The sequence below is a fragment of the Lycorma delicatula genome, chromosome 1 (assembly GCF_047948215.1).
Source record: "Lycorma delicatula isolate Av1 chromosome 1, ASM4794821v1, whole genome shotgun sequence".
Lineage (NCBI taxonomy): Eukaryota > Metazoa > Arthropoda > Insecta > Hemiptera > Fulgoridae > Lycorma > Lycorma delicatula.
Window position 1 is genome coordinate 240439093 of NC_134455.1, and position 72089 is coordinate 240511181.

The window sequence follows — 72089 nt, forward strand, 5'->3', positions numbered from 1 at the left end:
AGAGTTTTCATTACCAAGTAAGTATGTTAAAAGCTTATGCTAAAAATGATCTGGATATAAATTTAAATTATGTTTTTATTTAACCAAGGAAGAAAATTTTGGTTTATTAAATAGTTTAATGTCTTGTTCTCATAAAACGAGTTACAAACTATTTACTGTTGTGAATTTCTACTCATTTTCATAGTGATTTATTAAGTGCTTTGTAAAGGTAATGCAGAATAATCCTCTTTATCTTAGATTTATAGTCTTATTTGTTCAGAAGTTACAATCTATTTAGCATTATTTATATCCTATCATTTTTATTTAATGCTTTTGTTTAATAAAAACAGAAAATTTTGGTTCCTGATTATACAGTGCAGAATAATCCCAAATATAATAATTTAAAGCCTTATTTTTATAAAAAAGAATTAAGACTTTCTTGATCAACTCCATTGCCTATAGCTTACTTTACAAATCTGCCAATGCTTTTACTAAAGCAAGACAATTTCAGTTAAACCCTTTTGCTTCAAATTCTAAGAGAAGTTAGTGTTCATAGTATTCATTGCCTTATCACATATATTGGAAATTTATATACTATATACTTGAAATATCAACAATTTTTTAAAGTTGTCATCATATTTATAAATGTTTTAGAATACCTTTATGGTTGTTGTTTAAGCTTTTTAATTCTTATAATTTTTTTTGTAAGAAATTTTGACAGTTCTAAAAATAATTGTTTTTTGTGTAATGTTCCTTACAGATAAACAACCCATTGAAAAAATACCACTGGATGAACCTGTTAATTTTTTTCATACTCATAAGACAGTTCTGTAGTATATATTGTTTTGGAGGATTTCACTGTGTTGCTTTTAGATATAGACACACAGAAGATTGTTCAGAAATTTAGTGGCCATTCAACTGATGCTACATTTAGTCCTGATGTGCGGTGGCTTGTTACTGCTTCCATGGACCAAACAATATGAACATGGGATATTCCTTCCTGACAACTGGTTGATTGTTTTCAGGTAACTGATAGTTTAGTCTCTTTAAACAAAATTCACTACAGTGATTTACATAATATTTGCTTCCAATATGGTAAAGATTTTTCCAGGAGGATAAATTTACTCTTGCTTTCATAACACTGTTTTTGAAATCTGACAGAACTTCCCCCTTTTCATAACTTTTTCACGCCAATTTGTATAATCTATATATCACTTCCTCACCTGCACTGCGCAGTAATTCAGCAGGTATCCCATCTATCCCAGGAGCCTTTCTACCATTCAAATTCTTTAATGTTCTCCTAAATTCTGATCTCAGTATTATATCACCCTTTTCATCTTCTTCAACCTTTGTTTAACACATTATTAAATTTTAATTTATGTACCACAAAATTCTCCTTAACTTTTCTGTATGATTTCTTAATAGCTGTCAAGTTAATTTAACAAACTCAAATATTCTTTCTTTCTTTTTCCTGTTTAGCCTCCGGTAATTACTGTTCAGATAATACTTCAGAGGATGATATGTATGACTATAAATTCATGTAAGACTCAATAAGTCGGTCCCTCTTTCATTTCTTTTGCCAAGTCCATATTCACCCACAATATTTCCTTCCTTGCCTTTTCTGATGCTTGCATTTGAATCTCCAACTATTATTACATTTTCATCCCCTTTTATGGGTTTAATTGCTTCATCAATTTCTTTGTAAACACACCCTACCTCATCATAATCATTGGAACTTGTAGGCATATAGACAGACATTAACAATCATGCCAGGTGAAGTCTTGATTTTATCCTTACTACAATGATTCTGTTGCTAAGGTTTCTGAAATACTACTCCCTTTCCTGTCTTCTTGTTCATTACAAAACCTACTCCTTTTTACTTTCTTTTTCCTGTTTAGCCTCCGGTAATTACCGTTTATATAATTCTTCAGAGGATGAATGAAGATGAGTGTAAATGAAGTGTAGTCTTGTACATTCTCAGTTCGACCATTCCTGAGATGTGTGGTTGATTGAAACCCAACCGCCAAAGAACACCGGTATCCACGATCTAGTATTCAAATCCGTGTAAAAATAACTGGCTTTACTAGGACTTGAACGCTGGAACTCTCGACCTCCAAAATCAGCTGATTTGGGTATACGCGTTCACCACTACACCAACCCGGTGGGTTACAAAACCTACTCGTGCCTGCCCATTGTTTGACGGCGAATTAAAAACACGTGACCAAAAATCGTTTTCCTCTTCCCACCAAACCTCCCTAATTCCTACTACATCACATTTATTGCGTCCATTTCCCTCTTTAAATTTTCTAACCTACCAACTTTTTTAGGCTTCTAACATTCCACCCTCCGACTCGTAGAATGGTTTTTTTTTTTTTTTTTAATTTTCTGATGACCCTTTCCTTAGTAGACCCGGAGTAGAACAGGAACTAGTTTAACTCCGTAATATTTTACCAAGAAAGGCGCCTCTATCTTTGTTGCATGAAAAGGCAGAGAGCTACATTCTCTTGGAAAAATAAAAAGCTGTAGATTTCCATTGCTTTCAGTTGCGCAGTACTCAGATGATTGAGTGATGTTGAAATAGCCGTTTAAGTTTTCCTGACCTACGCCCTTAACAAAAATTGAAAGAGCTGCTGCCTTAGTCTGTCTGGCTCTCAACAAATACCTCTCCGATATCATTGCACTTTCGGACCCATTTTTCATTGAGGGAGCTTCCCAGTATAATGGCAGTTTAAACAAGTTTTAGAATTAGGTTAAGATAAGGCACTCCAAAAACTATTTGATTTCTATTATGTGGCAAAGTTGATTTCATAATAACGGCCAAGTTAATTTAATAATTTCAAATATTAAATTCGTAACTTAGTTCTGTTAAATAAAAAATATTAAACAGGATACAAATGTTCTGATATAACCTAGGACAATAAAAAGCTACAATTAAATTACTTGTCACTCCATTCTCTTTAATAAGAAATAACACCTTTAATTTCTTCTTTTTTTGATTTTTAATTTTTTCCGCAGAACTTTCTCATTCATCATTATTTCTTCAAAATGTTTGCACGCTTATAGTATTTTCAACAAAATAGTTACGATTCAACAACAACGTAATATAGAGTGTAATGTCAACATTACATTGTTCATTGAATTTCGATTAATGTGAAATATCGATATTAGGGTAACATTTGGATATTTAGTCTTTAAAAGGTGAGTCCAGATTTTGATTTCTTTCTAATAATTATTTTGTCACTGTTTTGGCAAAGTATATTGTTTTTAAATTTTAATACTTCAACTTTATTCCATACAGTAAAACTGTACTTTGGTGATCAGTCAAGAGAAAATGATTGGAGCATAGTTATGACGTACTAAAGCACATGTTAAAATAATTTAAGGTTATTTGTTGATATACACAATAAAGATAGAAAGTTGTAGTTTGGCTTATTTGAGCTCTAACGTCAATTATTGTGAAACATTTTACTGAGTCATTTGTGTAAATATTTAATTGCTTTAATCAAAATTATAAAAAAGTACCTTTTAAATCAAATATTCTACCATAGTTTCAGGTATTTTACCAAAGATTTGTTTTGTTTTTCTGTTAAATGACTGCATTAACGTTTCATATTTTAAGGAATATTATATGTAAATAACAAATTTGCTCACATGTACCACCCTTATTAAATTGTTAAATGATTATCACTTACTCTTATTAAACGCTTGCTTCACCACTCAGTTTATGTGTGTAAAAAAGTAGTTGATTAACTAAGACATTATAATATTTTAAAACAACACTATAGAAGAGTAAAAAGGTTTAAGGCAAAGTGAGTAGGGTTATAAATAAATAATAAATTATACTTCCAGATTTTCTTGATAAATAAAGCTTATAATTTATATTTATTTCTCATTCAACAAAGTTTAAGTTTTACAAGTCATTGTAAAACTTATAAAAATAAGATAAAATTATCTTATTTTTAAAACAAGATAATTTTCAACTTTTATATGTTAAGTGAAAGATTTAATTTAGTTTTATAATGCAAAAAGTTATACATGTTACTGAATTTGAAGTGTTGAAACCCTGTCATTCCAAGTTTAGTGATAAAGTACGTGAATGAATGACAGATCCTCCTGAAGCTAATTTTAATATCACTCGTTATTATGCTTAGAGGGATCTGTTAGAAATATTTTTTGTAAAGAACTCCTATTTGTCCAAGTTCCATTTATTCACTGTTGTTGAAACATGCATGTAGCATAATTTTTGTGCTTCATAAATATATTTACGTCATCATCTATTGTGAAACCAGTACCATTGTATCACTACATTTCTTTGAGAAAGTTTGCTGAAATTTTGATATGCATATCTCTTATCAAAACTTAGTTATTTCAATTGACAGTTGTATATATATGATTATTTCACCACCTTGTTTATACCATTTCATTGACATGCATTGTTGTAATTTTCTGTTTGAAGTATTCGGTATCAATGATACGTTGATATAGAACATGTGTTAGCTGAGTTAGTAAGATATATAGCTGTAGTTGTAGAGGTTGTGAATTTGAAACAAGCAGCTATAATTTACGACTTGAAATAAAACCAAGTTTTTCCTTGTTATTATTTAGAATTTAAGAATTAGAATATAATAAAAAATGGGTAAGTTTTTTCAAATTTTCTTTTAGTATTACTGAAATTTTTAGAGAAAATTACCCCTTTTATTATTATTTTCTGTTATCACCACATAGGATGACTAGTCAGTCCATTATCCAAGTCTCTTCAATGGGACTGTTTGGGCCTTGCAATTCTTCCAGTATATTTTTGTACATTCCAATCTTTCTGTCCTTTCTAGTGTTGAATTTTTTCTTAAAAAACTCATCTGTCTTTGATTATTCGTTCAGGTGGAAGAGTGTTTCTGCTGCATAACTGGCTTCTGGTTTTATAACTGTGTTGTAGTCTCTTATTTTTGCATTTTTTGATAGGCATTTTTTATTGTAAGTGTACCAGGTTAATTTTTGTGCTTTTTTCTAGTTCGTTTCTTCTTATTTGGATCGAGGTTTTTTTGAGGTTGTTTGTTATTACTTCTCTGTGGTTTTTAAATTCGGTTACTATTTTGATTTTATTACTGTTTGTTTACTTCTTTAATCGTGTTGGTTTTTGAAGCGTAATTTCAATCTTTTCAAATGATCTTTTGAGAATTAAATTTTATTTGCAATGTTTTGAAGTTCTAATATCTCTGATTTAGCTTTGTCGATGTCGTTTGCTACCAACGCCAAGTTGGTGAAATGAAGGCAGTTTGTTTTGATTTTTAGTACTATTTTTACTTTTAGGGGCATTTTTTAGGCCATTCCTTCATTACATTTCTAGAGTGCAGTTGAATTATAGCGATGAGAGTCCATCACTTAGCCGCAGTCCCGTTTTGATCTCAAGTGGTTCCAAAAGCTCACCTCTAAATTTTACCTTTGACTTAGTGTTTCTGATGGTGGGTTTTATCGTGGTTATTAATTTATTATTTTGGTATGTAGTCTGAGGTGTCGTAGAATTTTTTTTGTAGGAATTCTCTGTGGATGCAGTCGTAAGCTTTCGTGAAATGGACAGATGTTATCACCATGTCCCTGTTTCTTTTCCTGTTGTAATCAGTTATTATCTTGAGACTCATGATCTGGTTTAGATAGATCCTTCAGGGTCTGAAACCTCCCTGGTTTTCCCCTAGCTTCTTTCTCAAATTGTGAACCGATCCTGTTGAGAATGATTCTAGAAAGAATTTTGTGTTATGTTTAGGAGTGAGATTTCCCTGTAATTGTTAGGGTCTTTTTTGTTACCTTTTTTGTGTAGTGGATGGATGAGGGCTGGATCAAAGAGCTACCAGAACACTGGTAGTTCTTTGATCCAGATATTGACAACCTGTTGATGAGGGGCAATTTTTGTTGATTTTGCTGCATGTTTTCAGATCTCAAAATGATCTTCTTCCTGCTGCTTTGTAATTCTTCATCTCACATAGTGCTTGGTGGACTTCTTTTATTGTGGGAGGGGTGATGTTTTCTGGCGATGTTGTTGATGGTGTTGAAGTTATGAGTTCTGTCAGTTCCATCACAATTTAGAAATTTGTTGAAATATTTAGCTAGGATTTCCATGTTGTCTTTATTGTTAGGGGCCAGTTTACAGTTTTCATTCTTTATTAGTAGGGTGGGGGGTATGTATTTTTGAAACTGATTTTTTAAGGTTTTGTAATAGTCTCTTGATTGTGTTATAATGAATTCTTCTGTTGACTTCAATGTGTCTTTATGGTGTTGTCTTTTTATTCCTCTTAGGGTTTAGGTGGTTTCTTTTCTTTGTTTTACTAGATATTGGAAGGATTTTTCTGATTTTTGGAATTGCTGAAATAGCCATGCTTTTGATGTCTTTTCTGCATTGTTTCATCACATTTGCTATTCCATCATTGGTGTTTTTTGCGGGATTTTATTGAGGCTAATTCTGCAATTTGTTTGAAGTTGATGACTAACTCTTCAAATTTATCCATGGTTAGTTATTTTTTTTGGTTGTTTTGTGGTAATTATCATTCTTGATTAGTTGGGTAGGGTCCATTTTTCTTTTAGTTTTAGTGACTTTGTTTTGTTGCTTTCTTTGGGGAGTAGATTCATTTTAATTTTGATTACATAGTGATCTGAGCCCGTGTCTACTACTCGGAGGATTTTTATGCTGTAGATCTCCTTGTAGTAGTGTTTGTCCGTGAAGACGTAGTCTAGTTGCTGTTCTCCTTTAGTGTAGTCGGGGTGTTTCCAGGTTTTGAGTTTTTGAGATTTCTTCCTGAAATATGTTGATTTCAAGATTAGGTTGTGGTTTCTGCCGAGATTGTCGAATCTCTGTCTGCTTTTTTATGTTTTCTGTTGGGCGGGCCTTTTGCTGGTGACGTGGTATCTTCTTTCTCTGCCTAGTTGAGCATTGAAGTCTGCGATTAATTGTTTAATGTGATTTTTTGGGATGTTATTTATAGTTAGGTCAAGTAGATCCCATATCCTAGAACTTTTCTATTTCTTTATGATCTTTTGGAGAGTTACTTTTATTATTAGTGGGTCCATGGGCATTTATTATAGTGTAGATTTTATTAGATGCTATTAGGATGATTGTTGGGAATTGTGACTTGAATTCTTGTATGGTATTTATTATTTTGAGGCTGACTAAAAAACCTGTTCCAAACTGTGGTGCATTTTTCATCACTCTCTTCCCAGGTATATCTTTTTAGAGCCTAAATCCTTGAGATTCCATGGTATCTGGTTGGTGTTCCTTATTTCCTGCAGATGAGAATTTTGTGTTGGTCCATTAGGCCAGTTGTTATTTTTAGTGTACCAGTCTGCATGAGCGAGTTTACATTGTGTTTGTAAATGTAAACAAATCGTTTATCTCCCACATTTTCCTCTATTTTCTGTTCTATTCTACCTAATGAAAAATAAAACTTTTTTTATAGCCTACATATAAAATAAATAGTTTTTATAACCATGACATAAAACTGAATGTTCTGAACTGATCCTGAACATTTTTTAGTATTGCTCTTTTTTTGTAGTGAATAAATACTGGTCATTTTGTTAAATCATTATAAACAATAGTTATTAGGCACCAAGGATTGTTTTGATTCCAAACCATAGAAAAACATTTTAAAAACTTCAAAAACCCTAATCAAGAATTTGTGAATTATATACTACTTCCTTGATTGCTCATTTATACTACACACAGATGATGTCAATATTTAAATAGAATTGTTGACAGCGGACCCCTGCTGAACACCTTGAGTAACATAAGAGTTACGCTCATGTTCAACTATCTTTTATCTTTTAATTACTCTGCCTTCATTAATGTTTTTCAGTACTTTAAATTAAATTAAAAGGTTCTTTTTTGTAAGTAAAATTTTCTACAAAAGCTGTTGACAGACTTTTTGAGAAGACGGCTTCATATAAATTAAATTAAAAGGTTCTTTTTTGTAAGTAAAATTTTCTACAAAAGCTGTTGGCAGACTTTATGAGAAGCCTTCTTCATATATGTAAATGGAATATAAATTGGAATAAATTATATTTATTTCTTTGTTACTTGCAACAGAGTTATAACATTGTATTTCCAGGATGAATTATAAAATTATCACTTGTATTTCTAGAATAGAAACTGCTATTTTATTCAACTAATTTTAAAATAATTTTGATAGATATCTTTTAGTCACTGTTTACCAGACTTATGCATCCATTATCGTCATCCTTCCACTCTTATATAGCTGAAAAACTACTTCATGTAACTAATCTTCATGTATCTAATATATTGTCCCATTTTTCTAATAACATTAATAAAATCAATTATGAAATTTAAAAATTTTCCTTATGAACTTTTTAAGTAATTCTCAGGGGAAACTGTTACAGCCTGGAACTTTCTAATTTTTAGTGTTTTTTAAAACAAAGAAATTTCATGAATGTAATTTGGTACATCTGGTCTGAGTATAGAGCTAGATAGTACATAATCAATAATAGATCTAAAACATCTGGCTGGCTGTGAGCATTTGTTTTTATCATTTTGTGTATGGAATGTGTTGTTCATTCACAGTCTATTAAAAACACCAAAGTCAATTAAATTTCTTCCAATTCTTGCATTGAAATCCCCCCACCACGAAAAGATCTCAACTTTGAATTTCTTTTATCTTACACTAAGTATCCAAAAGTTCTGTAGAAATATCTTCTAGAGCATATACTGTCATGATAGTCATTAAACCTTTGAAAGTTTATGCAAATATATAATAAATTTCTAATTCACCATTTATTAATTTTTAAGCTTTATGTTTTTTGTTTCGTACCAATTGAAAGCTTAGAAAAATGATAATGAACAATTCATTTAATTTTTTTCTGTTTGTTCTGTTTTAAGTGATGTACTAGTTTATTAAACTCTTTATTTTTAAATTACTTTACTTCCACATATTTTCTCAGAATTAAATTGTCTTCAAAGTTTCTACAAGTTTTATTTGTTTATTGATAAATTAAGTAAATTTTAACAACATTTTGGAAGGACTATAAAACAAATTTTCTGATACTTGCGGAGATACAATTCTGGGACTTTCTTCAGGTCAGTTACTAATTTTGTTGTATGTCTTGTATCCCAAGAATTTCATTGTAGTCTTTAACCACTTTAGTAAAAACCAGGGTGAAATTTTTCATGAGTAGAATATGCCTGGAAATTTTTCAGTTGATGTGCTTTTGTGGGCAGTATTATTTTTTGTAAAATAATATGCAGTTTTATTCCTCAGTGAGTTTTAAGCATATCAGAATGTGCATTTAGTTGAATGATAATGCAAATTATAATATATTTACCTAGCCTAAGTAAAGCTATTACATTTTAGTAAGTCATTCATGTAAATAATAAAAGATTTGCTTATACTTGAAAATGCTGTCTCTATCTCTGTAGGATTAATTTAATTGAGGTTAAGAGTGGTGATCCAGTATCATGTTATTGCATTCAACTACTGCCCCTTATTAACCACTTGCCTTATTGTATTTAAACACTATATAATTATGAATTTTTATTTGCCATTTAGAAAATCCCATGGAAGAAGTAGAATCTCGCTTTTCACAATTATCACATAATGTGTTGAAGAGAGTTAGTGGTAGTTCAGATGGTTTAGTGTCAAGTAAGTGTACATCATGTTACTATTTTTCTTATGTAGAATAATTATGGTACAGCCTAAAATTATTTTCATTAAGCTAACACTAATGTTAGTTACTTATATGTAAAAATGAATATAAAATGTGTTATTTCTTACTTTTTAGTGTGTTTTTTTTTATTAATCTTATTATTTTATGTTACATTTTTAATTTTATTTTTATTTAATATATAGCTTAAATTGCCTTATATATTAAAAAAGCCAAAAATGATAAACCTGTACCTTCAACTTAATAACTGTTAAGCTTCTGTTATATTACCATTATTTACTAAAGCTACTTTGGTGGTTTTGTAGGCTATTCACTGGCTAGAATTTTATAGATTCATATTAAATGAGCTTGTAAGGAGCAACACTATCTTTAAATTACACGCTTTAAGATAAAATTACTGAAGGAGTGGTAAGAGATATTCAAAATCTTCATAGTCAGTTTGGACCTCCACAAACATTTAAATCTGCCAATATTCATCTTAGATTTCAAATTTAAACATTGATTGAAGCTATGCATAAATGATAATTTTTGTATTCTACAGATTTTTTTTAGCTGCATGTATTTTTATATTTTTCATCATTTTATATTTAAATTTTGGAATTTTATAATAAAAAGCAAAATTATAATAAATACAGAAATTATTATTAAGTATAGAGTACATTTTTTGGATAGATAATAGGAAGGAAAGGAAAAAGTATAAAGCATGAAGAGGTAATTAATATTCACCAAATTACACTGTTTCTTTAATTTATTCATTAAATTTATTTTGTCTGTTTATTTAAAAAAATCATTAATATATCCTATATTAACCTGAAGTTTATATTTTTCAGCTTGGTACCGGACAGTTTGTACATATTGTACACAGAAGGCAATTTCATTAATAACTTTTTGTGCAGCTATTTTGAGATGTTTGTCAATATTGTTCATATACTTTGTAAAATTATTTAAAACCCAACAGTTATTTAACTCTGAAGTTATATCTGCAAATCTATTACTTTACAAGACTGATTTTGTAAATTTCCTTATAAAAATGTACAAATAGAGTAACAAAAGAGAAATCTCATGGAGGGATTTTTTTTTTAAGATAACTTCAGTCTAAATAAAATAACTGTAATGCTGTACAGTAAATTTTGCAGTACACTAATTGTAATGTGAATTATTATGAGAAGTAAGTCTGCTTAGCTGCTTCTTTTGCTCATAGGTATCGTGTGTACTCCATTGTGTTTAACTGTGAATAACTTTTTTTTTTTTTTAGAAAAGAAAAAATTGAAATCATTACCAGACAATGAGGAAATTCAACAAAGATCACGTGACAACTTTGTATCAGGTAGGAAAATAATGTGCAAATTCATACTTTAGTTGAACTATTGTATCTTAATGTGTGGTTGTGGAATGGTGTATAGAATAAACTAGACATTGTTTTTTGTAATAATTTGAAGTGATTTTCCTTTCTTTAATGTTAGAATTTATTGAAATTTACCCCAGCATAATTATCATCTGTTTAAGATATAAATGTTTACTGTTCATTGCTTTTAATTATGTTAGTATGTATTCAGTAATTGAAAACTTTATTTTCCTTAACATTATTACTAATTAATTCATTGTAGTATCAAATTTATCTGTCTGTACATGATATAAAAAAAATTGGTTACAGTGATTATAATGATAAATAATTTTACTGTGTATTAATCTTTTAAGGGATCAATAATTTTCATTAGTCTATCCTGTTCCATTCTGTTGTATGATTAATGTATGATTACTTTTAACAATTCTAGTTGTTAACTGTACAATTTTCTTTTTTTAATATAGTTGCAAAGCAGAAATGTGTGATGCCTTGTCAAAACAAACAATATTTCATTCACTTCATTATCAAGATGCCAAAAAAAGTATCCTATTCTCAGATCTATTAAAAGGGTTCATAAATGTACCTTAGTTTTGTTTTGTTTCACAAAAAATGGTGAAACAGTTAATACCAGTGATTTTTGGCCATGCTATTATGAGATGCATGAGAAGATGTGATGGAATAGATAAATGTCAGAGAGTATAGAAACTAAATAAGAATTAGATACTGAATCTTGTACTTATACTCTTTTCTTTGTTTAACTTTTATTTTAACACATCATTATTGTGTAGTAACTTTTATGAAGGAACTGATAATTTTTTTTAGAAAAAAATAATAAATAAAGTTATTATTTTCCTGAAATATTTTTTGACTTGCATACTTTCTTAATACAGATGTAAAGAAAAAGAAGAAGAAAAAGAATAAGAGAATGAAAAACCTGGATAACTACAGTGAAAACAATTTATCTAGTGAGGGTACATCATCTGTTGATGTAATCAGCAAGAATACATCAATGAATGGTGTTTATATTAATAAAGGTATGTGTTTCATTTATATTAATAAAGACTCAGGTTTCATTTATGTTATTTAAAATTCACCATTATTTAGAAATATTAATTTTCATTTAAATTAAGACTTATAAAATTTTAAGATCTTCGGCTTCGATCAGATTCACATGGCTCCTGACAGATGCTGCGTTTTTTTTCACACAGCATGGCTCCTGATGGATGCACTTGGCTGTTTAGATTTCACAGAGCTCCTTTCTGATGCACTTGGTTCCATACAGTTCATACAGTTCCTTTTGGATGCACTCGACTCCTGATAATTCAGCAACTGTGTACACACTATATAAGCAGGCTCAGCACTTCATTCAGACAGTCCTTTTCCAGTCTTCTATGAGTCTACTACAAGTTTCTGAGGACTCAATAATACAATAAATTTACATAAAGATTCACAGGTTAATGTTTTATATATGAATGATGTTTACAATTTATAATAAAATAATTATAATAACAAGTACATAAAGACTTAATTTATTTAAAGTATCAGCACCATTTTCGACATACATTTTTTATTAGTCCTCTGACCGCAAATAATACATACAACCTGAAGAATCATTATTTGAAATCTAGAATTATAATCTACATTATCGTAATCTACAATTTCAAGAATCATCATTTGGTCTTCCAAAACTGTGGTTATAATTTTCAAGAATCTTCAATAACAACAAACTTTTTACTACCAGGGATCACAACAAATATAACTACAACATTATCTGTTATAATATATTTTAATTTATTACATTTAACTTAGATTGTTTTATTACTTATGTAATATCATTTGATTCATCTCACATTTAATTTACTCTATTAATAATTCAAATTGTTAATATTTTATATTGTTAATTTAATTTATTTAATATTATTATGGAAATGGAACAATTAGTTAGACAAAGAGGGTTAGTAAAGGCCTGTATAATGAGAATTCGCAACTTTACTGATAAATTTGATGCCTCACAAGATGATACAATTGACTTACAAATTAAGTCAAGGAATCTTCTTGATTTACAAGACAGATATAACATCATTCAATCAAAAATTGAAATGGAATTTGCTGATGGTTTATTATCAAATCACACAAATCGAACAAGACTTGTGTATTACAGAATGCAAATTACCACATTTAATAAATGATACTGATAATAATCAAAAATCATCTAATAAAGAGATTAATCCAAATATAATATTTAAACCAACTCAATTACAACCTGTAAATATACCCATATTTAAAGGTAATGTCATAGAATGGAAGCATTATTTAGAGATGATTTAACTAACATTAAAAAATTACAGTATCTACATTATTTTTTGAAGAATGAAGCTTTAGCTATCATTAAAGATCTCCTAATAACAAATGAAAATTATCTTGTTGGTTTAGAATTATTAAAGGTACAGTTTGACAGTAAATTTATATCTGTAGATAGTTTGTCCAAATTTATTAATGGAATTTCCTCAAATGTGAACTCCTTTACACTGATGCAACTTCCTGTTAATATATATGAATTTATAGTAGTCCAATTTTTAACATTAAATTGGATTATAACACTTCACGATTGTGGAAAGAAAGGTTGTCAAATGAAAGGTTTCTGATCTTTACAGACTTGAAACACAAGTGAATACGGAAAACGAAACCAAGGAACGTCATAAAAATACAACCACATCCTTAACCAAACGTTTTAATTTAAATCATATTAAGCACTGGATTTAGGAATGAATTAATTTTGTTCAGTCTTATTGCTGTCTTAAGTTTGTTAACAGTGCAGTGTCATAATGCCTCGAAATTGTGTAAATGATGTGGATGCCTTTTGTTATGTATGTGGGGTGAGTTTACCCCACATACATCAAAATAGAAAATAGAAAAAAAATCAAATAGGAAAAAGCATTACATCTTTAATTAAAAAAGCATATCATTTGTACTTTCAGTGTAAAATTGGTGATCAGGATAAGAAGTGAGCTCCTCGTATAGTATGCACTATTTGTTCTTTATATTTAAGAGGATAACTGAAAGGTACACAGAAGGCTTTGCCATTTGGTGTACCTATGGTTTGGCATGAACCAAAGAATCATGTAACCAATTGTTACTTTTAACAAGCATGTCTGGAATTTCTAAAAAAATCTAAACATACTGTAAAATGTCATTAATTTCAATCTGCAATCAGGTCTGCACCTCACAGTGAAATTATTCCAGTTCCTCTGAACGTATGTTTCAAAAGCAGAGATGAAGAATCAGACAGTACTGAAGAAGACAACAGTGATTTTAATTTTGAATTATCTTTCAATAAGCCACATATTATATCACAAGGTGAATTAAATGACGTGGTTAGGGATTTAAATTTATCAAAAAATCAAGCTGAACTGTTAGGATGAAGACTGCAAGGTTGGAATTTACTTTAAAAAGATACCAAAATTTTGAGCTTTCAAAGCTAACAAAAAGAACTTTTTGAGTACTTTAATGATGAAAATGATTTGGTTTATTGCACAGATATTGGTGAGCTTTTGTTGCTCTTAGGAGAAGTTCTTTAACCTGAGGACTGGCGCCTTTTCATAGATTTGTCGATGTATAGTTTAAAAGTGGTTCTATTACACAACAGTAACAAATATCATTCGATACCAATCGCTTATGTTATTAATTTAAAAAAGATATACGATGTGATGAAAGACATTCGTGAAAAAATAAATTATAAAAAACATAGCTGGAACATATGTGGGGATTTGAAAGTTATAGCTATTTTGTTAGTCATGCAGTTAGGCTATACTAAGTAAATGTGTTTTCTTTATGAATGGGACAGCCGAGCTAGAGATAAACATTGTTACCAAAGAATGGAAGAAATGAAACAACTTAACTCCAAATGGGAAAAATATTAGTCATGAGCCCGTAGTTAACTCAAAAAAATATTTTTATCCCCTCTCTATATGAAGCTAGGACTAATGAAAAATTCTGTAAAATCAATGAATAGTCCTGGATTTTCGTACATCAGACAAAAATTTACGAATTTAAGTGAAGGAAAAATTAAAGAAGGAATATTTGTTGGTCTTCAAGTAAGAGAGTTGGTCAGAGATTATGTTTTTAACTCAATGCTAAATAATGTAGAAAGTGCAACTTGGGCTTCATTTAAAGACGTTTGCAAAACTTTTCTCATCAAACAAAAATCCGACAATTACCACGGTATTGTTAATCAACTTTCATACATAGCTATGGGTGTAATGTGTCTTTGAAAATACATTTCCTCCACTCACATGTGGATTTTTTCCCGGACAACCTCGAGATGTAAGTTATGAACAAGGTGAACGTTTCCACCAAGACATTTCAGTGATGGTAAGCCACTATAAAGGGAAATGGAATACTAACATGCTAGCTGATTACTGTTGGACATTAATTCGGAATTTGCCTGAAGCTATTTATAAAAGAAAAGCATCAGCAAAATCATTCTAACACAGGTATGGCCAAGGAAAATTATAAATTTTACAGATTTTAACTATATTTTCTCTTAATTTTTTTTGAAGCATGATTTTAAAACTAAGAGTGATAGAAAATTAGTATTACTGATCTGTAATGTACGCAGAAAAAGCAATTCAAGAAATGGTATCACACTTGAAGAAACATTAAAAAAAAAATTTTTGTCTATCAGTGTCATTAGAACCATAATGTATGGAACATTCTGATAGACTGCGCTTGGTGATAACATATGACTGCCTGCTGTTTTGGTAAGTAACCCCTTCCACCAACCAATATGACATGCTATTTGTGCACTGCTACATCTAGAAATCATTGTTAGAGGTCTAATTTAAAAATTTGGGACAGTTACCATCCTGCCACGAATCATTCGCTACAGCATTATCCCATAACTATTCTTGTGATCTAGTTTTCTTTTTTATAGTTTTATTGTCATTACTTTAAATAAAGTATTAACTCACTCAATCCTATTTTGCTGGATATTGCCGAGCTGTACAGATTTTATGGAGAATTTGTTTTAATCGTAAAAAAATATATTTGACAAACGGAGAGAGACTTTTAGAGAAAATTAATTAGAAGATAATCAGATTTTAATTGTTATAAAATGCACACTCTTTTCTTACTGTTTGTATAATTATTGTTGATAATTAGATTTATCTGTTAATCCATTTTTCCTGCTGTTTTAGTTAACAAAGAAAATTTTGCTGAGCAGCCATTAGAAACTGGAACTGGAAATACTAATGAACGTAAGTCGTCGTTCACAAATTCATAATCTTATGTTGATTCTCTTTCATTAATTTATAAATGCAGTAGAATATAAAATATTTCGAAGCAGCTTTTTTTAATAACAAATGTGCTTAAAATAATAATTGCATTTTTATTTCAAATGTATATGTCCTTTATATTGCGAGAGTTCTTCACTTAAACATTTATTCTTTAAAGTATAAAAATTTTCATTCCAACAATATAAATTTTACAGAAAGTTGTAGATATGTTTACATTTTCTACTTGTGAGAAAATGTCATTTATAACAGTTTTTTATCATGTTGATGACTGAAATCATTTTATGATGCATTTTTTTAATATTTGATGATGATATTGATGTTTCTGTGAAATTTTACTTAGCTCATTATAAAAGAAAAAAACAATTAACTTTTTTTCGGGATTCCACCTGTGCTAAGTGGAACTGATTTTAAACCCCAAACAATATAAGGATGGACATATTGACTCTTCAGATCTGCATCATTCCATGTCAAATCAACAAGCCTCACAACTAAACCATCACCAGATTCAAAAAAATTCACAGGATTGATCGATCATACCTATAAAGTGATGGAAAAATATATTTTTTCAGATTCTTCAGTCGCCCAGTTTTTTTGTATAGACCCCATAAAAATGTAAAAGAATTTCAAAAAGCTAGGTTTCTCAGCTCCTATAAGAAATAGAGAGCTCATTTTGGTGTCATTTTAAAGCTCTTGGAATGGGCTTTCATGTTATATATCACTTTGTATGATTTTGTGACATTAATAGTTCAAGGTAACCAAACATTTATTTGACCTTGAATAAATCCAAAAGTGTATTTTTTGTTAAATTTGAAAAAATATATATTTTGCGTCCTAATCTGTTATACATGTGGTAAACATTTCATAATGGCATTGCAATGTGTTCATGATGAAATAAAATAATGAACTTATATGTACTCACCACTTAACTGCAATTCGTATAGCTTCCAAAGATATTACAAAAGAATTACACAGTGTATACTTATTTTTACAACTTCTTGCGTTGTCCACTTCCTTCTTTACAAGATATTCACTTTCTTTCAGATTTCTTCAGATGGATGTGGAAACTGGACTGTTGACTAGCAAGAAATGAGTGTTGAAGTTTTTCAAAAAGTATACTGATGAATTCTTCAGTAGGTTTGACTAATGTCTGGAGAGATTTTTTTTTTTTCAACTTGTATCCACTGTTTGTAAGTGATGTTTTCAATGCAGTTGAGCTCGACAGCTTCTTCAATCCTTCCCTTGACTTCTTCAAACCCAGGACAATTTTTACAATTTCCAAAATAGCAAGCTTCAGTTGGATTAGCATACACTACATACGTCATAATATCTGTGTAAGACTTAATTGGTCTTATCACCTTCTATCAGTTCTTTCATTCTACAATGCATAACCATAAGTTTTGCGTTTTGGTGTGTTGTACATAACACTGTGGTTTTCACTTGCACCTGCAAGAACACAGTACTTAGGCCTAAGTTCACAGAATTTTGAAAATCCTATTTTCAGCAATGGTTACCTCTGTTTAAACAATGCAAAAGCTTCACGAAGATTACACAGAATTAATTTTTTCTAAACATGCTCACATCTCCCATTTATCTTAAGAGAATTGAAATCTTTTTTCCAGATATCATTTGACTTATTTCCTCACTCTCGTACAAATCAGTTACTTTTTCTGCTATTTCAGAATCTAAAGTTCTACCAGGTTTAGGATGAGAACATGACATGACACTTTTTCTTTACCACAGAAAGAAGAAAGAAATTGCAAGGAAAGCTAAGCTTTCCTTGCAGTGTAGTCTGATTCTCCAAATTTCAACTTGAATTTCTTAAAAAGTACAGCTTTAGGGAGCGTTGTCAATATTTGCCATCCTGATGTTCTTGTCATCTGTAGTATTAAACTTTTCCTTCAATCTGTTGATAATTGTATGGTCAGAGGAGAGAGGAATAGCATCTTGTTCGGAATCTGAATCCATGTTCAGTGTTTTGCTTTTGAATACTACTGCTGCTTTCTTAAGCATTTCCTGAGGGTATTTTTTCTCACATAGTTTTTTTTCTGAATAGGTGATTCATTTAAGACAATCAAACTTCTGTTCAGAGCATTAATAGCTTCATTTTTTCTGGACAACACAAAGGATCTAATTGTTGAAATTCTTTATCAGAAATAGTTCATCAGTAGTGTGATAGTTGGTGGCAACTATCACAAATTTTTGTAACCTTGTTTAAGAAAAGTAAATGTTTGCATCAAGTTCTTGCTTACACTTCTCATATTTTTCTTACAGGAACTATGACTTGACTTTTCAAATGGATTTCAATAACATTTTATTTGAGGCTGTATAAGTTAATGGTTCCATGCTGGTCACTGTATTCTGGTCCAAGGCTGTGATGACTCCAAACCTGTACTGAAAGGCAAGCTCAGTTAACAAAGAATAACTGAAAAACTTTTGTATTACTTTATAGATATAATCAATTCTCTTGGGAAATACACCACTGAACCTTCAGTTGAACCTGTTTCAAGAGATGATCCAGAGTGAATATTACTTTACCTGTCTCAACAGGATGAAACATGTACATTCTTTTGCTGGCACTAGGAGTGCATGTCATGACATGCTGCTCTTCTGCTTCATCAAGTGACCCAGACTGGAAGGGGAGGGTTTTCATTTATTGAATCTTAATTAGCAGTTGCCACCTCGGAGGAACAATTTGAATATTCTGCTATAAGAGGTATTGCGGCAAATAGATGAAGAAAGAAGCATATGGAAAAATATAGTTAAAAGAAGAGACAGACTTATAGGCCACATACTAAGGCATCCTGGAATAGTCGCTTTAATATTGGAAGGACTGGTAGAAGGGAAAAATTGTGTAGGCAGGCCACGTTTGGAATATGTAAAAGAAATTGTTAGGGATGTAGGATGTAGAGGGTATACTGAAATGAAACGACTAGCACTAGATAGGGAATCTTGGAGAGCTGCATCAAACCAGTCAAATGACTGAAGACAAAAAAAAACCCAATTATTACAAAATTATTTTTTAACATGATTCCATTGCAATCCCATCATGAAATTTTTCCACATGTACAATACATTAGGAAGTTAACTTTTTTTTTAAATTTAAAAAAATATACTTGGATATATTCAAGGTCAAATAATGTTTTTAGGGACCTTTAAATATTAATATCAAAAACCCTTGCCATCACATGAAAGCCCATTCAAAGAGCTTTAAAATGACACCAAGATGAGCTCTATATCTCTTATAGGAGCTGAGAAATTTATTCTTTTGTAATTACCCAAACCTTGCTTTTTTTAATTTTTTTATGGGGTCCTACACAAAAAACTGACTGACTGAAAAATCTGAAAAAAAATTTTTTTTTTCATCACTTCATGAGTAGAGCCAGTAGAGGCAAACCTGTAAATTTTATTTAAATTACTGAATATGAATCTGAAGTGCACTTATTTCTATTAATTTGATGTGTAATGACCCATCTGAGGGGGGTAGAAAAATTTATTTTACTGGTGTATGGTTCTACTTGTGTATAATCTAACACAACCATTGTTTCCAAAATGTTATCAACTTTGCAGGCAAATCCTCAGGCATAGCAGAGATATGTCACATATCACTTCAGGTGACAACAGAAATGAAATAGATTACCAGGTGATGATATTCTACACTTACAAACTGAATTTATTATTCACATTATGCTTCCATCCCTTAATGTGGACACCAGTACCCTAAGTTATAGAATTAATGTATGTACTTATTGTATATGTTATATATATATCACATAAATTGTATAGATCCAGTGTACCAATGGTTTATCTTTTGGTCAAAAGGATTTGGTAACATTTAAAGGTGGAATTCAATAGCTAAGATGTTTGTTTAGATGTAAAGACTAGCGTCACTTTCAGAATTAAGATACTAGCTGTGGATTAATGTTGGATTAATGTTTTACCATAAAGATAGACATATTGACTCCTCAGATGTGAGAGCGGTAGAAAGTCTGTTCTATTTGTGTACTTAAATAATCTAGCAACAATTGTTCCCAAAATATTATCAACTTTGCAGGCAAATCCTAGACCACTGATGAAAAAGTGTTTAGGAGCAAGAGTAGTCAACTTCTCATCAGAATCAATGTGTAATGTTCCCCATGAGTAAATAAAATGTTATTGATAGTTTACCATGAAGTAATGCATTTGACTTCAGCTTTCCAAACTTCTCCAAAATTTGGAGCTGAAGGTAGATTGAAGTCCCAGTTCATCTGATGACAAGCCAGTGATATATATGATGTTATATGTGAGAAGACTGAGGTAGTTGTTCATAAGCTTCTGCCTTGTACGAACATACAAGCAAATATAACCCTTAAATACACAGGCATTTGAAAGTGACAGGTTTTAATGTTGTAAAATTAATTAAAGATTAATTATTAAAGATCATTAATTAATAATTAATCATTAGTCTTGTAATAACAGCTTATTACTGTTGTATATATTAAGTCTATTGTTGCTTTCAAATATTTTTCCTATACTTAAACATTTAGAAATTTTCAGAAGTGTTATGGAATTTTTACAGTATAATTTATAAATTGTTATTGAAATTTCTGTAATTAAGGTTGCAATAAATAATATATGATATTTTCTTTTATGGGACTAAGTATGCCTGCAACAATAATATGTTTTCGTAAATAGTTTTAAAATGTTTACATAATACAGATTTTATTACAATAAACAAAAATAATGATGTTGCTAGTTTGGAGATCATTATTTAAATCACTTGCCATATATCACTAGAAGAGCAATCGAGCAAGTACACTTCCAAATACCAGAACTTTTCCAAGAGATTACTGGAATGTCACTTCTTATATACTTCTTAGTATGGCAATTCAAAGATTCAAAACTTTACTAGCCAAAACTTCACTGCAGGTAATTGTTAAAAGATATTTTCCCCACATTCAGTGGTTTTTGTTTTCCAATGAAATAGGTTTCTTAATTTTTTTGTTTTAAATTACTAGCAACATTCAGTTTTACTTTCCTCTTATTAGCTTGACTTTTGTTAGTTACGCTTACATTTTAATAATAATCTGAATATTAGATGGGAGTGATTTTTAAATTAAAAAAATTTTAAGATTAATTAAAGAAAAGAGCAATTTGTGGCACCATCTTATGAAAAAAGTAACTAGATTGTTTTGTCAAATCTTAATATATGTAATTATTATAACTTGGTTCTAAATTAAAGTTTTCAGACTTAATAATGTTTAATGATAAATAAAATTATGTCAAATAATTTAGGTCTTGAGAGTTAAGATGTATATATTAACATTGTTTCATAAAGAAAAATGGATCTCTTTGCTAAGAAGAAAAACCTGTCATTTTTTCCTTTCAGTATATTGATATGATTTCTGCGTTAAGATTTTTCATGATTTATATAATGTACAGGTGCCTAAATTATTCAGCGCGTTTTTATTCTAGATATTTTATTGTTTAACAGCGCATTTTAGATAGTTTTGTTAAAATTTATTAATTTTAAAGAAGTTCAATATTAGCACCTTTTGTGGCATGTAAAATATCTAGATTATATCAAATTTCATGCTACTCATATGAAGAATATCCGGAGTTACTCCATTAATTACACCTTCGATTTTTCTTTTTAGTTCATTAATGTTAACAACCTTCGTTGCATACACCCTGTCTTTGTAAAACCCCCAGATAGAAATCATAACATCAGAAAATCGTGATGACTAAGGAATTCATCCATCACAGTCTATCCAACATTGAGGAAATTGTTCATGTTGGTAGTTCGTAACATGTAATTCCCAGTGTGGCAGTGTGCCATCTTGTTGGAGATAAATTTTAGGTTGCCAGTGTGCAATTTTTGGTACTATATACTCCTATTAAGATAACTAGCACTAGTAACTTTGGCTCAACAAAGAAGAATGGCCTGATAACTTCATAAGCATCCCAACCCCGTAAGGGGAAGACACCCATCTTGTGACGTTACCGGTCGCCACACCACCCCCTACATTGATTTTAACAATTAAGAATAGATGAATGTAATTACTAAAATGCCTTATTCTTGTCAAAAAATTAACCCAAACCAGCTTTGCTGTATGAATGTCCTACAAAGTTAGATGATGACTGGTAATCTTGACAATAGATTTTTGACTGCATTGAGTATTCTCTTGTACCAAATGGAGCTGCTCCCACTAGTTCCTTTGTTGATCAAAGCAGTGATACAGTTGAAAGTGAAAATTGATGCAATTAATCAAGTAATAGAATATGATTTGCATTTGTGTATTACCATTGGTAATGCTGCTGAAGTTGTGATATGATTTACAGAAGCTGAATGAAATTCTGAAAATATATGAACTTACTGATTTAAGTTTGGTTTAGACAGCTGCTCTTGCTACTTAAATCTGACTGAAGTAATTTTTTATAAAAAATATTAACACAATCTTTCAAAAATATATATTAATGTAGAATTCCTTTCATATTTCCCCTAAGTAAAAATATATGACACTAAGTATACATAAATTCCTATGAAGCTTTGTTCTTCCACTGTTTTATGTGAATTTACTTGAAAATAATGTAAAAATTTAACTGAAAGATTGATTAATTTGGGGCTCCCAGCGGGAGCCCCATATCGAATCACAAACATTACCAATATGACCGTGGCATGATACCAATGCGTCTACCTCCAACCAATCCAATGTCTAGGCCGGAACCCTAGCTACCTGGGATCCTACCATGATCAAATACCTCAATTAAATTCCCTCTGCAGACCCACATATCGCAAGGGTCAAAGGAAACAAGCCACTATAAACCACTCCTCGCAGATCATCCAGTTAATACAGAGATACAGAAAGGAATGTATTCTCTCAAGTTCCCTAACAGCTCGTGAACGTTTGACCTCGTATCGGGGACAGACGTAGAGGACATGATCCATGGTATCATCCGTCCCACAGTCCGAGCATTGCCTTGAATCCGCCAAACGAAACCAAGCCAAACTGCTCCTAAAGGCACCATACCCGGAGAGAAACTGTGTGTTATACTGATTGGGGGAGACCCATCCAATTGCACCTAAATCAAACACTATAGGAAATATACCATGCGTGTAGTGACCAGTGGGAAATTTGCCCCACCTGACCTGCCAAGATGGAAGGCACCGGGTCTTCAATCTCCTGCTTTCGTTCTGATGTCAGCAGATTGTTTACCTTGGAAATGTAGCGTTCCCTACGCTCAGTAGCCAAGATATTTATTGGTTTGACTTCGGCTATAGCACAGGCTGCCTCCCGCGAGACTGTACTATAACCGCCTATAACAGCCACCAAGAGGAGTTGCTGGGCCCGCAGCAAAATGTCCGCGCAAAACCTAAAAGCCCAGTATCCAGTATGTCCATCCTATTACTTTCCATCTGGTTGATAAACCACCGGCAGTACCTTATTCTTTTAACAGTGTCTGGGGTTTCAGTTCCTGTATGCAATGTATTTGGTATGTATGTAGACCTAATTTGTGGCCCTTTGTGCACTCCAGTATGATATTCCTGTCTGCGTTGGTAATTTAAGCAGACTTTTCCAAGACTGTGTAAGTAATGCATGTAGTGCACAATAAAATGATTGTACTCTACTAATGCCAGCACTAGTAAAAAACTAATTTTTTTTTTAATTTTGTTACAGTTCCTGGATCAGGTCTAGCTTTGGGAATACTAAGTGATGCATCTTTTTCATCACTGGAAGGATCAGTGAATGAAAATACTTTAAAAGCAATTACAGAAATGGGTTTCAAAAGAATGACCCAGATTCAGTCACAAGCTATTCCACCATTACTGGAAGGAAGGGATCTAGTTGGTTCAGCTAAAACAGGATCAGGAAAAACTTTAGCATTCCTTATACCAGCTATTGAACTCATAAGTAAACTGAGGTTTATGCCTCGAAATGGTAATCCAACATTTATTATTTTTTGTAGCATTTATCTTAAAAACAATAATTCAATTGAACTGTTTCTTTATAAATATTATTTCAAGAATAATTATTTATAGTTCTTCATTCTACTAAAAAACAATGAATTTAATCTTAAAGAAAATATCATACCTTTTAGTTTTCAATCTCCTTTGTATACCTATTTGGTACTATTATAACAATCGTAGTTTTTTACTTTTCTGCCCTTTTAGCTGGAATTTTATCTAAAAAATGGGATAAAATTACATTGGGAGAAATTAGATGACTGGTTTCTTTCTCTTTATTACTTTCTGATAATCTTGTAGAGAAACATCTGACATTTCATTTTTGTTGAAGATAGTATTGAAATTTATGACTAATATATCAACTCCACATTTTAAGATTATATTTTCATACTCATGTTTCTTTAAAATATTTCATTAAAGTTACTGATTGTAAAAAAGCCTAGAAAATAGATAGCAGTTATTATTAGAACATCTCATAACCACATAAAACATATTGTACAAATCACGCAAAAAAAGAAATAAAAATTGTTTGTACATTCATGTATTTTTCCTCTGAAAATTTAAATATGAATGTTGTTTTATTAACTGCTGAATTTAAATTTACTTTTTTATTTTGAACATTTTTTGAGTTTTTATCAAAATTCTCTTAGATTATTGTCTTTTTTTTATGATTTTGTAATTACTTTTTAGCTATTCCTTAAAAAAAATTCAATAATTTATTGTGGCCTTTTGTGCACTTCATTCTCTACAGTTAATTAATATTAATCCTTTTGAAGAAGAAAATTAAATATGTTTGCCAGCCCAAATTCAATTAAATGAATTTGATGATTAGAATGAAATATTTTTATTTCAAAAATCTAGGTTGCCAGCGTTTTATGTTATACGAGGCATATCCAGAAAATAAGTACCATTTGATTATTAAAAATACAAAATAATTTTATTACTACATGCATAAGTGAACTGGTTTTTTACTTAATTTCCACCAATATTAAGGCACTTTTAATATCTTGTAATCAGTTTTTCATTGCTTCCTCAAAGAATGGTGTTGGTATTCAATGAAGATACCACTATTGTGGTATAAGGGTACTATTGTGGTGTATACAAGGGATCACTTGAGATTGAGGAACAAGTAATAGTCACTTGGGGCCATATTGGATAAGAAAAAAATTAGCAGAATCTCATTGCTTGGTTTGTGAACTTCCATCATCATTTCAGGCTGAGGATGTTTTAAGTGGTTTAGAAATGAAAATCAAAGTTGGACGTAACAGGAAAAGCATTAAAAATGAAAGAAATTTAATTGTTATGTAAAATTTGCAATTTAAATCAAAAACACTGTACCTGACACTTCTTGAAGTATTTTTTAATTTATGACATGTTTATGTATGCCATTATTACTGTTATTTCTGTGAATTTATTGTAAAAGGAAGTTTGGCATTGTACATTTGTTACTTATTGATATTGACAGTTGATTTTAGAATTCTTGCAAATTTAACTGTTTCATTATTTCATTCTGTAAATTTTTATTATTTTAATGAAGTATTATAACACTTTTTCTTTTTTTATATACGAATTGTATATAAAACAATTATTTGTTAACATTTTTTTTTTAGGAACTGGTGTTATAATTATTTCTCCCACTAGAGAATTGTCGATGCAAACATTTGGTGTATTAAAGGAACTTATGAAATATACCCATCATACATACGGTCTTATAATGGGTGGTGCCAACAGGAAAACTGAAGCTGATAAACTTGCTAAAGGTATTTAACTTCTGGAATAGTTGTGTTTTTACAAAAAGTCTTTGTTTTTATTAAATTTCATAAGAAATTTATGTATTAAATTTTGAAATATATTTAATAACAAATCACAATTTCAGAACTGAGGATAATATTATTAATTTTTTTATTGCAGGTATGTATGTATAACTTATAAAGAGAAAAAATGTTATTATTTAGGTTGTTTTTTTATTTCTGATATATTTTCTTATAACTTCTGTAGTGTTCTTTTCAAGTTCTTTTTAATATATGTAGAAAAACTTATTGAAATTGACATAAAAATAAAGCACTTGTATATAATCCAAAGTAGTTTTTATTATAGATGTTAACATTAATGACATCACTATGTATGAAAATTAGTTGTTCAGCACTAGGTTACATGCAGGGAAAATAATAAAAGAAAAATAAACTGCAATAAAAAAATGATTATATTATAAAATGCCTTTGAAAAATATCATGAAACATTTCACAGTATGGAACATGAAAACCAGCTTCCATCGAGGGGAAAATAGCAGAAAACTTCAGTCTTACATTTTATTGTAAACTTTACTCAAAAATTAAATTTTAATTTGATAAAATTAAAAATCCTTTTTTTACTTTTAAAAATTTATTACTCTGCTTTAATATGGTCAAAGATTTGTCATGTGTCTTCTAACTATTGTTTTAAAAAGTGTTGGAAAACTTAAAATTGTTGTAATTTTCTCTTATAGTTCACAAAAAACATTATTGCTGCAGAAATTAAACAATGTATTTCTCCAATTAAAAAAAACTGTATATAATTTTTAATACGCATGTTTGTTTGTTTGTTTTGCATATGGTTTGAGTAAACCCTGAAAAATAGTATAAACTTTTTATTTTTTTCTGGAAAATTTTGATTGTAAATCAGAGTATATATTACAATAAATTAACTTCAAATAAAAGTGTAAGTTATCAACTTCTACTTTATGTTAAGAATAACAAAGTATAGAATTATCAAACACTGAAAAATTCAATAAACACATTTATAAAACTTTATTACTGCTACTTTTCTGAGGTACTAGATGAATTCCAGACTCCAAACACTGGAAATCTTTTATTTTAGTCAGTCCACATTAGAAGAATAAACTTATGTTTGTCAGTGTTTGTGAACATTGATTTTTTTTATATAAGTGAGTGAAAATATGGAGTTTTTTCATTCTGACCACGTAGGATTGCATTTACACAGTTTGAACTACCTTTTTTCCCCAAAAAGTCATCATTCTTTTGCTCAATTGTTGTTTACTTTCTTCTGTTCATCTATTCAGCTGTGTCCTTTCTCTTTTGTATCTGGAAACTTCTTGCATCAATTTTCTAAATTCATCTTTCTTTTCAATCAAATCTTTAGAGATGTTCAATGTTTTCAAATCTTTTTCTATTTCTTTAAACCATTTGGTGTTTGTGATTCTGTTTTCATAAAAATCAAATATTTGTTTTGTCAATCTGTTGTTGCTCATTCTGTATATATGTTCATAAAATCTTAATCTTCTTGTTTAGATTAAATAGGCAAATTTTTTTGAATCTTAGTAAATTTAATTTTCAAAAAATTAAATTAGCCAGGATCAGCTCCTGTTACAACTTCAATTATCTCTTCTACAAGTTTAATTCATATATGTTGCTGTTTAGATCGGTGATTCTCAACCTTTTTAGCTCTATGAACCTCAAAAAGCAAAAAAAAAAAAAAAGAATGTATCACAACCCCCCAAGCCAACCCAATGAAATGTATTTAAAATTATTTACCTGCGTTGATAGTAACGGGTATATACATGCATGTATGAATTGTACAAATATGAGCAGTTCACATTTGCAGGTTCCAATTTGATATCTACATGCATATGATACATTTGAACACGTCATACTCTCAGCAGTGTAAAAGAGACATAAGGGATTGCAGAACATCAGTTTAATTTTAAAACGAAGCATGTGTCTGGTGCCTTTAATTAAGTTTTTAAGGCACAGTTTTATTGAAAACAATAATAATTGAGGTTTCAGTTTTTTAGTTATACGGTCAAATGATATAACTGTTTTTTTCTTTCTTTTTTTTTCAATTAGATTCTTATGCAAAATGAATAAATTTTTTATAAAACAAATTGAACCAACTACATCCAGTGAATCGATTGGTAAAACAACAAGACTGTACAATGACAGTTATTTAAATTATGGTTTTACCTCATTAGATGGAAAGCCACAGTGCATTGTTTGCTTTCAAGTCTTGTCCAATGAAAGCATAAAGCTATCAAAGTTAATTTGACACTTGGAAACTAGACATCCGAATCGTAAAAGCAAACTCTTGGAATTTCTCCAAAAAAAAATTACATACTTTGCTTCTATTTGTAAATCAAGCCATATTGATCAAATTTTTTAATATTAAATTTGATAAATCAACTGATATAGCAAACATTTCTCAGTTCATATGTTTTTTAAGATATGAATCTATAGGAACAGGTCAGTCAAAGAAAATATGATATTTTGCAAATCAATACCTAGTCATGCAACAGGACAATGACTTTTTTATTGTTTTGTGAAGCTACTAAAAACTATAACGTAGATTGGACAAAATGTATTACAGTATGTAGGTGATAGTTTCAAAGACAAGAACAGTGGATTTCTGAAAAAATTAAAAGATTTTCTTAAACCTAGGGCAGAATCAATGCACCGCTTCCTTTACAGACATACTCTTGCCACAAAAAAAATATGCCAGAAAATCTCAAAACAAATTCTTTGTAAAGTTGTAAAAATGGTTAATTTTATTAAAAGTCGACCATCACAGAATGGGCCAACTAAACTATATGATAAAATAGGCAAAAAGAAAAGATCTCAATTTTTCCATACAGAAGTCAGATGGTTATCACAGGGGAAAATGTCAACCCGGTTATTGGAATTGCGAGATTAATTAATAATATTTTTCCGGGATAAACAAATGCCATTTTCATTGTTTTTATAGAATAATGAGTATATGTTGCTCTTGACTTACTTAGCTGATATATTTTCACATTTAAATGATTGAATATGAATTTAGAAGGACGTGATAAAAACATTTTGTTAATGACGAAGTTCATGCTTTCATTAAGAAGCATGACATATCGCCTTCAAAGCAAAAATTTTGATATGTTCCTACTCACTTCGAATTATATTGAGAAAAATTTAGAAGATGACACTATTATTCATCATAGTTTGGGTAGCATGAAGATGCATTTGTGAGAACTAAATTTCTTTTAGTTGGGGGAGATTTCCTGCAAGATAAAAATGATTTCTCAACAGATGGGTACTGAATGTATTTAGTGAAAACATTGTTGTAGCTGCTAAGTTACCAGTTGAGATTCATGACCAGCTCATTGAACTATCTGCCAACAAAACATTACAACTACAATTCGTATCTGAAAATTTAGATAAGTTTGGCTTGCTCGTTTTAGTGATTATGGAAATTTAGTCACAGAAGTATTTGAAAATAGTAATCCCTTTTGCCACATTTTACCTCTCTGAAAAGGGGTTTTGATCTATGGTTGCTCTTAAAAGTAAATACTGGAATCATCTTTTATCACTTAAAAAACTACTTTCTTTTGTTTGTTAACATAGATCCATGTATGGCAAAACTTTTAAATAAAAAACAAACATAACCATCTCATTAATTTATTTTCTTTACATGTTTACTTATAAATGTAAGTAAAATATTTATAATAATTGATTTTTTTCTAATAAAATTATTTTATTATTGTTTATGTGTAAAGTTGTAGGCTAATTTTGCGACCCCCAGTTTGAGAAACTCTGGTTTAGAATAATAAAAAAAAAATTGTATATTTCAAATTAACTTTCTTAATCTTAATCATTTTGTAAATGTTATCAAACATTTGGTTTTTTTTTTTTAATACAATCATCTCTAGATAAGAGAAGATAAAAGCACATTCATTATTTTCTGTTATTCATTATGATTTATTTTTAACTAAAAAGAAAAGTAATTTTTATAATTGTCTTACCAACCCTTGTTATAGGAATATATACATGTTTCACCACATCAGTGTTTCAGAAAGATCGGAATGGAAATTAACGACACTATGTTTTGCCAGTTTTACACATAAAAAACACATATCACACCACAATATTCCATATTAACGTACATATATTTACAAAAAGCACAAAATTCTACTAATCTTTATCTTTTATTGCCAATGCAGAAATCATATTATCAGCTTCAAGATTTATTTGTTCATTTATGAGTTTGAACCAAGCGATTTTTTGTTTTTGTATATTTATAATATTTATAACCTTTCCGATATATTTATTATTAACTTTATTACAAGCTTTTATTCTTTGTTGTTTTATTAATTGCATTATATTATATTCATGTCCTTTGTTCAAAATATGATGTGCCTAATTTGATTTTTCTGGATGATTCATTCTTGTGCAGCTGTAAGTACTTAAACCCTCTAGTAGCTTTACCCTGTTATAGCATTTATTTTTAAAATCCATTGTTTGGTTATTGTCTACACAATAACATGTTTCACAAGTCATTTTGTATACACAAGAACTGTTGTACTTATCTTTTTGATCAATGTTTGTGTTAATTTTCATTTTTAAATTATAATTAGTTTTCAATTATTTTTCTGAATAAATTTATAATTTTATAAGTTTCAGACCTTTTATAATTTAATGGCCCATATTTTTTGTCCCGTGTATTACTACTCTGTGAACTAGCTATCAAGTTTTGACTTGTGTTTTGATAGTTTTTAACTACCATATAACAAAATAACTACCTTACAAACAATATTTAATCAGACACAAAAGAGTGAAAAATTATATACATACAGTATTTATTCACTAATAATATTGTTGAAAATATGCTAAAACTTAAAACAAAGAAATATTTTAACCAGGATACAAACCTAATAATCACATAAAAAATATTTTAAAAACAAAAATAATGATAAAATACAATCTGTGTGGAATTTATCAAATTAAATGTAATGAGTGTGATGCTATTTATATAGTAAAAACAAACAGATCCTTTAAAAGTAATTTCTTGAACATTATAGAAATTACAAAAGTAATGAATTTGGTTTATCTAATATGGCAGGCCATTTAATAAACAACATTTTATTTCTGATATTGCCACAAATTTATAAATATTAGAAATTAATGAGGATGACATAAAATTAAATATATTAGTAGAATATTACATACATAAATACAAACAAAATTTCAGTTTTATTAATCAGCAGACAGTTTTTGACGAGACATTTTTTTATAAAAACTGAGAGCAGCAGCATTTGTGTAAATTAATACACAACTATTTATTTAATAGAATTTATGTATATATATGCTCAATGGAAAAGCAGTGCATATGGATTTGTGTCAATTCATCTAATGCTAATTGTTTCAAAATGAAAACTTCCCATTGACTGATATTTCCAAAATAGTTGTTGATAAAAGTGCTTTAAAAAAAAATAAAGTAATTTTGTTAATCCATCAGTAATTCTGCAAAATTGACTTCAGATTCTAAAACTATTTCTAGATTATACAGTATTATACATAACTGTTAAATGTTAACATTTTTTCTAGACTATTCTAACCATTTTTACGAAATAGTTCTCAGATATTACCAAATATTAGCCAGAAAATATGCACAGTGTTTACGTTTGGCTTATGGTGCTGTAGGTGAAATGGTGTGAGCAGTTTTTTTTGTTTATTTTTTCTTTAATAATTTCTTACATAATCTTAAGCAGTTTTATTTGTATATGGTAACTATAAAGTTCAACAGACCAGTATTCACTGTTTTTTTTTCCCAACAGCTGGTCAATAAATAACGATATGCAGAAAATCTTCACCCATTTCTATTTTTAATAATTAAATTAAAATTTTTAGTAATTTACAGAAACTGATTTATTAAATGCTCCAGCCCATAGGCATTTTATCCTTAACTCAAACCCTTCAACTTCCAGAATTCTACTCCATGAGGCATTCTAGTTGCAGAAACATTTTACTTTATTATTTGCAGCTCTCTAGCAGGTATTAAATAATATTTTTGTGTTCTTGCTTCATCAGAATTATTTTCTTTCTAGTGTAGAATTTTATAACTTTACTTTCCATTTTATATTTTATTGAAATAATCAATGCGATGTTTGTTGTTTTTTCAAGAGTTAAATAAATGTCATAAAATTATTTTGCTTTGTCTAATTTCTTTTATTTTTACAGGTATTAATATACTTGTTGCTACACCAGGAAGATTGCTTGATCATTTGCAAAATACACCAGACTTTCTGTACAAGAATCTACAATGTTTAATAATTGATGAAGCAGATCGAATACTTGATATAGGATTTGAAGAGGACCTGAAACAAATCATAAATCTCCTTCCAAGTAAGTAAATTTGTGAAGCCTGTATATTATAATTCAGTAATTTTTTTTTGTATTTGCTATTTCTTACAAAATAATGAAACCAAACATCCATTGTTCATTAAGACATGTGCCATTTTAGTTAGACAAAGTAATTCTCAGGCTGTGTGGAACAGTGATATTTAATTTATATATTTTATTGTTTAATTAACAATCTGAATTCCCTCGTATGTAATTACGAGAAAGATTTATGGAAACTAGAGAAATTTAATGTTGTTAGCAGTAGACAAAGAAAGTAACAGTGATATTATAAATCTAGGACCTTTGATTGGATTAATATTCAATAATTTTAAATGATAGTACTACAGGTGATTCAAAGAAACGGGAAATTTTGAAAGTTGTGTTGGTAGCCGTGGGCGATTGGTACCACTTGCTAAGTGGTGCCAGCCTCTCTAACCTAACCTGCCATTTAGTTGTCATGGATCCTTGGAGTGGTGCGCAATGTGCATTTGCTATCAAAGCGTTTTACAAAAACAATGACAGTGTGGAGGGAGCGCGTAGAGAATTTCGCCGTCATTTTAATCTGGGACGGCACGACCGTGTTTCATCAGCACATGCAATTAAAACATGGATATCTAATTTTGAGGAAACTGGTTCGGCAATGAAAAAGAAACCTCCAGGCTATGAGCGAACCGTCCACCACAGAATGTTCAATGTATGAATCGTACACCACAGAATGTTCAAGCTTTACAAGATGCTGTCACACGAAGTCCACATCGGTCAATCCGTCGTCTCTCAGCATCTTTACAATTGCATAGTTCAAGTGTTCGAAGAATGTTAGTGAAGGACTTGCAATTCCATCCATACAAGTTGCAGATCGTCCAGGAACTGAAACCGAACGATGCAGTTGTGCGAGCACAATTCTGTAATGTAATGCTTCAGAAGATAAATGATAACGAAGAGTTTGTTCATGAACTGTGGATGTCAGACGAAGCACATTTCCACCTCAGTGGATTTGTTAACAAGCAAAATTTCAGATATTGGGCACAAGAAAATCCTACGCAGCTACACCAGCGTCCGTTGCACAGCCAGAAAGTGACCGTGTGGTGTGCCATGTCATGTTACAGTGTTATAGGCCCTTATTTTTTTTGACGATGACAACGGTCTTGCGATTACAGTGACGTCGGCTCGTTATGCTTGAAACCATTGTTGTGGAACAACAAAAGAGATTTCCACCAATTCTTAACACAGCCTGGTTTCAACAAGATGGAGCAACGTCATATACTGCACGAATATCGATCGCAGCTGTATGCCGATTGTTTGGACAACGTGTCATTTCACGAAATGGTGACATTAGATGGCCTCCCAGATCGCCTGATCTCTCAGCTTGCAATTACTTTTTGTGGGGTCACCTTAAAAGCAAATTGTTCCACAGTAGACCTGCTACAACGGAAGAACTGAAGGCAAAGATCTGAGAAGCAATTGCGGATATTCCAGTTGAGATGTTAATGTCAAACCATGAACAATTTAACGAAGAGACTTCATGAGTGTTTACGTAAAAGAGGAGGTCACCTGCAAGATGTCATCTTTAAAAAATAAACTAAAATGTATGTATCCTAAAATGGCAACATTTGTACAATTACATGAAATAAAATTCATTTTCTAAAAAATATTTTCATTAACGTTGTGTAATTTTTTAAATTTCCCTTTTCTTTGAATCACTCTGTATATTTACTCGTATAATTCAGGAATATGAATTTTTAAACAATATTTAAATAAGATTAAATATTCAGAATATTTTGTCACTGATTATCACTTTTAGTTTCATTATAAACCTGTATGAAATCATTCCTCGCATGAATCACATACCTACTTTTTTAAATAAAAAATTATGGTCAAAAAAGTGCATGAATTATGTGAGTAAATACATTGTACAAGGAGTGTTCAAAAAGTAATGAGAGCTTTAAAATTTCATGGGTTGTATTAGCCCGATTTTCAGGACTTTTTCTTTGTTGTATTGCTAAACATTTCTGAAAAATATCTGTAAATGTTTAGCCATATTGGATGTTTAGTCTGTTGTCAGCTGTCAAAAGTATATCACATTTTTTGGTACGATAGGCGATTTTTTATTTGCATAAATAATGGATCAGAGAATTTGTATTAAATTTTGCTATAAGAATAGAATAAAGGGTAGCAATGTTTTAAAAATGTTAAATATTGCTTTTGATGAGTCTGCTATGAGTAAAGCAACAGTTTACGAGTGGTATAGCGTTTACAAGAAGGTCATGAAGACATTGAAGATGACGAGACGTCATCTCCAGGACGCCGGACGTCCCAGCACATCAACAACTGATGAAAACATGGAAAAAGTAAAGAAATGATTATGAATGATTGCCAAATCACAATCAGAGAAGTTGCTGATGATGCTGGGATATCGATTGGTTCATGCCATGAAATCTTTTAGGATGTTTTGGGTATGAAACGTGTGACTCCAAAATTGTTGAATTTCAAACAAAAACAGCAGCGAATGGAAGTTGCTTAGGAGTCACTAAATGAAGTTAACAATGATGCAGAACTACTGAAACGTGTCATAACAGGTGATCAAACATGGGTTTACGGATAAGATGTCAAAACTAAGGCTCAATCGTCCCAGTGGAGCCATTGTGGATCACAAATACCAAAAAACGGTCAACAAGTACGGTTGAATGTGAAGGTTATGCTCACCATGTCCTTTGATTTTAACAGCATAATGCATCATGAGTTCTTGCCACAAGGTCAAATTATCAATTAGGAGTATTACCTACAAGTTCAACGTCGTTTGCGTGAAGCAAGCCAAACAAAACGCCCGGATTTGTGGTGAAACAGTTCATGGTTTTTGCACCACAATAATGTGCCTGCTCACACTTCATTGCTTAGTCGTCAATTTTTAGCCAAAAATAACATTGTAATGATACCCCAGCTGCCATATTAGCCAGACATGGCCTAGTGTGACTTTTTTCTATTCCCAAAAATAAAGAGAACCGTAAAGGGCCATCATTTTACAAGCATAGATGAAATTAAAAACGAATAGCTAAAAGAGCTAAACACTATTCCAAAGATCGAGTTCCAGAAGTGTTTCAGGGATTGGAAAGAGCGCTGGCATAATTCTATAATATCTAATGGTGACTATTTTGAAGGGGATAACATTAATGTAGATGAATAATTAAAATTCTTTCCAAAAAACAAAAATTCTCGTTACTTTTTGAACACACCTCGTATACAACTGTTCTGCGGGGAATAAATGTTATTTATGTTACATTTTATTTCATATAGTACATTATGTGAGGGGGAAAAAGGGTTTGGAGTCCAACAAGGGGCTAGAATTAAATACATGGACAGTTAACAGTTGCACTTAGTAGTGTTTTATTTTTTGAGAATTAAAAAACCTACTTCCACAATACATAAAGCATCTAGATGGTCAGCTTATATACTGAAATTAGTTTTAAAGCTGGTGCACCAGTACTTAGAACGAATAAAAATTATTCGTCACTTACAAAAGACGTAAATATTACTAAAGGAATATTTTTACTAACAGTTCATTAAGGAACATAAAGATTACAGAAACCAACCAGTTCACTGAAATTGCTAGTGTTGTAACAACAAAAAAATCAACCAATAGTTTGGTTAACCTTTTTAAAATTCATAGAAAGTATTCCTTTGGTCTTCATTTAGAAACTGAATAGCGTTGATTATAAAGTAACTAGCGTTTTTAAAAATGTTTTTTTGGTTGCAGAAAGAAGACAAACAATGTTGTTTAGTGCTACAAATACACCTAAAACTGAAGCTCTTACAAAGTTTGCTCTCAAAAAAGAACCAATTTATGTTGGAGTAGATGATCACAAAGATGAGGCAACTGTAGAGGGATTAAAACAAGGTACATTTGGAATATTGTGTTTGGTACATGTTTTGTACACATTTTTGTGTTAGTTATTAGTTCTATGTTTCTTTAGTTATTAGTTCTATGTTACTTATGAATCGTTTACTATAAGAGTTTAATAAAGGTGACACAAAAAAAACGGGAAGTTTTGATATGCATAGTGGCAGTCATATACAATTGACAGCACTGCTTTATGAGAGACAACCTTGACACACCATAGAGAAGTAGAACGGTCAACAGCGTGCTTTCATAATAAAAATGTTTTACAAAAACAACGATAGTTTGGAAGGTGCACAGAGGGAGTTAAAAAGTTCCCATTTTTTGTTTCACCTGTATAATAAATCATTTTATTATCGAAACTTTTCTGATATTTTAGATTATTTTTATTTATGTACATCTAATTACATGAAACTTATTTTTGAGTAACAATCAAACTAAATTTACATTTCATATAGTTTAAAGGTAACTTTTAATGTTAGATTAGTTAGATTTCATTGATAGGTAAATTTGTTCTCATATGTGATTAAAAATGAATAATTATAGAAGATTTTCCAAAAAAAACAAAATTGTCTGTAAAAAACCCATAATTGTAAATTTGGTTAGATTTTTTGATTAATGATGAGAAATGTAACCAGATTTACATTTTCACCCACATCCATCATAGACATCACATAAAAAAATACATTATTAATATTCATGGAAATATATTACACACAAAAAAATTGTGTATATGAGTCCATGTGTGTATATATTTTATATATACATAAACAAGGTGTATCGCAAAGTTTTCCTGAAACTTTCATAACCTATTCTACTTGTGAAAATAATGGAAAAGGTTCACATAAACATATGTACTAAAATGCTTTGATAGTTACAGCTAGTGAAAGATTTCAGCTACCCTGGTGAAATGACGTCGTACTGAAATTTTTTATTTAATTAATTTCCTATGATTTGTTTTGGTTTTTGATCAGAAAAATTGAATAAAATAGGTCCCAGAACTGTATCTTCAGTAGTTTCTGAGAAATACAAAGTAAAAACCAATAAATTGGGGTAAAAAACCTGTTTATGTTTGACATATAACTTTGTTAAATGAGTAATTAACTTATAAACTAAACTTGCAGATAATTTAATTCTGAACAAAATGGTTTGAATAAAACAAGAAAAAAATTGAATTTTATTTAGAAACTGTACATTACTACATTCATCAGAAAAGTACTTATTTAAGTAAACAAAAACCAAATTCTTTTTTGATGACGTGAAAATTTTGTAAAAACAAAATTTACTGTTAAAAATTGCTGAAAAATTGGAAATTATGCAACAGTAACAGAAATACAATAAATTATTTGAATAAATTATTTCAAAGTTGGCAATAAAATAACACAACAGCCGATCAACAATGCGCAATACTGTATTAAATGTTTAAATAGTTCTGTAAGGTGCATTAAGTATATGGGGTACTGTGAACTGTGCTGTCATTATCTGTTTGAACATGATTGGTTTTCATTGAAGTAATTCCGAACACTTATTACAGAGGATTATGCTCGTACAGTATTTATTTTTGGTGTGTGTAATGGTAGTGCTCCAGCTGCTGCAGTAAAATATGAATTACGTTTTCCAAAACACAGGATTCCAGATCCCTAAACAATTAGCGCAACTTTTTGTAATTTTCAGGAAATACGAGTATTTAACTTAATAAGTATCTAACTTATGTTTCTATATAATTGCCAGAACAATTGAGGCATTTGTCATATCGTAACACTAACTTTCCGATGCCCTCTTCAAAGAAGTTTGCTGCCAGTGAGTTAAGGTATGTCTTGACAGCCTGCTGAAGTTCTTCATTCATGGTGAAGTGTAGTCCGCCCAACCATGCCTTCAATTCTTGAAAGAATCTGGACTGTACAGTGGATGGTCGAAAACTTCCCACTTGAATTGTTTGAGAAGGTCTTGTATCACATTGGCACAGTTTGGTTGTGCATTGTCATAGATCAAAACCACATCAAACAAGAGCATGCCTCTTTTTTTGTTCTGGATTACTCTGTAGAGGTGATGTAAAGATTCACAGTAAACTTCCTTTGTTATTGTTGTCCTCTGCTCTATAAAGTCCACCAACAAGACACCTTTATGGTCCCAAAAAACTGTAGCGATTGTTTTTCTGTTGCTCAGTGTCTGTTTGAAATTTTTCAACTTGTTTGGAGAAGTGTGCATCCATTGCTTAGACTGTTCTTTGGTTTCTGGATTGTCATACTGGATCCAAGTCTCATCACCTATAACAATAGTCTTTAAAAACTCTCCTTCTCCCTCATTATTGTAATGTGTGAGAATGTTAAGGCTGATGCCGTTCACTGCATTTTGTGAACACCACTCAACATTTTTGGACCCAACATGCACCCTCTGCCTGAACTCCTTGGTCTTTAGTCACGTTTATGTACAGAGAAGACATTGAAATTTCTGGGATTTCTGCAGAAAGTTTACTTATCATAAACCTCTGATTGTCGTGGACAATCATCAACACGTTCAATCAGGCGTACAGTAGTGACATACTTGTGTCCTTGCCCAAGTCATGAATACGGATACCTTTCTTTAAATTTCCTACACCCTTCCCATACACTACCATCACTCAAAGTTTTCACCATACGCTAGGCTTATTTTACGATGGATTTCAGCAGCGCTACATCCTTCAGCTTGCAGAAAATGTGTCACACATCGCAGCTCACACTTGGCGGGAACATCGATCGTAGTGGCCATGTTCAATTGCCCATAGTTCAGCTCAGACTGATGCAATGGAGCTGGTAATCGCAGAGGTTGTGGTAGGGGGGCAGCACAATTACACGACGCACAAACCTATCTCTCACCTATCTTTTGTTTACTTAGATGCACAATAGCTTTGATGGTTTGGGAGACACTTGAACAAAACAAGTTTAATCTTTATAATAAACAGCCGTTTCAGATAGTTCCAGCAGCTAGTTCGCTTCACTTCGAGTTTTGCAACTGGTGGAATTCTAATCGACATTTGTACAAGTATATTTTGTTTACCAGTGAAGCAAATTTCACTTGAGATTGCATCAACCACTTACACAATTACATGAGCATAAGTAATACATACATGAGCAGAAGTAAATCCTTGTGAAATGATGGAAGGCAATTTTCAACACCAATTTAGTGTCAATATATGGTACAGCCTTCTTCACTGTTTGAACCGTTGATATAACCTGGCCGCTTAAATACTGAGGTCTACTCTCTTCTGAGGCACTTTTTTCAAGAAGAATTTCTGCAGCTGCTTGAAGATGTTCCTGTAGCACTGAGAGGCAAAATATACTTCCAGTACGATGGATGGCATGCCTCCCAACTTCTCTTGATCTGTTCTCACTCACTTAAATCATCATTTCCTTGAGAAATAATCAGTCGTGGAGGGCCACATTCTTGGCCACCAAGATCACCTGATTTACCACCTTTAGATTTTTTTCACCTGGGGATGGATGAAAAATATTGTATACAGAACATACAATTCATTGTATACAATACATTCTCCTGAGGAATTTATTGTCTGCATTACGGATTCAGCTGAGAACTTAAGGACAGCCCTGAAAAACTTAACAGAGCAACAAAAGCAGTACTAAAGCATGCCAAGAAATGTGTAGAAAATGGTGAGCTCATTTTTCAATATTTATTATAAACTGATACATATAATGCATTTTGGTCAAATGTATTGTTTCTGAATAAAATTTGAATTTTTCTAGCACTTCTTTGTTTTATTCAACTTTTTTTACACCATTTTGTTAAGAATTAAATTCTCTACTTATTTTGTTTAAAAGTTTTGTGTGTTTTATTACCCATTTAACAAAGTTATTACACATCAAACTTAAAAAACAGGGTTTTTTTGTTTTTAATTATTTGTTATTGTCTGGTTTTAGTATGTAATTAGTTTGTAGTATTGTCTGGTTTGTTTTAAATGTTAAATTTCGTAAACTTTTATTTGTTTTCAGTTGATTTGATTTTCATGTGTTTTCTTAATTGAATTCTCAATATTCTATTGCAAAGTTTTATCTATTTATTAAAAATTTAACAAAGTAAATCTATGCCAAAGAATGAGTTTTCCAACTTAAATCTTAGGACTTAATAAACAGTATTTGCCCAAATTTGAATCCTTCAGTGGTAAAATAATTCATATAAAAATAAAGTGTAATAATTTAGAAAGGAAATGATAAACCAATAGGTAAGTGACATCAAAATTGGCATTGCTGAATCTTTGTTAAGGGCAATTAAGCATTTTATTTTATATATTTTTTTTATCAAATAGTTTACCCCTTCTGGGTGTTTGCCCAAAAAAAATATTTTTTTAACAGGTAAAAGACAATTGAAATATTAATTTTGAATTATTTTTGCCAAAAGATTGTGTAAATAATTCTTATGAGTAGTTTACTTTCTTTTCTTTCAATTATTTATTGTTAATTAATTACACTCTACATTGCAAATAATAATAAAATGTCATTGAGTAAACAATTAAGAAAATACTTATATGGATCCTGACAAGATGATAAATTTCTGAAGGATTAAAATGCAGAAACTGATTCCCATAATGCAATGAAGGTAAAACCATGGTTTAGTTTTGCTTTTCAATTTTGATATGATGTTGATCAATAGTTGTTGCAGACTATACTCCTTAAAATTTCTCAATAATGAAGTTAATGTTGTAGAAATCTTGTTAAATTTCTCCAGGAAGAATTGTACATACAACATGGTTAGCACATAACAGAATATTTCAGTTTTAGATTTGAAGGCAATACTGCTGCTAATGTTCTGCAGTTTATAATAAATGAATTGATCAAGCAAGAGATAATAGTAGTGTCACAGCAACATCATGCAATACAGAAACAAAGATAATTAAAGGTAACAAAAAAGAAAAAAGACCCACTAAATGACACTGCTACTTCACATTCATTTAATGATATCAAAAAGTTTTAATGACTTCAGTTTCAAATATTACTGAGGTAATATTTGTAATTAATTTTGTTATTATTACTGCTCCATTCTTTAGAAAATTTTGTTAAAAAAAAATGAGTTAATCAAAAAGAACCATTTGTAAAAAGTAGACACTATTAATATTAAACAACCAGCTTATGTGATTTCTCACAAATAAAAAAGGTAAATTTGACAGATTAGCACAACCAGATTTTTTTTTTTTTTTTTCATTTTTAGAAGACAAAATAAAGTTGTAATTTTTTTTTGTAAAAATGTCTTAAAACAAAGTCGTACCTTCCTTAAAACATTGTTGTAGGTTAATAACACTCAAAATAAAATTAGATTAGCACTTCAGCAACACTGTATGCAAGTTATATTTTACAGTTTGTATTACCAGTTCTTAATGAAATTTCAGAATATCATAATACCTAAAAGCATTCCTGCACTTTTCTATAATAGAATTTCATTATATTCCATTTAATATTCTTATTATTAGTTACGTATAATTTTATACAGTCTTATTTATTTATTTAATTAATTTGGTTTATGTTAACAATCTGTATTTTTACAGAAATTAATGAAATAAAAATAAATATTATATAGAGGAAATAAAAGAAAAATTAAATCAACTGATGATAAATTTTTATTTTATTGTGCAGGTTAGTTTTTATCAGTTCATCTTTCATTATAGTACTAGTTTGTTCCGCATGACTGTTTAATCAGCTTGTTGTAATTTGTTTATAATAATTTATGATGTAACTCCATTTATTGTACTGCTTTATTTGCTTTTTTAACAGGTTATGTAATCATACCATCTGAAAAAAGATTTCTTCTTTTGTTTACATTTCTCAAGAAAATTCGTAAGAAGAAGGCTATGGTATTCTTTAGCTCTTGCATGGCTGTAAAATTTTATTATGAACTGCTCAACTATATTGATCTACCAGTTATGTGTATACATGTAAGGCAATAGTTGATTCTTATTTTTTTCATGTATTTATAATCATTCCAACAGGTGATGTAGTTTCAGTTGTTAAACAAATAATTATGATGTTGAAAATTGCATTTTTCTGTAGAAATATTCCTGGTAATTTTACGCTTGCTGTTTCTTTAAATAAAAAATTCTTAAAGTTCGTGATACATGGTAGTGGCCATTGATCTTTTTTATACTGACTTTTAAAATGCTTAAGTGCGTCTTAGTGAAAAGATTGTTTACTTTTAGTGTTATTTTTTAGAAGCGTGTTTAGTGATAGTGTTTCTATCCTGACCCCACTATTTTTTATATATTTTAAAACAGTTATATTACTAAAATTAACTCTACTAGTTAAAAAAAGGAAATCAGATCATATACAATAGCTAAGGTGTAGCACTGAATTATAATTACGTTTATCACTTAACATTCATAGTTCTCTTATTGATCAAATTGAGAGAAAAAATTTCCTATTGCTTTTGTTAATGATTGAGCATTATAAGCAGCGTTAACCAACTTGTACTAGCATTTTCAATTTCATTTTATTTATCTTGTAACTTTAACAGCTATACCTTTCATGTTTAACAGCTACAAAAGAACTTATGATTCATTAACCAAAACTTGATTGAACAGAAAACATAATTTAAGGATCATAATTAAAATTAGTAGCTACTTTTTTATAATTCAAAGCAATCTTCAAAAATTTTATAACAATTTACTATGCAAAAATAAAAAATTGCTTTCTTCATTTCTTTGCCCATCACGAAACAGTTTATTGATTAGTGCAGTTTGAGTGGTCTGACTTTATACAATAAGCCCTTCAACCATAGTTGGGCTTTTTTTCCCAAATAAGAAACAAAATCCTTGGCCAGTTTTACAATTGTATTAAACTCCAATTAAGTAGGCTGCTGACTCCAGAAAATTCTAGCAAGTGCCACAGTTGGAACAAAGGTGGAACAAAGAAGGAATAAAGGGTAAAAAAATGGGAGGAGTGAGGAAGGGGAAAATCAACTCACAGGACTGCCTGATCAGAATTGATTGCAAAGCCACAATTTCTTCACTTTCATGAAAAACCAGATCACTTTGGTTCTAGTCCAGACTATCAAAAACTTGCCATTTGAAACATTCAAGAATTTATGTTTTGCTCACAATATGGTCTGAATGTTACTGAAAATGATCTCAGTGGCAGACTTACGATACCAGGCCTACCAGTGGTAGGCCTGTCTTACGATACTGAATTGCCATAATCACTTTAGTGATTCATTAGAATAGCATTTATAGTGTCTCTGCCATAAACTTAATAAGTAGCGGAAAAACCACATAAAGCAATTGTCCCAGAAGACCATCACCATAACTTTCTGAGTTCAGAACTTCTATGTAAACTGCTTGAATTTGGAGAGTGATGTCATATCAGTTTTCTTTCCAATGTAGCATAGGAAACCCAATTTTTTCATTGTCTTTCACAATTTTCATAAAAATATCCATCTCTTCTATATAGATCTAACAATAACAGGAGTTCACCCATACGCTTTGCTTTATATTGTTCGATAAAGCTTTAGTATTATTTAGGATAAAAGATGTGATCCTGTGTTTTCAACAAAAAGAAAATTAAATAAAAAAATAGAATTTCTAATAAAAAATTTTTATTTTATTTTTTTGCAATTTTGTTTGTACATGGACTTAATATTCTTGCAAATATTCTGAACATGTTGTCTTCATCAAAATTTATCCTTTTATTTTGTATTTAATTTCCTTAGGTAGTGGAAATCATTAATACTTTTAATTGCCTATTAGCTCAACAGCAGTTGAAATTGTTTTCATTTTGATTGATCAGATCTCTATTTCAAAACAAGATGAATCAATCAATTAATATGTAAACGTATTCTTGATTCGTGTTATTACATATTCATTTTAGTTAGGATACTGATTTAAAATAAAGTTTTATCGCTAGGTAAAATTTTATATCATGAAAAGAAATAATACTTTATGAAATTTAATACAGTATAGTATTTTAAATAGATAAATTTTGTCATTCTAAGTGCTATTACAACTGCTGTGCTAATAATAGTTTCATTTATTGTTATATCTTTTCATAACATCGAATTTTAACTGATTTTTCAAATGTAGTTTAGATTAGTACCCCTATTAATATAAAGACCCTATAATCACAATATACTTCCTTCATTTTGCACATCCATCTGCAGTATTATAGGTATTACAGTATACAACTATGCACTACTATATTACCATTGCCTTCCACAAATGATTTGCTATTTAAAGATTTGATGTATAGCTGGAACATGTGCCATGTATGATATAAAAATTAATTTTTACTATGTCAGCCAATATTATTGTTGCTTTACCAATTACCTTTTTTTTGTTGAAACTTCGTAGAAATACATATTGAATGTTTAACTATCGTAATTTTCAGCGGTAATAAAAATGTTAAAACACAGATTTTACTATGTTCCGTATTATTCACTGTTCCAAAGTTTATAATACGTTATTACAGCTCAGCTGTTGGACCTAAAAAACCCTTTTTTTTTATATACGTAACATTGTTGATAATTTTGAAATATGATGAATACAATCAGAACCTAATAAATTTGACTATCCAGAATTTTCACATTTAAAAAGCTGAACTAAGGTTGTGTAATATCCCCAACCTATACTTAACTAACATACGAGGGTAAGTCAATTATTATCTGCAATTTAGTTATATTTTTGTTTATGTTGGTAGTACTGTCGTGTTGTGTTGATGACGCATGCGTTGATTAATTGTTGTTATGCCTATGCTGATTTGATGTTGCTAGGTTAGTTCCATTATCGCTGCCCTGCTTTTAACCGTGGCTGCTCCGCTTTCTGTTTGCACCAAAGAAGAGCAATATTCAGTGATCTGTTTTTTGTGGTCGGAAGGTGTATCAGGGGCCAAAATTCATCGAAGACTTTCGGTACAGTACGGGAATAGTGTGTTGCCGCAATGGAGTGTCTACAAATGGATTGAAAAATTCAAAAATGGTTGCACAAGTGTTACGCACGACGAAGGAGCCGGACGACCGTTTACCACCACAAATGAGGAAAACATTGAGCATGCATGTGACATGGTTTTCTTAGACAGACGAGTACCTGTTGATGAAGTAGCATATCGTCTGGAAATTAGTCATGAATGATTTTGACTACGAAATCATTCACAACAGACTTGGATTTCATAAAGTCTGTGTAAGATGGGTCCCAAAACAACTCATAGTTGCATAAACAAACACGCTTGGACATCTGCCAATAACATTTGGATCGCTATAGTAATGAACGGGACATCTTCTTAGACAGAATCATCACTGGTGACGAAACATGGATCCATCATTACGAACTGGAGAGTAAATGGCAGAGTATGTATGGAATGGAAACATCCAAATTCACCCTGCAAAAAAAAAGTTCAAGACCCAGCTATCCGCAGGAAAACTGATGCTTACGGTGTTTTGGGACTCACAAGTTCCACTACTGGAATATTATGAGGAAAGGGACACGACAGTAAACAGTGCGCGTTACAGTGAGATGCTTACTGCCAAGCTGAAGCCTGCAATTTGAAGCAAGCGCCGAGGACTGCTGTCGAAAGGTGTTGTGTTGTTGCACAACAATGCCCATGTTCATACTGCTGAACCACTCCAGAAACCTAACTTTGAAGTACTGGCTCATCCTCGGTATAGTCCTGATCTTGCCCCTTCTGACTACCACTTGTTTGGTCCACTCAAAGAGGCATTAAGGGGCCGTCAATTTACCTTAGACGAAACAGTGAAAGAAGCAGTGCATTCCTGGCTCGCAGCTCAACCGAAAACCTTCTTTTATGAGGGCATCATGAAGCTTGTGCAACGATGGACCAAGTGCGTTGAAATGTAAGGGGACTATGTTGAAAAATGATGTACATGTTTCCTATTACAAGTTTCCTATTTGTATTGCAATAAAATTTATAACTATATTGTAGATAATAATTGACTTACCCTTGTATATTAACTAACATTTAGTTAATATAAGTATATCTTATTTCTTATATCCTCATATAGAGGGAAGATTTATATTTGGTTATTATTACTGCACACTATCAATTTATTTCTTCCTTAAAACATTTATTTCATGAAAAAAAAGTCTATGGCATGCAAGCAAAAAAAAAAACTTCAAAGGACAACTATATAAAATTAAGATAACAACCACTGAGGTATACACTTGAATCAACCCTCTATCCAAAAGGTAAGAGATATGTTTCACTATGATGTCTCTTAACTAATTATGTCTGTTCTGCTTAAAAGAATTTCATATTTTAATTAATTATTTTGATCAAAAAGGAAAGAAATATTATTTCAATTGCGGGTTTTTTTAAAATTTTTATTTATTTTTTCAAACAGGGTAAACAAAAGCAAGCAAAACGTACAACAACATTTTTCCAGTTCTGCAATGCTGAAACAGGTATTTTATTATGCACAGATGTTGCCGCTAGAGGTCTTGATATTCCTGCAGTAGATTGGATTGTGCAGTATGATCCGCCTGATGATCCTAAGGTAAATCTTGATAGAAACATTAGAAATATTTATAGTGTGTAAGTGAGAAATCTTTTACCAGTTTCAGAAGTGAAAAAAAAATAACATTGTAGTTCAAGAACATATGTTAGAAACTTCAATTAAGTTATGCTCGCTCATTCCCGTGGAACTTACTTAAAAACAAATTGCTGTTAAAAAAGTTAATCTTAGTAAATAAGCTTTATATAGATAATCTGTTAAAAATTTAATACAGATTTATACCAAATTACTAAAACCTCTTTTTAAGAAATAGATACTGAAATTTTTTAAGTAATTGTTACTGAACAAAAATAATCTTATGATAGATTTTGCAAAAAAAATTTTTTTTTTTTAATAATGTGTTCATGTTCAGAGCTTGAGATCCTGCCATTAAAAATCACATGTTTTCTTTGAATTCATTTATAATAAAAACATATTAATTTTATTTACTTTTTTCCTATAGAAGTGTTTAAAATTGAATTAGAACATCCCATTTAGATGCGGTAGTGCTACTAAGTGAAGTCTTAATTCTTCTGTACAGAATTCTAGTTAAGATTTTTGATGCATGAGTAATTAAGCTAATTGTTTTATATTCTTCACATTTATATGCTCCTGCTTGCTTTGGAATCATGACAGTAACACTGTTTTTGAAGTCTGACGGAACTTCCCCTTTTTTGTAAATATTACACACCAGTTTGTATAATCTACCTATTGCTTCCTCACCTGCACTGTGCTGTAATTCTACCGGTATCCTGACTATTCCTAGAGCCTTCCTGCCATTCAAATCTTTTAATGCTCTCTTAAATTCAGATCTCAGTATTATATCTCCCTTTTCATCCTCTTCGACCTCTTCTTCTTCCTTTGTAACACCAGTTTCTAATTCATTTCCTCCGTATAACTCTTCAATATATTTCACCCACCTATCAACCTTTGCTTTCATATTATAAATCGGTGTACCATCTTTGTTTAACACATTATTAGATTTTGATGTTTGTACCACAAAATTCTCCTTAACTTTCCTGTGTGCTCCATCTATTTTACCAATGATCATTTCTCTTTCCACTTTTGAACATTTTTCACTAATTTGCACTTCCTGTTTATAGTATTTCTTAATTGTTGATAGTTCCTTTTACCTTCTTCATCACTAGCATTCTTATACTTTCTATGTTCATCCATCAGGTCCAATATATCCTTTGATATCCAAGGTTTTCTACCAGTTCTCTTTCTTCCACCTAAGTTCACTTTTGCTGATTTAAGAATTTCCTTTTTAACATTCTCCCATTCATCTTCTATATCTTCTGCCTTATCCTTTTACTCAGACCTCTTACAATTTTCTCCTCAAAAATCTCCTTTACCTCTTCCTCAAGTTCTGTAAATCTACTGATTCATTTGACACATTTCCTTCAGGTTTTTAAACCCCAATCTACATTTTATTATCACTAAATTATGGTCGCTATTAATGTCTGCTCCAGAATAAGCTCTGCAATTGACGGTTTGATTTCTAAATCTTTGTTGCACAAGTTATCAGATTTCTAAATCTCATACATTGGACTATCACCTGCCATTTTCAATGTGTATATTCTTCTATTATGATTTTTAAACTGGGTGTTGGGAGTTAATAAATTATACTTCGTGCAAAACTCAATGAGTCGGTCCCCCTTTCATTCCTTTTGCCCAGCCCATATTCACCCACAATATTTTCTTCCTTGCCTTTTCCAATGCTTGCATTCCAATCTCCAACTATTATTAAATTTTCATCTCCTTTTAAGTGTTTAATTGCTTCATCAGTTTCTTCATATACACCCTTTACCTCTTCATCATCATGGGCACTTGTAGGCATGTAGACATTAACAATCATTGTTTGCTTAAGTTTTAATTTTATCCATATTACAATGATTCTATTGCTATACATTTTGAAATAGTCTACTCTCTTCCCTTTCTTCTTGTTCATTATGAAACCTATTCCTTCCTGCCCATTATTTGAAGCTGAGTTAATTACTCTAAAATCACCTGGTCAAAAGTCATTTTCTTCTTCCCACCAAACCTTGCTAATTCCTACCGCATCTACATTTAACCTATCCATTTCCCTCTGTTAGTTTTCTAACCTACCAACCTTTTTTAGACTTTTAACATTACATGCTCTGACTCGTAGAATGTTAGTTTTTAATTTTCTGGTGACCCCTCCTTAGTAGTTCCCACCTGGAGATTCAGACGGGGGAATAGTTTACCTCTGGAATATTTTACCAAGGAAGACACCTCCATCTTTGTTACATGGAAATGCAGAGAGCTACATTTTCTGGGAAAAAAACAGCTTTAGTTTTTCATTGCTTTCAGCTGCGCAGTACTCAGAAGATTGAGTGATGTTAATATGGCCGTTTATTCCTCCTGACATACACCCTAACAACTACTCAAAGAGCTGTTGCCTTTTTTCAGGAATCATTCCTTAGTCTCTCTCATCAAATACCTCTCTGATATGGTTGCACCTTCGGCCCAACTATTCTATATCACTGAGCACTCAAGTCCAAAATACAAGACAAAATACATCATATACCAGAGTAATGAAAATGAACTCCAAACTTGCTGGACTTCACCAGGATCACTGAAAACAGAAATATCCTGTATAGCACTGTTGTATTGTTAACATGGTACAGTGTGAAACCCATGTACATATATATGGGCACAGCAGCAGTGTGTGATTAAGAGCCATTTTAGAACATGAGGATTTGAAACAATTTAAATAAGCCTGGATCAACCAGTTCCATTCTGTTGCGTTTTATCTTACTACTTAATTTTAGTTTCTGATTTTTCATTGTGTGATATTTATTGATGAGCTGTTTGTTTTGATTAATTTATTCATTGATTTTTTTTTTTACTGCTATTTGTAAATAGCATTAATTTTTTTCTACCTATTGCGTACATTTAATTATTTAGTTTTATACATATGCATTTATGGTGTAGCAAAAGATGACTGATCCATTCAAAATTCTGTGAATTAATACTAATGAAATTTGTATTTTGTACACCTTTTGACTATTTGTTACTATTTATGTAAGTTGTATAAATTCATATTTATTTCTGTACAACGCTTGAAGATCCCTCATTGTTATAATCAGTTGTGTTATAAATTTTATAACTTCTGTTTTAGGAATATATCCACAGAGTGGGAAGAACAGCAAGAGGTGAAGGTGCTAGCGGTAGTGCTCTTCTCATGCTTCGTCCAGAAGAACTTGGTTTCCTAAGGTATCTGAAGCAAGCAAAAGTTAGTGTAAATGAATTTGAGTTTTCTTGGAGTAAAATAGCAGATATTCAATTACAGGTAAGTTCCTCTGAATATATTCCAAATATGATTTTACTAAATTTTACATATTTGACTGAGCATGGTTTTATTATTATAAAATAATACCACAGATTAATAATATATTTTTTTCACAAAAAAAATATATAAGACAAATGAAATGCAAAATACATTAATAAAATTAAAGTGATTCCCTGGGGAAAATAAAAAATTGTTACAATTTTATGTCCTCTCATATTTTTTTCATTTGCAGTTTTTTTAAAATGAATTTTGAGGCACTAAAATAAAAAAAAATTCCATTCTAAATAATAAGGGTCTCAAATATCTTTGACACCATTCAGTTTTTTACTGTCAATGAAGGTGGTAAGTGTTTTTAAACTTTAACGATCACAGTATTTTAATTTTTGTTGATGAAGAGGTCTAGGTTGGTAGTTTTTACTGCCTCAAATGCAAAACACTCATTGAAAAAGAATGGTTCAAAGAGTTAAAAAATCTAACTTATCTTAATTAAAGGGGAGACAGAGGCACTGAGGATCCAGAATTTTTTTAATACCATTAGTAGTCTTTGAGGATAGAACTGTTTTTAAATAATGGCGCAGATATAATAATTCTATTTCTGTTAATTGGAGAGAGGTATATAGGATTTTCTGTAGCAAGGACTAGATGGATGCATGGGTGTACAAGACTAATGAGTTCTCTACAGGTTTTAGAAGCAAACAAAGGAAGTTTTTAAGAATAGCTCAAAATGTCAAAATAATTGGCATTTTGTTAATTAAGAGAGGCTAAGGGAGCAAACTATAAGCTTGGTGAACAAACAGTTATAAACTTTTTAATACCAATTTGTTTTTGTTTATGCTTAAAATTGGATAGATTTTGGTCAAATATGACAATATTTCAGTTGTTGTTAATTTAATGGAGCTCAGGGATATGGAGTTTGTGGTGCACAAGGAAGCCCAAACTACATGTTACTGAGATTTTTACCCCAAAATCAAGATGCTTGTAAAAAGAACCATTTAAGTAACACATTTTTATTTTGATAGATTTTGGAGGCTAGAGCTCTGAAATGAAAGATGACTTCTTTCATACAGTTGAGGGTTTAATTTTACATTAGGTAAAATACATCTTAAAAAAGAGTGGTTTGAATATCATACTTGTAAGGAAGATTTTTAGTAAATCTTTAAAGTTTACAGATATTTAACTTTTATTGTTAACGTAAAAGAGGTTTGAGGTAGCTTAAACCTCTGTTACATTAAAATATTTACTTGTCCCTGAAAATAAGACATATCACATTATTTCAATTCTTAGTATTTTTAAAGGTGATTGGAAATGCCAGAGCACTCTTAACTAAGACACTGCTGAATGTTTTATTGTCTCCCTGAATTATTTTTTAAAAAGCTTGATTGAAATGTCACAGTATTTCAATTTTGTTTGTTGATGATATTTGTGGGCTTGAATTTTTATGATAAGATTTAGCTACTTAGTTTTTTCTGAAAGTAGAACATGTTTTGAATAAGAATGATTCAGAATTCCAAACATAATATTTTTTCCTGAACACAAAAAATGAGATACCTGTTATTGCGGAAACGATTACCAGGTATTTCTGAAATGAAGAGATTTTTTTAAAACCAGTTTTGTATTCCTGTGCTTACCTTGGACAACCAAACAAAAACAACCCTCTATACTAACATAATTATCATCTTGAAATGTTTACTAATTTGGCTTCTTTATGCTATACAAAAAATTTATTTGTACTCATTACCCATGCGTATCTGGATAATACATAATTCAAAATTATATAGTATCCATCAGTCAGTTTAAGTGTGATAGCATTTTCTTCAGATTTCTTGAACTTAGTAGATCTAAGTATTATGATCATGTAGTAAATTAATTGTACTTTGCTCTACAATTAATATCTTACATAATGATATAAAATTTAATAAATGTTTAACACTAACTTACAAAAAGGTAACTGCTTACAAAATAAAAATTTAAAAAAGCTTTGAAAATTATTAATCAATATATAAAAATGCAGTATCACACACACTATGACAAACAGAAAATGTTTTACAAGATATAAAGAACATAATAAATTACATTTGATTTTCTAGTACGTATTATTTCCAATTATGCAAGTCATATAAAACAATGCAAACACACATCTATAAAGGATTATATTAAAAAAATACATGATTTGTCACCAGTAATTATGTTGAATAAATTCCTGTTACTTAATTTGCATTCCATATCAAGATATGACTTCCAATTGTCCTATTAAATTAAGAGGTTTTTTGTAACCATCTTTGCAAACACTTTCCTCATAGCCACATCCTTTGTTAAAATTTGATAGCCCATAATATGGTACAAATTTAATTTTTCTTTCTGTCAATTTGTCTGTCTGGATGAGAACTCACACTTTTTCTACATTGTCATTAGTTATCGAAAGTTGAAGGTCTTTCAGGGTTTTGTCTTTAATGTATTTGCAGCCGTCTAAAAATTCCTTGTTGCACTTGAACACATCTGACCTTGATAAACATGTTCCCCATTGACCTTTGTGATTTTTTGAAAAGTTTGAGTAGCTTTTCCCCACTTCTGACTGAAAGCTTGGCCAAAATTGCAGTCTTCCATTTCTGTGATAAAACAGAACAAAACCACTTCATAAACACACTAATAATAACCAGTAACACTTGCATATTTAAACTTGTACTGAAGGTTCATGAGATTTTTTATGAAAGTCATGTTAAGGGTGAGCCCACAGTGTTGCTATATCATGCATCACATTAGCAGTCTCATTTCTTTATTCCTAATAAAGCTTGGTAGGGCAGGATTAGACAGCAGAAATTAGTAGGATAAGTTGTTGGATTTCTGCTAGAGGATTAAGCTATTTCCTAGAAACTAATTTAGAAAAAGATAATAGTCATAATATAATAGTACAGCAATGATTGGTTAAAAAGTTGATGACTGGTTGATTACATGCTCTTTAATCATAAAAAAAGAAGTAGATTTCAGAATGTGATACAATCAGAATCCATTGGTAATTATAATCATTTGTTGATATTGCACCTAATAGTGCAAAATGTAAACAGAAAGGGAGCAGAAAAACATGAAATGCAGTTAAAGTGAAAGAGGGAAGTTAAAAAAGCTTATCAGAGCCTAATCAGGTACAGTATTCTCATGGATAAACTTAGGTAAGAAGAGTAGGGATAGTTTAAAGAATATTCTGGCAGCCACAGCAAAATGTCTAAGAATGATGGAAGTTAATGCAATGGTGTAATGAAAAACAAAACAAACATTAAAAACAAGGGTAATGTATATGAAGAATAGTTTCAATTTGAGGTCAGAAAATATTTGTTAATATATTGTGTTCTGTTTTAAATCAACTTAACAGCTGTAAAAATGTTTCAGTATCTTTTTAATAATATATATCAAATAAAGTGCTAATCTTTTTTAAGAATGAAGTATTCTTAAATCTTGTTTTTTTATCTTTCATGTAAATATATTATATTAAATTGATTTCAAATATTATATAACATAAAAAAAGTAAAACAGAAAAGATGAGATTACATTTTTAAAACTGATTTTTTTTTTATTGTTTTGTTACAGTTGGAGAAATTGGTGTCTACCAACTACTATTTGAATATGGGTGCTAAAGAAGCTTTTAAGGGTTATATAAGATCATATGACAGCCATCATTTGAAAACTATTTTTGATATTGATAATATTGATTTGGCTAAAGTTGCTAAATCGTTTGGATTAACTGTTCCACCTGCTGTTGATTTAAGTATCCTTTAAGACTTATTTTTATTTCTTTATTATACACTAAAAACTTTTGTAGTATTGATACTATTTTATTAAATTTTAGTATTAGCAAAATAAACTTTAAAATATGAAACAGTCCTATTACAAGAGTTAAATAGACACGTCATAAGTAAAAAATTACACTTATAATAACAATTTTAAAATAATGAAAAATGAATATACATGTCAGAAAAATGTTGTTTATGTGGATTGTGAAGCTTTGCTTGACTTAAGAGTTAATAACTACATATATTTTTTTTTTTTATCCATAACCATTTATCCGTAACCTAAGGAATTATATATATTTGTTAAAAAAAACAAATCTTTTTTGTTTTTCTTAATTTTAATTTTTTATTTTCTTAAATAAATTAAGAAAATATAAATTTTTCCAAGTGTTTTATGAAAAAGAAAATAATTATTTTAATTCAGCCGAAATCCTCCATTTCCTTAGATTAAAACAGTTTAAAATTTTTTTAATGATAAACATTGTATTTGCCATTTTTACCTTATAAAAAATTAGTGCATAAAATAAAATCAAAAAAATGTGTTAATTACATGAGATACAATACTTAAAATATACCTCTGGCAGTTTTTGGTTTACATATACTTTAATTTCAGAGCAAATTACCAAAACGTTTTGTCAGTATAAATAGTGTTTTCTGTTGGTGAAAGCTTATTATGGAATCATGTGATTGTTGTGTTTTATAGCAAAATGACATTCCTTTTAAGGAATGCAGTACTACCTCGTTCAACATTCCTCATGAAATACTTAACGTACTTTAATATGGTGCTAGCATTCAAACAAAATATTTACAAAGTGATCTGTATGGTGCAATCATATACTGATTGGTTTTTATAGTTCTATTCAGTTCACCTACCCAATTCAGGTTTTCACTGAATTATCCAAAGCGTGACATACGGATCATGGCTTAATTTTCTAAAAGGAAAAGTAGTCCAAATGGAATTAGTGATTAGAAGAGGATGTAGCTTAGAACTGTATCTCTTTGTATCACTGCAGAAACTTCTGGACCAAGAAATTTATTTCAACAATTTTGCATTCTATTTAGTCACTGAAATATAAAACCCTATTATCTTTTAAGTAAAAAGTGAAGCAGTTATTTTCTAATCTCTTGGAGAGAATTCGTAACAAATTTTTCTTTGACAGGTTTTTTCTCTGGCAGGTTCATGAATTTTTACCAAATTGTATCTTAGCACTTGTTTTGAAAAAATATAAGAAAAATGAAATTAATAAGTAATTTATCACAAAAAAGAACTTTATTGAAAACTTTATAAGAGTAGTTTAGTAGCATAGTCATGTAGTTATTAGAGTAGTTACAACAGCTATATAGCTCTTACACAATGCACCATTTGGTACTAGAACTAGTTGGTGTCGGAGTCAGTATGCTACATGCACAGAACTGGCATGCAGGCATCATCAGTCATTTTTTGAAAGACATAAAAAACAGCAAATTTGTACAATACCCTTACAGAAAATTTGTATGTATCTCTGAAAAGTACACCATAGTCCTGGCAAATATTCATCTATTTAATGAGTAATTTCTTAATTGGACATAAATGTTTGTTTAAGTAATTGAAAATAATATCAAGAGCGCTTATTGTTGACAAAGTAAATAACTGTTCTTTGAACAGAAAGTTCTGAAAGACTCTTCAAATATTTTTTCTTCACATAATGATCAACTTCATGCATTCACATACAGTTACAGTTAAGAATTGTGAGTTTGTATGTAATCAGCAATAAAGAACAGAGAAATAAAAAATGGGCAATACACTTACGCATATACGACTAATCTAACATAGGTGACTGATTGAAAGTGATATCGGAACGTAATCCCAAAGAGAATATTTTAAATTTAACAATGAATTTTGATTTGCCCAACCACATGTGAAAATAATTTAAATTAGTCTAGTTAAAGCACTATTAGGCAATTAAACATGGCACCTACAGTGCAGTAGTATGTGTGTTTCAAGATCGAGCAAATTAGTTTGACAGTGGTGACCTCACAGGAAGACCTCAACCAACAAAACTACTCAAATGTTATGAAAATTCAGAAGCTTATTTATGATAATTTATAATGTAATATGTCAAAGAATTCTGATTAAGAATTGGGTCTGATCTGAATTTAAAAAAAAATGTTGGCTTGTGGTTTAATTTTTCTAGTCAAAAAAATTTTGATGGCTGACAAAGTACAACGATATATCAGCATCTACTTTGAATTACTTCAGTTCAGTTTAGGGGATGAGCATGTCAAAGTTTTAAAATTGGCAGATGATTTATAGCAAGTTTTATAAGTTTGAATCTTACATAAAACAACCAGTAGAAAATTCCAGCTTTTCATATTCGTTTAGTTTGACAAATTGTTTACTCTAAAGCATATTGGTGTACTTTGACAACAAGGAAATTGTGTTTAAAGTTTTCATCCTAATTGACCAAACAGCAAACTCATTTCCTGCTTTATGTAGTTTTTGTTTTATGTATTAAACTGTGCTATGGTTTGGTCCATCTGCTTAATGATGGATGATAGCTCAATTAATTCATCATCAAGTATATATTTTTTTCATATTTAATACGTGTTGTTCCCTGTTGTCCTTACTCATGCACCACTATTTAACAACAATGTGATGCTCTGTAACCCAAACATTTCACTCAGAAGTATTACATGTTAAGAATAATTTATCTACTATATTTACATGAAGAAGCTGAAAAAAAAATACAACTACAGCAAACTATCATTTAGAAATAAAATAGTCTTTCCTGTAAACACAAATAAATTTATATTATCTGGCTTGTTTTCAAAATATTATACATATAGAAAACGACTATATGTAGAATCTACTCTCTGTTGAGCTCTAAATGGTATGGTCTTGTCACATTGACACTAGACTCCTCAAATTGATCAAAGAACAATTTGTTACTAGTATAAAGAAACTTATTTTACAGACAAATTTGATTCATTTAGTGGGGCTTCTTATATGTGTTAGCATGTATTTTATCAACATATGTTATTAACATTTTTATATTATTATTACTATAATATAAAATGGAAATTACTTATGCATATAAGGAAAAAGATGCTTATTAATTGCCTAAAAATGATAAAAGACTTACTATTAGACATTATAGAATATTGAATAGTAATTTTTTTTTATATTAGCAGACCTGTTGTGGCTTAGCCCCACACTATATGGCTTCTTGAGTTTCCTGTCACGTCAGAGGATGTGTAGCCAGTCAGTGCAAGTGAAATAAACCTTTTCTGTCTAGCTAGGGGTTCCGAATCCTGAACCTCCTTGTGTTCATTACTTGTGCTTGTGAGAATAATAATAAATAAAAATTAATGCCTGTTCAATCTATAAAAACTATCAGTATATTGCAATTTCTTCACAGCAACAGTTTGGTCAGTATAGGCCTTTTGAGTGATCTAAGAATGTTGTAAAAAAGTCTGCCTCCATCTTAAAAATATTAGTTTTAACTGTAAAAATCTATTTTGCATGGTTCTTATCATTATCCGACAAACATCACTAGTAAGTGATGATACTTCGTTAGTCCTCTTTTTTTTTAACTACTTTAATGTTTTTAGCCAGATGCGTCATACATACAATAACAGTGACTGTGTTAGTTGAGCCACCATGCCATACACTGTCAAATTACATTTAAACAAATTTCTAAGACTTATCTATTATACAAATCACAAAAGATTATAAGCCCAGATTTATTTGGCACTAACAAATAGTGATGATAAAAATAATAAACATTTAAATAATATGTATGTATATACATATATATATATATATATATATATATATATATATATATATTACTTTAGCAGTTTATTTTTATAAGATTTAATAAAATAATGAACAAACATTTGATATCCACTTCTACATTCCATGAAAAGATATATTAGTTCATCAGTGAAACGAAGAAAATACCACACAAGTGATATATAACATTTGATTTTATAAGAAGTGATTTGATATAACAAAACAATTAAAATCATAAATAAATGAATTATGGATTCTTTAGGGTAATGTTTTGTTTATGTCACTGTGTCTTGTTGGTATAACTAAGTCAGCAGAGTTGTGCATTTAGTAAGTTCAGAGGACTACTCTTAACCCTTCGTGGGTGAAAACCCATGTATGTGCTACCTGTACTTACACCGGAAGGCAGATACCCATATATGGGATTCTGAATGTGACCTGTTATTTGTTTTCACGTAGTTAAATATAAATTCATAGAGATGGCAGAAGATGTTCTTTCAGTCATTTTGAGATGGGAATTCCTGATACAACATGATTGGGAACCATTTTACTTCAGTTATCAGATGAGTATGTAACAAGATGCGTACATTATTTTTTTCGTATTTTTCGCTCATTTTTAAGTAATTTGTTTACAAACTGTTCTTCCAAAACTTCATTTTTGGGTTGCTTTGTTTGAATTCAAAAAAAATTTCGAGAAAAAATTGAGAAAGAAATTAATAAAAATATTTATATTATTATTATAATAAAACCATATTATACTATTCCCTGCCTAAGTGCACTACTTCAAAATTGCTGTTTTATATTACCATCAACGTTACTACTGTTACTTCTATTATTCAGTGTCTTTTACTTGAAAACCAAAATCATCTCCTATAGTTTGTAAATTCTAGTGCACTCAGTGAGACTTGTTTTGTTTTCACGTAAGTTTTTTCTCGCAAAATAATTAAACAGTGTTCCTTAACCAGATTGGTGGCAGAAATCAGCAAAAACACAATCAATGTATATGTTGTTTTTATGCATGAATGCATGTTTTAAGTTACTTTAAATAGTTTTTGTGTGAACTTTTTTTTTGAAAATGTCTTCTACCTGCAGCCATAAAACATCGCCATCTGCGAAATGTTAATGGGCAGGATTCCTGTGATAGTAACCAACATATCTCATAAGTGGGTAGACAACCTACACAAACATACAAAATATATTACAAGGGACTTGCCTTTAAATGTTATCTTCTGTCTGAAACAAAATTCAGATAGAAAGTTTAACTTTCAGAGAGAATATTTTAACAATCTAGGAAGTGCTGGGACTGGACTGGGTATTAAGTACTATTTTGAGAGTGATTAAGATCAGTAGAATCTTAACATGACCTTTGTTACAGCATCAACTCTGAATGTTTTTGATATTACGTTGTATGAAAGCAAATTCTAGATAGTGTCCTACAAATTTTAGTACCCAGAGATTTGATGATCTTCTTTACAAATTTATAAGTATTAAATAGTTTGAATACTGTAGACTACAATTTGTTCACACTTATTTGCATAATTTATGTTTTCTCTCACGTTGGTGGCACATAATTAATATGCATTGTGTTTGTGTAGATTGTTATTGCCCTCCATGTAGTTTGTAGAACTGATTTATGTTTGTTGTTCAATATTCATTCTCTCTTCAATTTTATATATTCCTTAATATATTTTAACAGAAGTGCAGTCATCTACTAAAAAACGAAAAAAAAATTGGATGTCAGGAAAAGGTGGAAAATATTAATGTTGTTAAATGTTTTATTTCTGTTAAATAAAATCATCTTATTAATATACTTTGTCATTTTTTTTCACTCTTGTCACAGTAAATTTGTTTACATTAATTTACAATTTTTTATAAAATTAACTAGCGAACCCGACAGTCATTGTCCTGATGTGGCATTGTTCTGTAATAAATGAACAACACATAAATATAAGTAACTTAAGTTAAAATGAGCAGGAATGTGGACAAAATTTCATTAATATGACTATTAGTATGATTATTATCAGTTTGTGATTGTTGTATTATTGTAATGGGTTTATTGATTAATTATGGGTAGTATGGTTAATATTTATTTTCGTTAAATATTGATATGTCTGATGAAAATTGAATTAAAAAATCGAAACGTTGTATAAATTAATAATTAGTTTAATTAATAAATTTTCATCCACATTACTCCTAATTTTCACTTAAGATCATTCTAAAAAAGTACCTCCTACATTTCTATTTATTTAATAATTTTGAAGTTTCATAACCATGTAATAGCTTAATTAATCAGTTAATAAAAAAAATTAAAGCACTGAAAAAAAAGGAACGTAGTTAAAATTTTAGTAGAAATTTTTCATTTTTCTTATTCTTCATTTATTTTCTCATTCATTATTTTAATATCTATTTTACCAAATTTTAGATAATTGTAAATTAAAAACAATTTTAGAAATTTTTTGTAAAATTAATAAGCTACAAAAATTATAACTTCAATTTTTTAAATATACATTAAACTTTAATTATTATAAGTAATTTATATTTTAATTTTATAAATGTTATAATTTATTTTACAAACTAACATATTTTTTTTCAAAGAGCTGTTCAATACTCATAAGTTGCATAGAATCAAATGAGAACTGACAATTTAAATTTGTAGGTTAAGTTGATTTTTATTGAATGCACGTGTATACATCATTAAAAACTAATGAAAAAACATGTAAAATACTTACTTCAATACTGCACCTTACAAATTTGCACATGTATATTTTTTAATTACACTTTATAACGTTATTTCAATAAATAATAATATAATATAATATAATACAATATTCTCAATAAGCGCGCAATTCTTGCAGACTCGGCAATGCTTCGTTCTTGTAGATTTGAGTATGCATACAGATTAAATGAACACAATTGAAAGTTTCATAAAACCTTAAAAAACTGAACATTAGGAACTTCACAAAATTTAACCTTTCACTTTATAAAAGTCAGAATGTAAATAAATCCAAATGGCAAAACAACAGCACTACCTATTGGGTTTAATTCACACTACACTCTAATTACAGTTTTCGATGGAAAATAATTTTTTAACGAAAAGGATTGTTTGTCTACGATCTGCAACAATAGCCTCTTGCACTTTCGCGATGTTTTCCGGTATTGCGCTTGTTGATGGTCTTCCTAAACGATCATCGTCATCGACTGCCGTTCATCTATCTTTGAATCATTTGTACCACAAAAAAGTTTTACTCATAGCATTAATATATATTTTTGAAAGATTACGTTAATATTCTTTATAAAAAATTACTTGTCAGATTTAAGTAGCAAGAGCAGCTGTCTAAACCACACTTTGGTTTGGGGGTCTGGGTCCCTTCAAAGTACTCTACTCCCCGACGCACACACTTATCCCAACGGTGTTTCCACTTTTGGAAAGAGTCCTGGAACGCTTCTTTTGTGATGTTCTTCATTACCTTTATCACATTTGCCTCAATCTCGGGAATCGTCTCAAATCTTCTTCCTTTCAAAGGTCTTTTGAGTTTGGGGAACAAGAAGAAGTCACAAGGAGCAAGGTCAGGTGAGTAGGTTAGGTGGGGAAGAACAATTATCGACTGTTTGGTCAAAAACTCACAAGTTCTGATGGCTGAATGGGCTGGAGCGTTGTCGTGATGAAAAAACTAGTCACCACTCTTCCACATTTCTGGCCTTTTCCGCCAGATAGCGTCCCACAGACGTTTGAGAATTTAATGTAGAAGGTCTGGTTCACTGTGAAGCCTTGGGGGAGATACTCATGGTGGACTACAGCCTGGGCATCAAAAAAAGCTGTTAACAGCACCTTCACATTGGAACGAACTTGGCGAGCTTTTTTTGGTCTGGGAGATGTTTCACCCACCCACTGGAACGATTGAACCTTTGTTTCGATGTCATAACCGTACACCCTAGATTCATAACCTGTTATGATTCTCAACAAGAACTTTTCATCTTCTGAACATTCAAGCAATTCTTGAACGCGATGGGCTTTTTGGTCGTCCGTCATCAGGCGTGGAACACATTTTGCAGCAACGCGGTGCATCTTCAATTTTTCGGTCAAAATCTCGTAACATGATCCAATTGATATCCCACACTCTTCAGCAAGGTCTCTGATGGTCAGACGTCGATTTGCCCGAACCAGGGTGTTGATTTTGTTTATATGTGAGCCATCAGTTGACGTGGAAGGACGCTCATCGTCTTCAATCGACTGACGACAATCTTTAAAACGTCCATGCCACTTAAAACATGTTGCACACTTCATAGCAACGTTGCTGTAAGCCGTCTTGAGCATATAAATAGTTTCACTCGCAGATATTCCCGAGTTTAACACAAAATTTCACAGCAACTCTGCTCATTCAATCACTCATTCTAAAATCCACCCAACAGAAAAATACACTTAACAAACAACCGCATAGCTAAGCAACCAATAATGATATTTGCAATCAAAAAGCTGCATTGTAATCAGCTGATCTGTACGAACATGGCGACACCAAGCGGATTTGACTGGAACCAACTGGACCTGAGCAATTCAAACAGCCATGTATTTCTTGAACAGAATTTGTACTTTCATTCAAAATCTAATTTATTGTGGATAAATTTATGTGCACGTCCAAAAATAATGCAGTTTAAGGCCTAAAACAAATTAATTCATTCATCTTTTGATTTTATATAAGTGTATATCACTATTATAACAATGTGCATACTATTTATCACACAGTTGAATTTTTAGGAGAGAGTGTAGTGACTTTACCATTTTGTATTTTAATTGCATTTTGCATGAACCAAAATGCGCTAAAAATGATTCTTATACTTTTACCTACTAGTGCCTCAGGACTACAACATTTATTATTAATTTAATAATTTTATCAGTCTATGTGAACTTTTAATGTGGTATCTATTTACTTTTAACGCATTTCAGATCTCTGTTCCATCCTCAGAAAATCACTTGCTGGAGGTCATCATTACAACAAGATAAAATGAAAATCAAGCATACATGTACACACACAAAGTCATAACACAATCAACAAACAAGACATGTGCATAACATTGTCTATGTAGAGCCTCTCTATCAATTGCGACTTGGATATACTAGGATGAATTTTAAACATTTACTACAGACTTCTCAAATATATGATTTAGGTTCATCAATGTCTTGTCTAAAAAGAATAGCTCTCCATACACTGCATTTTTTATTTGGTAACTCACTGTCAGCTTACGAACAATTTTAAGAACAACATCAGTATTTTGATTTGATTATATAAGTAAAAAGCACTATTTGGTACCAAGTTCATAAATAGCAGTACACGTTTATTTCTGTTCAGTGTTTGTTTTTTTTTTGTAATTTTTATAATTTTGTTCATCACAATGTCTAACATATATACAGACAAAAATATGAATGAAACACTAAGTCTGTTTAAGAAAAGAATAAATAAGAAATTATTAACAAGTAATGAGTGATTACAAACACATATAGCAAATATTACCTTAATGACGCGATTTTATCTTCTAAGCGTAATATTTTCAAAAGCGCTTTCGAATGACTCGATTTAAAACTAAGTTCTCGAACTAAGTGTAACTATAAATATAAATATACATACATATATAAGTATATAGTGCTTAAGAAATTTTCAATTTCTCAAAACTAGGAAGTTTATCCTAAACCAAAGAACTTTATCCTAAGCTATAATTATTGGTTAATCTTTTGCAATTTAATCAATTTTAGGTTTAAGTTTAGCTGTCTGCTGCATTTTCACTGGGCTGCTATACGACCATTGAACTGCTCTCGGTTTACAAAAAATTGATTTGTGATATTCGTTGGGTCATGATGCATTTTACATGCAAAATATTATAGAACAAAATTCAGGATTAACTTCTGTTTCGTGATTTCTGTTTTTAATTCACGCCACTCATTTTCAAAAAGGTACACGTTTTTATTTACGAAAGATGTTTTACTTTACTAATGTTATTGTAGTGCATAATAATGCGCTACAATAAATAATAAATGTCGTGAATAATAATTCACGACATTTATTATTTATATTATTGAAGTACTTCCAACTTCTACCGTTGTATTTTTCCAGTGATGCAGTAAAGTAATTCATTACTACGTATTTTTTCAGTATAGAGGAGTTGAAACGTTTTTTTTTTTATTGTAGATTTCATTCTTTAAGCTTCCTATTTTTATGCTAACTTATAAGTACGAAAAGTTTTTTATGAAATCGAAGTTATTGAAAAATGACCCTTACGATTATTACTGGTCAATAAGTTTATTGCATTAATTATTTATTTCAATATTTATTGAGTATTTGTTTAATGTTTTTAACGTTGTATACAATTTTATATCCGTTTTTACTTTTAGAACTACTCTAAAATAATTTTTTTTAAATATATAAAATTTTAACATAAAATAACAGTATTTAATAACGATATGCAGTTTTTTTTAATCATTCACTAAATTTTCTAAATTAATTAACTAATTTCTTATACAGTAATATTGTGTACACAGATAAACATTAACAGTACTTTATACTAATTATTAATTGCCAAATTAGAGAAAAATACTGGTTTTTTATTTTGTTATGATGTAACTACAAAGAATGAGCTGTGCTGAACAATTATTGAAATAAAATAATTAAGAAAACGCACAATTGCAAATAAAAAAACACGACTTAATGCATGTCCTATTCATTCCACTGCCTAAACGGTGCAAAATCATTGCGCTGTGTAATCTGAAATACTCTCAGATGATTCGTTGAAAAATTTTTTTTTGTTTAACCTCCGAGATCGAGCATGAGATAACTAATTTTTAGCGTGTGCGAAAATGCCATGCCTGACTGGGATTCGAATCCAGGACCTCTGGATGAAAGGCTGAGACACTGCCACTTGCTCCACAGAGGCCGGCCGTTGAAAACTAAAAGGAAAATTGCCAAACAGACTCTTTCAATATACAGCATAGATGTTGTTTGCCTTCATATCGCTGCCGACTTTTTATGTCATCTGTAAACAAGTTATTTATGCTGGATCGGTTTATATCAAAATTAAGCAGTATGTAAACGCTGTGAACTGGATTTTGAACCTATTTTAAATACCAGGTGAGGTAGAAAAACCTTTTAAAACTATTTGTAAACTTTTGAAAAATGATTCCCTGTTCGAAAATCTACATTCTAATATTAATTCATAGAATTTTGTTGCAGGTAAGTTTTTGATAGGTTATTTTTGTCAGATGAAGAGAAAGAAAAATTTCTAACGCGTTAAAAGTTTTAGTACAACTTTTGAAACCATTGGGTTGATTAAATATGTATTTTCATACTTGTCTCAACTAAATACGAGTAGATCTTTTAAAAGGCGCAAGCAACTAGATTGCTCAACGTAGATTTAAAAAAATCTTTTGATCGATCGCTGAGATCATTCAGAGTGAAAATCGATGAACAGAGCTCTTCATGATGTTTAATCATCGTGCAGCGACATTGCTCGCTGTCTTCCTCCTACAAAAACTATGGGCAGGCCCACAAATGTGACTACTATCCACAAACAACTGGGGACCTTCTATATTCCCCTATCACTCTTTGTACCTCTTGGCCGCTTCTGGATCGGTTATAAAATAACCACGGATTACGTCCTCATTCTAAGAAGAACGCAAGCAGGACTAGGGAGTATTCCCTTGTTTGTCACGCAGACTGACGACCAGGAGTCGTTGCCACCTTTCAGCCGCGATGAGGCGGGTACGCATCGAATAAACAGCACCTTTATACTTCCGCAAAATTCAGATAGGACAAGTCCAAACACAGATTGTGCTAACTGTAATCGCAGTCTAAACCCAAGAAAGCCCGAAACTGCTGGAGGATATATACTCAACCAATAGCTCGAAAATCACTGAAAGTAGGCTCAGTCTTATAGCACTTTGAACGCACTCAAGGAGACCAAAATATTCACTTTATTGTCATCCCAACCCCGTAGGGGAAGTCGTTGCCCCTACAGGGCGATGCTTCCGGTCGCCACATCCCCCTCCGTTCCTAGTCCTGTTGGGTATTAACGGGAACACTTTACTGTCAGCAAAGAAGTAATTGATCAAATGCGGTAATTGATACACTGACGCGGTTCTACAACCACGGAACTGCCAATAATCATTTTTATACGAGAAATAGTCATTTCATTTCTGTTATTATTGCACATAAGGTGAAATTCTTTTCAACAAGAGGAATCAAACTTTCTCCTCAGAATCATTTTCGCGTGCCAGCTTTAGCAGCAACATGATGCATTTAAAACAATACGAATACGTAAGGAAGTTTTGTTCGCTGTAGTTGACTAAATTCAAGTCGTGAAACACATCACTTACTAATGATTAACAGCCAGCAGCAACTATGCATTTCTCACAGTGACATCATTGAATTGTGTAATAAATTATCGTTAATATTAAAAAAAAATATTGCAATTTAAATATAATAATTTATTATGTAACATGGGTAGGAGGAGGGCAACGCAAAATACCACAAATATTTTTTTAAAAATTGTATATTTATTTATTTATACACATGTACCTCAAAACGTTTGAATAAAATTATTTTTTAGTAAAGCAAATTTATTTTTTTTGAATTGAAATTCTTAGGTTACAATCACAAAAACCATGAAAGTTAAACTTTTATTTGCTATGAAGTTCACACAGAGCTATTATTTACAATTTTTAAAAATTTCCTTAAGTAATTTTTAAAAAGGCTTTTTTTAAATTCTTTATGTTTATACACAAAATCTATATCTTATGGTAAAAAAGCAAGTGATAAATATTTTTTTTTTTTTTTGTATTAATACATAATGTAAAAGGTTTAATGCAATCACTGATTGAACATGTTCCAGAATAACAGTATTCATACTTAAAAACACTACTCATAAAAGAATAACTGCTGATTTAATGAAGGCAATGTTTTGAAACATTACTCAGGATTTCAAAAAAAAATATTATAAACATCTTATATATATATATATATATATATATATATATGTTACATATTACAACAGACTAAAATACCCGTTTTTGTGGTAAATAATGTATTATTATTAATCATACATTGCCTCCACTCAGAAAATGTTTGCTAAAGAAAACATTTTTATTACTAAGAAGTATAAATGAAATAATTTCTGATATAAATTATTTATAATAATTAATTAGTGAAAAACACTGATTTACTTTACATTCACATAAAAGAGCTAATTTATACTATCTAATTTAGACTTTATGAATTACAAAACAGTTTCATAAATTATCACATCATGGTGATCATGAAAATTTGTGACAGACATAAATTTTGTAAGTACCAGACTGTGCAATAAATAAGTACACTAACTGCAAGAAAATTACAAATATTTCTCATTTAAATCTTATATTTATAAACAAAGCTCTACAGGAAATGCGTAGAAATGACGTGCATTGCAGCTGGCAGTTTAACATGTATAATTCTTTTTTACAACTCACTGAATCACCTGGCACCATTCTAAATTATGCAGTTATTCCGCCAAATTACTTTTTCAAAATAAAAACAATGTTACCAAGTAAATATGAAATACTTTACTATTTTTATTAGCTATATTTATCTACAACTAAATTTCATTAAACTGCACATAAATTTTATAAATAAATTGGTAGATTCAAATTAATTTTATCAAAACAATAAAGTTTTCAAAACCTCATTTAGAAATTTGACACATTTTTTTCCATGAAGAACATTTCTATCATTTTAAAATTTATCATGCTTGTTAACCAAATTGGTACAATATACAAGTATAACTTGTATTTTATATTTTGGTTGAGGAATAATCATTACAGAGATGTAGTAAATTCCCTTCCTATACATTCTACATTGGGCACACAACTTAATATCTGTATTCAGAATGTCTAACAGTATTTATGATCTTTTTCACTATGAGCTAAGGCTTCACTTCTAAAATCCTGACAACAGATTTAGTGCTGTAATGAAAGTTCTTTTCTCTTTATTAAAAAATATTAACTTCTAAAATATGTGTATTTTACTATTTTGAGTGTTACATTGCTCAATGCACATTAAACATGTTCTTTATGTATTTAACAAGGTGGCTGTAATTTTTCCATATGACTTCCTTGTATGCCTATTAAATTACATATAAGCATTTTTTTTAAATGTAAGTACATAAAATTTTATTTCATTAATAACTTCTGATATATATTTTTTTTATTGTTATTGAATTATTAATTAACGTAAAAATATTTTTACAATCAGAGGTTAATAATTATTAATAAATCAATAATTTAAATTAAAAAAATGTTAAAAAAAAGATGAAATAGATTCGAACCGATGTGCCTCCCCCTTCTAAGATCCAAATATTTCATTAATTAAAATTTCATTTGTCTATAACTCTGAAAACAATGAAAATAAATACTACATATCATATATCACTGAAAAGTTCTCAATGACAGCTTATTACTGCGGTTAAAAAAAAGTTCAAAATCCAATTTTGTTTTGGATTTTAGGTTTTTTTGGTTCAGTTAACTGCAATCAAAACTAGATGTTACAACAGTCCAAAATTCAAAATTTCAACATCCTACAGCTAATCGTTTTTGAGTTATGTGAGATACATACATACATATGTACAGATATCACACTGAAGCTAGTCAAAATGAATTCAGGGATAGTCAAAATGGATATTTCCATTGAAATCTGAAAACCAAATATTTTGCAATCACAATCCTTCCTTTGCTTTGTACAAGGAAGTAAAAATGTAAATGTAATTGTCATATACAAATTATTCTTTAACGTTGTACTTAATAAATACAATTTTTTATAGAACATCATTAATAAAAAAAATTAAAGAATGTAAACAATTCTCAACATTTTTTTTGTAGTTTCTCTGTTAAATATTCTATAAAAAATATCTTATACTCTTCAATCAATTGTACAATATAGAAACTGATGGACTGCAGTTTTTCATTTTTTCATCAAAAATTGCATTTGTAAACAAATGTTTAAAAAACATTTTTTAAACAAATGTTTGGAAAGGTTACAATTGACAAATAGAATAACATATACATTTTGAAAAAACAGTTTTCAAAGGTGTTGGCTGATTTGGAATTGAGTATCCACAACACACATGTTATAATCCTAAATACTATTTTATAATTTCTAACTAAAATTTTGTATTTGAACTTCTACCAAACATGACAATTTTATTTAGATTTGGATCTCTGCTAAAGAATGCAATAAATTCACATCATACTACATTAGCAGAATTAAAACAAATACAAAGTAAAAATAAATTGTAGTTTTCAACCAAAAATAATATAAACTTATAACTATTATTTTCAGTATTAATTTATTTATCTAAAATGAAATCAAAGTATGTATTTCTATTTTCTCACAACACAAAAGCTATTTACAATTTATATAATGTAATATTTTTTATTACTACAAGTCAGAGAAATTTTCTGGAAGCAGGTCACCTTAACACATTTAACAATAACACAGGATTGGGCGATACAGGCACACCCTACTAATTGTGCACTTCTAAGAGTGTCTTCCGCCAGCTTCCCAACTTCTGATAGTGTGCCCCTCCCATTTATTTGAATTAATTAACCTGTCTCTTTAATTTATAAGAGTAAACATAACACTAAAGTGAATTAATTTAAAAAAAGGTTATTGAAAACAAATCTCTTATGAAATAGAAAAAAATCTTAAAAGAATTTAAAAGCAAAACTAGATATTAAAATTACGACTTTTTAAGTTTTGTTTTTTTATCTTTATTTTCCCTTAATCCTTGAATGACGCAGGAGGGATATAGTTGGATTTTACAGCTGGATACCCTTCCTGATGTCAATTGTCAGAGGGATGCAATAAGGAAATTTTCAAAACTAAAAACAATAAGCTGCAAAGAAGACATTGTTAAAATGTTAGAAATGTTCATGAATAAGCTGTAAACAGTTCACAAAAAAGAAGAGTGCAATGGCTAACTTAGATTAATTACATTATAATGATCATCTAGTTATTCATAATAAAATAATCAATATGTAGTATGCTCCAATATTTTTATCCTAATCAGGTTCTAACATGAGTAATAAAAAAAGGAGAATGAGGTACAATATGGAAATGAACTGCGATGGTAATAAGTAAATAAAATATGAAACAGATTCCTGTTTAATCATTCATTTAAATTATAAAGTAATTTAAGATACATATTTCTAAGTAACTTCTGTTTTTAAATTGAGATTTTACTGTTTTTATTCTGTTGAATTTTTCTTTTTAATAGGATTTTAATTAAGCAAACGACTAAAATGTACATAAATAAAGTAATAACATGTGAATTAATAAATGAAAATTTCAAAATATCTTAAATTTCTAAAATTAATTAAAGAATAAATCTTTTGTATTTAATATATGTTTTGTCCAACCTTTAAAAGAAAAGCTAAAGAAAAGGAAACTGCATTAAAATGAACAATTATGCAACTTTTAATAAGAAATAAGAAGAAAAAACAGCAATAGAATGTACTTGAAGATAAAATTTGTAAAATAACACATCATTACTCTAATTATGAGAGGTTTCTCTAAAGTAAAGTCCGTTTCATTGTAAAAAAATTTATTCTGAAAACTTTATAAATATTTTTTATTTCTCTTAAACTACATACCTTATACTACTTCTCTATATAATCGCCACATGAATTAAGACATTTATTGTAGTGATACACCAGCAGGTCAATATACTCATCGTATTCTTCTGCCGCCAGTCCATTTAGCCACTGATTAACAGATGAGAACCGGTGTGTTCAACATGGTATGGCCATTGACCCACTGATAAATATCATTTTTAAGTTCATTGTCAGCTGCGAATTGCTTACCACTCAAAAATTCTTTCAATCCCAAACAAATGGTAATTAGAAGGAGCTAAGTCCGGATTAAATGGTGGGTGATCATCTGAATGTTCTCAGTAAGTCATGTGTTGAACCTGCAGCATGTAGGCATACATTATCATCAACAGGACATGTCAGTCAGCCGCCCATGTCGTCGATTTTGAATGGCGCACCACGTTGAATTTCACAGTAGGCTTCTACATTTACAGTCATTCCACATGGCATGAAATCAGTCAGCAGTATGCCAAACTGATCCCAAAAGACTGTGGCCATCAGTTTGCGTCCAAATGGCTGTGGCCTAACCTTGTTGGTCATTGAGAATGATGCATTCACTTGACTGCTGTTTTCTCTCTGGTGTATAATATGAAATCCATGTTTTATCACCGTTAACAGTTGAATTAAAGATCTCATCACCTACTTCTGTGTAGCACATAAAAAATTCCAAAGCAGATCCCATTCAGACTCTTTTGTGATCTTCCATTAAGACGTGCGGCACCCAATGAGTGCAAACCTTTCTGAAGCCTAAATGGTCATGAACAATGTAACCAATAACAGCTCTTGAAACGTTAGGAAAAAGAAGGGCCAGGTCGGAAATTGTTCAGTGATGATCTTTTCTGATTTCATCATCGACACGCTTCTACAAGTCCTCTGTGATTAACGGGAGCCTCCCCAAATGTTCATCATGCACATTAATTCTGTTTTCTAAACCTTATACCATTTTCAGATATATCTTTCATTCATTACATTATCACTGTACAGAGCAACCAACTGCTAATGAATTTCAGCCGGCTTAATATTTTTATGGTATATAAAAGATATGACTCATCTATTTCACAGTCAGTGGCAACATCAACTTTCCTATTCATTTTGTAATTTAATAACTCACACATAATCAAAGATACAATAATGCGACTACTTACAGACAACAATGCAATGTGTACATTATTAGCATGGCCATGAAAGACAGGTTCGCCAACCTTAAGGAGATAAATTTCCCAGTGGTCTTTTCTTTAGATATCCCTTGTATAAGGGCAGTGTTCACAGTAAAATATACAAAGATATTTGATAGGATTAGAATATCAAAAGAAATAATGTTCTGAATACAAACATATTGAATACTTTAGTATTTTAACAGAAATATTGAGGATTCAAATGTAGGTGGATTTATAACATACATACACCTAAATCTGAATTCTCAATCACATTTATTGATAAAAATTAACTAGATATATAAATTGCACGGTATGATTTGTGAATTTAATTTAAGGCTGTTTCTTGTATTAAATTGGTAGGTATACATGAAGTCAGTCTCCATGTATGAATTATGCAAAGGTGAAGGTAAATTGATACCAGATATAGTTTCATCTTAAGGAATTAAGATGAAACAATATGTTAGCTGTGAGTTCACATTGTAAAGTGAACTCACAGCTAACCACCAAACAGAAGTTAATCCTAAATTTTGTTCTATAACATTTTGCTTGTAAAATGTATCCTGACCCAACGAATATCACAAATAGATTTTTTGTAAACAGAGAGCAGTTCAATGGTCGTATAGCAGCCCAGTGAAAATGCAGCAGACAGCTAAACTTAAACCTAAAATTGATTAA

The 72089-nt window shown here is 30.4% G+C and overlaps 1 protein-coding gene across 1 annotated transcript; it reads left to right on the top strand.

Moving 5' to 3' along the window:
* Positions 1 to 3031: 3031 nt before the first annotated feature.
* LOC142329861 (putative ATP-dependent RNA helicase pitchoune) lies at positions 3032 to 59401 on the top strand. The gene is made up of 14 exons (XM_075374745.1): positions 3032 to 3177; positions 9522 to 9614; positions 10892 to 10963; positions 11872 to 12015; positions 16177 to 16236; positions 23931 to 24191; positions 25828 to 25977; positions 32197 to 32361; positions 36110 to 36250; positions 42010 to 42170; positions 46577 to 46729; positions 49872 to 50042; positions 53622 to 53799; positions 59290 to 59401. The coding sequence occupies exons 2-14, from the start codon at positions 9530 to 9532 to the stop codon at positions 59352 to 59354; spliced, it is 1806 nt and encodes a 601-aa protein (XP_075230860.1). The 5' UTR covers positions 3032 to 3177; positions 9522 to 9529; the 3' UTR covers positions 59355 to 59401.
* Positions 59402 to 72089: the final 12688 nt, after the last annotated feature.

Bases quoted from the DNA above. Each gene is read 5' to 3' on its own strand.
- LOC142329861 (XM_075374745.1), top strand. From the start codon at position 9,530: ATGGAAGAAGTAGAATCTCGCTTTTCACAATTATCACATAATGTGTTG. The intron at 9,615-10,891 runs GTAAGTGTACAT...TTTTTTTTTTAG, and splicing joins TTCAGATGGTTTAGTGTCAA to AAAAGAAAAAATTGAAATCA. The intron at 10,964-11,871 runs GTAGGAAAATAA...TTCTTAATACAG, and splicing joins ACGTGACAACTTTGTATCAG to ATGTAAAGAAAAAGAAGAAG.